The sequence below is a fragment of the Heptranchias perlo genome, chromosome 39, assembly GCF_035084215.1.
Source record: "Heptranchias perlo isolate sHepPer1 chromosome 39, sHepPer1.hap1, whole genome shotgun sequence".
Taxonomy (NCBI): Eukaryota; Metazoa; Chordata; class Chondrichthyes; order Hexanchiformes; family Hexanchidae; genus Heptranchias; species Heptranchias perlo.
The window spans coordinates 17,501,145-17,573,233 of NC_090363.1; the positions used below are offsets into that span (position 1 = coordinate 17,501,145).

At 43.5% G+C, this 72,089-nt stretch overlaps 1 pseudogene; it reads right to left on the bottom strand.

Annotated features, from left to right (window-relative positions):
- Nucleotides 1–13,919: 13,919 nt before the first annotated feature.
- LOC137305299 (probable G-protein coupled receptor 139) lies at nucleotides 13,920–36,086 on the bottom strand (annotated as a pseudogene).
- Nucleotides 36,087–72,089: the final 36,003 nt, after the last annotated feature.

The window sequence follows — 72,089 nt, forward strand, 5'->3', positions numbered from 1 at the left end:
GGTGTAAAAAGATGAGAAGTTAATGGAGGGACAGAGTCGATAAAATTGGTTTTCGAGCGAAGAATTTAGCAGTTTAAAAGAAGCGCTACCAATTGTAGGATGAAGAGAGTGGAGGATGGTCAAATGTAAAAATAATTACTTGAATTTATATAGCGCCTTTAACATAGATAAACATTAAAAGGCGATTTAATGAGGTAGAAGAAGGCAAAAATGATCCCGCAGCAAAAGAAGGAGATATTGGAAGGGATAACAGAAGCTCAAAGCAAGAGATGGGTTTCATGGAAGGTCTGAAATTTGGAAAGAACTTCTATCGATATATTTTTTTTATTATTCGTTCATGGGATGTGGGCGTCGCTGGTAAGGCAAGGATTTATTGCCCATCCCTAATTGTCCTTGAGAAGGTGGTGGCGACCCGCCTTCTTGAGCCGCTGCAGCCCGTGTGGTGAAGGTTCTCCGACAGTTCGGTTAGGCAGGGAGTTCCAGGATTTTGACCCAGCGACAATGAAGGAACGGCGATAAATTTCCAAGTCGGGATGGTGTGTGACTTGTCGGGGAACGTGCAGGTGGTGCTGTTCCCATGCTGCACTTTTCCTCTAGGTGGTAGAGGTCGCGGGTTTGGGAGTTGCTGTCGAAGAAGCCTGATGAGTTGCTGTATTGTATCTTGTGGCTGGTACACACGGCAGGCATGGTGAGCCGGTGGTGAAGGGAGTGAATGTTTAAGGTGGTGGATGGGGTGCCAATCGAGTGGGCTGCTTTGTCCTAAATGTTGACTTCTTGAGTGTTATTGGAGCTGCACTTATCCAGGCAAGTGGAGAATATTCCATCACACTCCAGACTTGTGCCTTGTAGATGGTGGAAAGGCTTTGGGGAGTCAGGAGGTGAGACACTCGCCTCAGAATACCCAACCTCTGACCTGTTCTTTTAATCACATTATTTATGTGCTGATATAGAGACTTTCAAAACCTCAGGACATCCCAATACCCTTCACAGTCAACGAAGTTTGTTTTGAAGGGAAATCACTGTAGTAATATCGGAACCGCGGCAGCCAATTAGCAAACAGAAAGCTCCCACTAATTGGAATGAGAAAAATGACCAGAACATCCATTTTAATAACATTGGTTGAGGGGTAAATATTGGAAAGGACACCGGGGACAACTGCCCTACACTTTTTCGAATAATGCTGCGGGGTCTTTTACATTTACCTGAGAGGGCAGAAGGGGCCTCGGTTGAACCTGTCATTCAAAAGTCTGCACCTCCGAAAGTACAGCATTCCCTCAGTACTGATCCTCCGACAATGCAGCTCTCCCTCAGCACTGACCTTCCGACAGTTCAGCACTATTTCAGTACTGACCATCCGACAGTACAGCACTCCCTTAATGCTGATCCTCCGACTGTGCAGCACTCCCTCAGCACTGACCCTCTGACAATGCAGCATTCCCTCAGTAATGACCCTCCGACAAAGCAGCGCTCCCTCAGTACTGACCCTCCAACAGTGCTACGCTACCTCAGTACTGCATCCCAGCCTGGGTTATGTGCAAGACTCTGGGACTTGAACTCAAAACGTTTTAACTCAGAGGCGAGACTACTACCACTGAGCCAGGACTGACACCTGAAAGCTGGAGAGGGAGATGGAGGGGATTAGGAAGGGCATACTGGAGCGTGCATATTACTGTCAAAACTAGGGCAAATGGACAGCGAATGCACAAGCGGCCGGAGGTGGAGGGGCTGTAGGGCTGAAAGGGTTACAGATATAGGGAGGGCCGAGGCCATGGTGGATTAAATATAATAAAAAGAAAAATAAACCACAGGCTTTCGAAACTGGAATCCAATGCCGGTCAGTATGCGCTCACCAATCAAAAAGCTGAGCATGGGGATGGAATCCCTAGCAAGAATGTGGAGATTGTGGGGCCAAAGATCATGACTCCCCAATGTTTAACTGGAGGAAATTTGGCTCATCTCAAATAGAATGTCGGTCTGACAACACAAATATACTAGAAGAGTCAAGAGAGGCGGTGGTTTTGTCAGCGTACGTCTGGAAGCTGGTCCATGTCTGTGGACAATGTCACCAAAAGGCAGCATGTCGATGAGGAAGAGGAAGGAGCCAAGTATTGAACTTTTGAACCATCAGAGATAACGGTGATAGGGTGGGAAGAGAAGCTTCTCCTGGATATGATCAGATAGATTGGTTGAACCAAGCGAGGTTAATTGCACCAAAAAAGGCCAGTGACCGATAAATGAGGAGTTAATGGGTGGGTTTGCTGATGGTGTGGAGTCGGGGAATGAATCATCAGTGGTGAAAATTGTCAGTATAATTATAAATGAAACCGTTCATTCTTTTTGGATCAGTCCTGTATGAGCACAGCTTTTAACTTTATTCCAGAGAGAGGTTTGATTAAGATAAAGTCGTGGACTTTGAGAAGTTTGTAATTTATTCACCACATTATCTACTTCATAATCAAAGCTGCTGATGTAATGTGTTTGTCCAAGTGACTGTAAGTAACAGCAATGATCAGTGGTATGAAAGTGTCAGTGGAGACTTATCCCCTGTATAAACCAGTGCTTGTTGGAATGAATCAGCTCTGAGTGCCTGTCGGAGCTATGTTTTCCAGGCCAAAGAAAGTCACTGCTTCTCATAGAAATGCATTATCTAGTCATCTATCAGATACAATCCATTTATTGTCCTGTTGTTGCAGCGGCTGGAGTTCTTGGTAAGCCGTTATCTCAGTTGTTAATGCTGTAAATAGATGTTAACTCTGCTCTCTCCCTGCATGGTTTACACAGCTGCCTGTTTTGTTCTTTCGGTTGAATAATGGAACGTGTTCAGTCTCTGATCTTTCGGTCTTGTAGGAGCTGCATTATATCTGTAATAACCTTTATGTAGCCAAACCTGGCACTGTTCCTGGATAACTATCTGTACTTATTGCATTGTTGAATAATGGCATCTCCTTAACGTCTAAACCTTCGTTCTTGTAGGAGTCACATGACAGCTAGTGAGCTTTATATATTCAGCTCTGGCATTGTTACTATATTATCCTCTGTACTGAATGTATGGTTGAATAATGGTATCTCATTAGTTTCTAAATGATCGGTCTTGTAGAGTTATATTTCATATGTAGTGAGCTTTATATATCAAACCCTAGCATTTTTAATGGATAATTCTCTGTACTAATGTGTTGGAATCAGATGCCTGTGCTAAATGCTGGCATCAGACCATCAGGAGCTGTGAGCAGTTTCATGTTGTGGAACTAACCTTTCCTGGAATATTTTTCATCAATGTGTTTTCGGTGATTGATAATGAGACATAACTGAAGTCCCTAATCCCTGGTACCCTAATTCTGCACCCACTCTAAGGCCTTGACATCCTTCCTAAAGTTTGGTGCCCAGAATTGAACAAAATACTGTAACTGAAGCCTAACCAGTAATTTATAAAGGCTTACCATAATTTCCTTGCTTTTGTGCTCTAAGCCTTTATTAATAAAGCACAGGATCCCATATTTTTTTTAACGGCCTTCTAAACTTGTTTTGCCACCTTCAAAGATGTGTGTATGTGCAACCTCCAGGTCTCTCTTTTACTGCGCCCCCTTTTAATTTGTACCATTTATTATATATTGCCTCTCCTCATTCTTCCTACCAAAATGCATGACTTCACGCTCTTCTGCGTTAAATTTCATCTGCCATATGTCGACCCATTTCATTAGACCCCCTGAAGTCTGTTACTATCCTCCACATTCTTTACTACATTTCCGAGTTTCATGCCATTTTCACTGTATACGTTCTTCCAGACCAAAAAACAACCGTTCACCACTGCTCTGTTTCCTGTCACTTAAGCCAATTTCGTATCCCTTTTATTCCATGGGCCTCAATTTTGCTGATAAGGCTATTATATGCGTCTTGATCAAACGCCTTTTGAAAGTTAATGCATACTTTGAAGTTATACCCGCTATACATAAGTCCAGGTTATTAATATATATTTAAAGACCAGTTGTCTTTACACTGCCCCCTGGGGAACACCATTGTATGTGTAGCACCATTTAACAAATAATCGTTCACCTTTACTCTTTGCTTTCTGTCCCCTTGCCAATTTAGTATCCATGCTGTCATTATCCCTTTACACCCATGGGCTTTAATTTTGCAAACAAGTCTATTATGTGATACTTTACTAAATGCCTTTTGGAAGTCCATATGCACAACATCATCCGCAGGACCCTCATCAACCCTCTCCGTAACTTCATCAAAGAACTCAGTCAAGTTAGTCATACACGATTTTCCTTCAATAAATTGGAGCTGACATTCTTTATCAGCCCACTTAATCTCTGTTCATTTCTAATTTATTTTCCTCTCTGCAGATTATTCCCAGCTTCTCTCCTAAAGTGTTCGTGGCCAGTTTCATGCTCTCTATGCATGTTACATAGAACATAAGAAATAGGAGCAGGAGTAGGCCATCCGGCCCCTCGATCTTGCTCCGCTATTCAATAAGATCATGGCTGATCTTCGACCACAACTCCACTTTCCCGCCCGATCTCCAGATCACTTGATTAACCCGAGAACCCAAAATTCTATCGATCTTATTACTTTTTTTTCCTTCCTTTGGTAATTTATGTCTTCAAATTTATGTTTGATCCCCAGTTTCAGACCGTCTCTCCATGTTTCCTTTCTCTCCTTCCTGAGGAGATTTTCTTTTGTATTTAAATCTCTGTACCCATGTGTAGCGTATAATATACTATAAGAAAATAGGTTTAAGAATGCAAGAAGTCAGTGTTAACGGATTGTGAGAATGTATTCTATGTGATAGAGGCTACACATGGTTTAGATTAGGTCGTTAGGATTCCAGAGGGAAGGCAAAGTAAGGAGAAGGTGCCAGGTTAATGCAATTTAAGAAGCTTCAAAGGGTTTTTGTACAAATTATAGTTAGTTCGGGACAACGTGTCTCACGTTCCAGCTGTTATTATTCCATTAAAGTGTGATGTTTATTACCATTCAAAATTATCTCATATTAAACATGAGCAAAACGGTCATTCCAGTCAGATCTTGTTATGGTCAGAGGCGCGGAGAGGATTAATTTACTGTTTATTTCAAATCACTGTTTCACAATAGTTAAAGATACAAAATGAGTGAGAATGGCACTAGCTGGTGTTTAATACAAAAACAATGGTGCAGTGACGGAATTTAATACCAAAATGTGAACTTCTGCAAAATGACGTAATGCTTACGAAGTGGGAGAGACTTGATGTTTGGAGGAAAGGGCAAATTAGACATTTTGGGTAGAGAATGTAATTTTAGCTTCCATTAAATAAATCAGAGTAAAATTGGACTCAATCTGAATGTAGTTCTGATCCGGGATTTCGTTTATTTCTCCATTAATCATACGTTTATTTAACTGAAACTGTAACTTTATTTGTAACATTAACAGAGCAGGAGATTGCTGCGAGACCATGTCCAGTTTAGTAACACAGCAGAAGGGGTAAAAATACATTGTGATTTATTATAGAATATAGCAGGTCATTGGGAAAGTTACATTAGGTACAGATGTAGGAGCAAAAAGATGCAAAGTCAGTTTACACTTTAATTTGGAGCGATGCCTTTTTATCTCCATTGGGTTTAATTTTATATTTAGCTTAATGGGCTCTTGTTCGCAAAGAAACTTCAGCCACAAACCATGGTTTTATAAAGAAAATAATCATTTATTATTAATACACTAGAAACATCGACATTAGAATTTAAACAACATCTTGGGTTCATGCCCGATTTAGAATTGCTTTAACAATAAAACAACACATTCTGAATCCCCAAAATGCAAAACCGTTTGGAAATTAAATGTCTATCTCAGACTAACCCCATAACGAAAGTTATATACTGATGGTTTGCTGAAACTTGCAGGGAAGTTTCCAGATATTTCGATGGATACCGTTGTTGTGTTGCGTTGCTTTCTCTAGTAACCAGGTCATCTGCTTCACAGGCAATCTGTAAACCTGCATCGAGACATCACGCTGTGAGGTAACGATCAGTCATGAAGATTCTAGGTGAGTTGGTGCTGCCAGGAAGCGAAAGGCGAGGTTGGAGCAGTCACGGTGGATCTGTGTCTCTCCCCACCCAACTTCTGTCCAGCTTTTAAAGACCGTTTTAACCTAGAACCACACTTCTGGGATGGTGGCTTATCAACAATAGGTTCCGACAAATACAACCCACGATTGAATGACACTTCACTTGTTTTCTCTCAGTGTCCACAACGTAACCAAGTTAAGTCGGCAGGTGTTCAAACGACCTCTAGCCCCCCTGGTATCGTTCTTGTTGCTATAGCGATCTATCTTTTGTTGCGTGGTCTTCTACAATGTGTTAATTATCAATTCTTTTTAAGAGTCATTCCACCATTTAATAGTCCTTTTCCTTCAGACATGCTGAAGCGAATTTAGCCTCAGGCTTTCGTTTTTCAGACGTTTGTTTTTACTACACAGATTAGATGGGAAACTCCTGCAGTATGTAATGGTCAGGGTCAGGTCCACAAGACTGAGTGAATTTATTGTGCAGCCTCCAGGCATCACCATTATATCAGCCAAAATTCAATCTATAAGTGTGCTAACCCAAAACAAACATGAACCGTCTGGCCTGCTTCATCTGCTGCTGTTCTGCTATCAGCACTCACAAATCCACGCAGATTATACAGTGTGTTTGAATATTTAATGCTTTCTGTGTTCTAGTTTACTCATGTCTTTACTCTCTTGTCAATTTGTATGTTGATCTGTCTGCCATTGTGCCTGTTCTTTGTGCATATCGTTCATTTCTGTTTATTTTCTGTGCGTTTTTCTATTTTGTTATTTCCACTTGTGCATTAATTCCTGTCTCTCTGTCGCTGTTCATGTCTCTACCTTTTTCTATTTGTTACCCGTTGCGTCTTTTCTATGTGTCTCTCTCTCTGTTTGTATGCGCCGCCTGTCTTCTCCTCTGCTTTCTCTCTTTCTTTTTACATCGGCCTCCCTGTCCCTCTCGCTCGTTGTCATTCCCTCTGTCTAACTTGCTTCGTATTTTTATCTTTCCACCTCTGTCTCCGGATCCTTCTCTCTCTTTCTGTTTGCCTGTCTATCTCTGCATTCTGTTATCTGTGTGAGTCTGCTTTTCCCTTTTCGTTCTCTCCATCTCTTTTGTCCTCCTTCCCTTTTCATCTCTCTTTGTTTATTCTGTTTGTTTCTCAATCTCTCCAACTCTGCTTCTGTCTACTTGTTTCTCTCTGATGCTAGTTGACTTCTCGATCGCTTCTTTGTATCTGTTTTTGTATTTCATTCTATCTCGGCTTTAATCTTTTTTATTTCTCCTCCTTTCTCTCCTGTTTTCTATTTATCTCCTTGCTTTCTGTTCCGAAATTTCTCTTTCTCTGATTATCTTTTTTATGTCTGATACTCTCCTGCTCTGCATCTCTCTAAGTCTCTAGTTATTTCGAATTGATTTAATCTGCATATTTACCTCTCCGCTTCTATCACTTTGTAATTATTTGTAAGTGTCTCCCTCTCGTTACATCCATGTCTGATTTCGCCTTTTCTCTCTCTCTCTCCCCTAAATATATCCATACATCTGCTTTCTTACTTTCTTTATTTTTCTCTCCTGTCTTAATAACTTCCTCTATTTTGCTCTGTCTCCATCTAACTCTGTTTCTGCCCCTCTATCTTTCTATCTCTCTCACACACATTCTCTCCCTTTTATGTGAAACTGTCTTAATTTTATGCACTTTTTTAATCGTTACATTTATTTCATCCTTGTGTTCTCTCTCCGTTGCTTTCTTTCTATTTTTATTTTTGTCTTTCTCTATATCACTTCTTTTCTCTGGCCCACATTCTGCCTTCTTTCTGACTCTTCACTTATTATTTACACTTTCTGTCATTTTTTTGACTATTTCTATCTATATCTCGATCTGTTTTTATGACTTTCTAGAGGTCTCTCATTTGTCCCTATATTTACTTTTCTCCTCCTCAGTCACTGTCTATTATTTTGAGTTTTCCAACCTCTTCCTTTCTATCTCTTTCTTCCCTGATCTCTCTCTCTATCTCTATACCTCTTTCTGACTTTGACTCGAACATTCGCTCACTCTCCCTTTCTGTCTGCCTGTAATGATATGTTTGCCTCTTACAGAATCGTAGAATAATAGAAGTTTACAACATGGAAACAGGCCCGTCGGCCCAACATGTCCATGTCGCTCAGTTTATACCACTAAGCTAGTCCCAATTGCCTGCACTTGTCCCATATCCCTCGATACCCATCTTACCCATGTAACTGTCCAAATGCTTTTTAAAAGACAAAATTGTACCCGCCTCTACTACTGCCTCTGGCAGCTCGTTGCAGACACTCTCCACCATTTGAGTGAAAAAATTGCCCCTCTGGACCCATTTGTATCTCTCCCCTCTCACCTTAAATCTATGCCCCCTCGTTATGGACATCCCTAACTTTGGGAAAAGATTTTGACTATCTACCTTATCTATGCCCCTCATTATTTTATAGACTTCTATAAGATCACCCCTAAACCTCCGACTCTCCAGGGAAAAAAGTCTCAGTCCATCCAACCTCTCCCTATAAGTCAAACTATCAAGTCCCGGCAGCATCCTAGTAAATCTTTTCTGCACTCTTTCTAGTTTAATAATATCCTTTCTATAATAGGGTGACCAGAACTGTACACAGTATTCCAAGTGTGGCCTTACTAATGTCTTGTACAACTTCAACAAGACATCCCAACTCCTGTATTCAGTGTTCTGACCAATGAAACCAAGCATGCTGAATGCCTTCTTCACCACCCTATCCACCTGTGATTCCACTTTCAAGGAGCTATGAACCTGTACTCCCAGATCTCTTTGTTCTATAAATCTCCCCAACGCCCTACCATTAACGGAGTAGGTCCTGGCTCGATTTGATCTACCAAAATGCATCACCTCACATTTATCTAAATTAAACTCCATCTGCAATTCATCGGCCCACTGGGCCAGTTTATCAATATCCCTTTGCAATCCTAGATAACATTCTTCACTGTCCACAATGCCACCAATCTTGGTGTCATCTGCAAACTTACTAACCATGCCTCCTAAATTCTCATCCAAACCATTAATATAAATAACAAATAACAGCGGACCCAGCACCGATTCCTGAGGCACACCGCTGGACACAGGCATCCAGTTTGAAAAACAACCCTCTACAACCACCCTCTGTCTTCTGTCGTCAATCCAATTTTGTATCCAATTGGCTACCTCACCTTGGATCCCGTGAGATATATAACAACCTACCATGCGGTACCTTGTCGAAGGCTTTGCTAGCTCCATGTAGACCACGTCTGCTGCACAGCCCTCATCTATCTTCTTGGTTACCCCTTAAAAAAACTCAATCAAATTCATGAGACATGATTTTCCTCTCAAAAACCATGCTGACTGTTCCTAATCAGTCCCTACCTCTCCTCTTGATGTAACTATGTCGCTCCCTTTCCATGCCTCTCTCCTTATCTTTCTTTCTCTCTCTCTCTCTCTCAGACACACACACTCACACACCCACACAGAAGCTCACTCTCCAGAAATAGCAGTGAATATATTACGGGGCTTCGACACAATTTAGTTATGGGGTAATAACAGACTTCAGGAGGACATAGACAGACTGGTGAAATGGGCAGAAACATGGCAGATGAAATTTAATGCAGAGCATTGTGAAGTGATGTATTTTGGAAGGAAGAATGAGGAGAGGCAATATAAACCAAACGGCACAACTATAAAGGGTGTGTATGAACAGAGAGATCTGGGGGTTTAGGTACACAAAACTTTGAAGGTGACACGACAGATTGATAAGGCTCATGAAAAAGTATATGGGATCGTTGGGTTTATAAATAGAAACAAAGCCATAAAAGCAAGGAATTTAAGCTAAAATTTTGTTAATCACGAGTTAGGCCTCAACTGGAATATTGTGTCTAATTCTGGCACCGCACTTTGGGAAGGTAGTCGAGGCCTTGGAGAGGATGCAGAGGAAACTTGAGGAGAGGGACTTACTTTATGTGGAGGACTAGAGAAGATGGGTATTTTCTCCGTAGTTCAGAGAAGTTTAAGGTGAGACTTAATAGAGCTGTTGAAAATTGCGAGGGGTTTCGATAGAGTAAATAGGGAGAAATTGTTTCCACTGACAGGAAAGGCGGTAACCATTGGACACAGACGTAAGATAAATGGCAATAGAATCAGAGCAGAGATGAAAAGACAGTTTTTTATTCGTGAGTTGTTATAGTCTCGAATGAAATGGCTGATCAGACGGTGGAAGCAGATTCAACAGTAACGTTCAAAGGGGAATTGAATAAATAGTTGAAGGGAAAAATTTGCATGGCTATTGGGTCATAAGATAAGGGACTAATTGGATAGTTCTTTCAAAGAGCCAGCACAGGCACGATGGATCGAATGTCCCTGTGGGACAAAATTAATTGTCACTTCGACAAGTGTGGATTAATAAAGGAATGCCACCACAGATTTATTAAAGGCAAATCGTGTTTAACTAACTTGATTGAGTTTTTCGATGAGGTAACAGAGGGGGTTGATAAGCGCAATGTGGTTGATCTGGTGTATATGGACTTTCAAAAGGCGTTAGGTAAAGTGCCACATGATATGCTTGTCAGCAAAATTAAAGTCCGTGGAATAAAAGGGACGGTGGCAGCATGGATTCAAAATTGGCTAATTGACAGGAAACAGAGAGTAGTCGTGACCAGTTATCTTTCAGGTTGGAGAAAAGTATACAGTGGTGTTCCTCAGGGGCCGATACTAGGACCACTGCTTTTTTGATATATATTGTTAACGGGAATTGAGAGTACAGGGCAAAATTTAAAAATTTACAGATGACACAAAATTTAGAAGTGTAGTAAACAGTGAAGAGGATAAAATAGACTTCAGGAGGACATAGACGGGCTGGTGAATTAGACGGACACATGGCAGATGAAATTTAACGCAGATAATGCGAAGTGATATATTTTGGTAGGAAGAATGAGGAGAGGCAATATAAACTAAATGGTACAATTCCAAAGGGGGTGCAGGAACAGAGAGACCTGCGGGTATAGGTGCACAAATCTTTAAAGGTAGCAGGACAGGTTGAGAAAGCGGTTAAAAAAACATACGGGATCCAGGGCTTTATACATAGAGGCATTGAGTACAAAAGAAAAGAAGATATGTTGAATCTTTACAAAACATTGGTTCGGCCACGGCTGGAGTATTGTTTCCAATTCTGGGCACGGCACTTTGGGAAAGATGTGAAGGCCTTAGAGAGGGTGCAGAAAAGATTTAGTGGAATGGTTCCAGGGACGAGGGACTTCAGTTACGTGGACAAACTGAATAAGCTGAGGTTGTCTTCCTTAGAGCAAAGAAGGTTAAGATGAGGTTTGATTGAAGTGTTCAAAATTATGAAGGGTTTAGATGTAGTAAATAAAGAGAAACTGTTCCCGTTGGCGGAAGGGGCGAGAACCAGATGACACAGATTTAAAGTGATTGGCGAAGGAACCAAAGCCGACATGAGTAAAAAGGTTTTTATCGAGCGAGTAGTCACTCTCTGGAATGCACTGCCTGAAAGGATGGTGGAAGCAGATTCAATCGTGGCTTTCAAAATGGTATTGGATAAATACTGGAAGGGAAAAATGCAGCACTACGGGGAAAGAGTGGAGGAATAGGATTAACTGGATTGCTCTTACAAAAATCCAGCACGGGCTCGACGGGCCGAATCGACTCCTTCTGTGCTGTAATTATTCTATGATTCTGTGCTGTAAGTTTGTATGCATTTATGCATGTGAATACCATGGGAGGTGTGTTCGATGGCGGGAAATTAAGAACATTAATTTCAATAAGCGAAATTTAGAGCGAGAATTATAAAATGGAATTCTATATAGGGGGAACACAACAGTGATTATACTTGTAAAGATTATACACTACTTGCAACTTTCCATTTCTCTTTTGGTCTCTATCTCTGCTGCTCCCCTTTGTTTTCTATTTCTTTCTCGTACTGTTTTTCTCTCTCAGTTATCTTTTTTTTCTCCCATCTCTCTCACTTTCTCTCTGTTTGATGCTCTTTCTCTCTTTCTCCCTGGTTCTTTTTTTCCTCTGTTATTCTCTTTTTGATTTACTGTCGCTCTTTTCCTCCCTTCATCTCTGTATGTGTGTGTGTCTGTTTCTCGCTCTGTCACTCTTCCTTTCTCTCCCCTTCTCTCTATCTTTTTCTTTCGCTGTCTCCCCCTCTCTCCCTCCCTCTGTCTGTCTCTCCCTCTCTCCCACGGTCTCTCTCTTTCTCTGCCTCACTACCTCTCCCCTTCTACCTGTATATCTGTCTCTCTGCCTCTCTGCCTCAGTCTGTCTTTCTGTATGTCTGTCCGTCTCTCCCACTATCCCTCTGTCTGCTTGCTTGTCTGCCTCTCTCTGTCTGCACCTCTGTCTCTTTCTCCCGCTCTCTCTGTCCGTCTGTCTCTCTCCCTCTGTCTGTCTCTCTGTGTGTTTCTCTCCCTCCCTGGCAGTCTGTCTCTCCCTCTCTTCCCCTCTGTTTGTCTCTCTTTCCCTCTGTCTGCCCGCCTCTATTTCATCAAACGCTCTTTATCATTCTGTAGCACCATTTATGTGGAGTGCACACATTCTAATCAGGCCCACAGCAGCTACTTTGATTGGTAGCTTTGCCCGTTTTTCAGGGCGGCCATTTAGTTAACGTCCAGCTGAGCTCCTTTTTGAGCAACAATTCATGCGTCGTCTGCAGAGTAAGTCCCTCTTCAATAGGTCTGATTATCAATAAAATATATCAGAATCATTTTTAAGACAGTTTTATGGCTCTGTGCTGCTAATATAAAATGTACTTTCTTTCCCCTGAGAAATGTAGGGGATGCAATCTGAAATGGGATTCAGTTCTACTGCTTGAACCCCTTCAGCTCGTTCTATGATTTCAGTAATTGATTGAGTGGGTATTTCACAGCGTTCTTCAACCCCTCTCTGAATTTAGTCTGGGTCAGGACATAAATACACGTGTTTGTGCAGGAACTGAGAAGCTGCAGCATCTTTGCTTTGTGATCTGTGATATAAACAGGTAAACAGTGTCAGAGCAGCAGTAAGACAGAGTGTCTACCATTCGTGTATAAATGCAAAATGAATCCAGAGTCACCCGTAACAATACAAAACTGCCCGATATACAATCCCAAGATCCACTCTACCTCCCGCCCCATCAACACACTGGTCACCGGCGCCTACAGTCCCGGGATCTCCTCGACCACCAGCCCCAATTAACAGGCTAATCACCGACACCTACAGTCCCGGTATCTCCTGGCCTATTAACACACTGGTCACCAGCACATACAGTTCAGGGATCTCCTGTACTTCCCGCCCCGTTAAGTCAATGGGCACTGGCACTTATTGTCCCGGCATCTCCTCTACCTCCCGCCCCATTAACACATTGAACACATGTCACATACAGTCCCGGGATCTCCTCTAACTCCCGCCCCATTAACACACTGAAAACATATCACCTACAGTCCCGGGATCTCCTCTACCTCCCGCCCCATGAATACACTGGTGACCACCACCGACAGTTCATGGATCTCCTCTACCTACCGCCCCATTAATTCACTGGTCACTACCATCGACACTCCATGGATCTCCTTTACCTCCTGTCCCATTAACACACTGGTAACCGGCATCTTCTTTGTTGTTCACTTCATCACTTCTTAATTTCTCTAATATGGTGAAAACAATTTGATGCAATTAGTAGCCGCATATTATTTTAATACTTCAACTTGAATGAGAAAGAAACTTTGAGAAACGCTGTAAAATGAGTTTATTGAAAGCCTTAGGTTATAAATGTTTCAGTGTTTGCAGGATACACAGTGTTTGTAGCACTGCGGCCTGGAAGAGGAGAGAATCACACACCATATGACACAGAACTGACTCTGCTCTGAGAAAGTCTTCTCATGATTTAATTAATTTAACGATTACAACGAAGGGATATTTCACCATATTTTTCAACTGCTCTCTGAATTTAGTCTGGGTCACAGCACAAATAAACGTGTTTGTGCAGCAACTCAGGAGCTGGAGCATGAATCCCAGTTCTTGTATAAACTCAGGTAGAAGTATAGACCGATACCCCAAAACCCACATCCGGCTTCATATAGAATACGCCATAAACACGGCCCATAAGAGTATAAAGTTCCCTGAGATAACAAACAGTAAAATGATGGATTTCCTCCTGCTCTCCATCTCTGGGTCTTTGGTACTCTCCCCACCGCCTTGGCCCCGGAGTCTCCTGCGTGCTCTGCTGGCCAATAAAATGTGTCTGATGGTGAAAGCATTGAGCAGCAGAATCAGAACAAATGGGGCACACGGGGTAAGGATGTAATGAAGAAATTCGATTACTACCCACACCGGTGAAAATAGAAAACTCTTTGTTACATCACAAAACCAAGGGTTATTGTAAAGCCAATATTGACCTGTGAACATAAAGTACCAGAACGTGTTCATTAAACAGCTCAGCACAGTCACTGTTCCCAGAACCACAGCCGCCGTTTTCTCGGTGCCATATTTAGTTTTCAGTTTCTGGCAACAAATGGCTACAAATCGATCAAATGTGAAAGTGACGGTGAACCAGACTGAACAGTCTGTGGCTGCAAAAAGCAGGACGGCGTGGATATTACACACGGGGATGGACTTCACAAACTGAAGCTGTCTCCAATAAGCAATCGGAATCTGCCTGAGAATCAGATCGATGATAATGACCAGTAGATCCGCGGCTGCCATCGCCACCAGGTAGCGAGTGACACCTTTGGAGAGGCCGCACTTTCCCCGAGACAAGATCACAATCGTCATTAAGTTAACTGTGAGGAAGAGAAATAAACAGGGACATTATAAATCAGGCTGGGACAACCTGTCAATATAAGTACCGTCTCTGGATCCATTGTAAAATTTAGTACCGTCTCTGGACACATGTAAATATTACAATGGATCACCCTTTTTATATTAATACCTTATCTTGATACCATCCTATATTAGTGCCGTCTCTGTATCCTCGGTAAATATTAGCACCATCTCTGAATCCCGTGTAAATATTAGTTCCCTCTCTGGATCCCCTGTAAATAGTAGCACCGTTTCTGGGTTACTTGAAATTATTAGTACCGTCTCTGGAACTCCCGTAAATATGAGTGTCGTATTTGGAGGTTCTGTAAATGCAAGAATCACAACAACAACAACAACAAAAAAAAACAACAACAACGTGCATATATATTGTCATAGAATCATAGAAAATTCACGGGACAGATGGAGGTCATTCGGCCCACGGTGTCCGCGCTGGCCGATAAACGAGCTACCCAGCTTAATCCCACTTTCCCTCATTTGGTCCGTAGCCCTGCAGGTCACGGTTCTTCAGTTGCACATCCAGGTATATTTTAAACGAGTGGAGGGTTTCTGCCTCTACCACCCTCTCAGGCAGTGAGTTCCATACCCCCACCATCCTCTGCGTGGAAAATAATAATTTATGTAGCGCCTTTAACGTGGTAAAACATCCCAAGGCGCTTCACAGCAGCATCACCAAACAAGCTTTGACAACGAGCCATCGAAAGAGACAGGTGACAAACAGTTTCGTTTCATGTAGCGTCTTAAAAGAGAAGAGAGAGTTATAGTGGTGGAGAGATTTAGGGAGGGAATTCCAGAGCTTAGGGGCTAGGCAGCTGCCGCCAGTGCTGGAGTGGTTACAATTGGTAATGCCAAGAAGCAAGAATTGGCGGATCACAGAGATTTTGGATGGCTGGTGCAGGCTACAGAGATAAGGAGGGGGAGGTCATAGAGGGGTTTGAAAACAAGGACGATAATTTTAAAATCGAGGCGAGCACAGGGGTTATGGGAAAACAGGACTTGGTGCAAGTTAGAATGTGGGCAGTAGAGTTTTAGATGAGTTCAAGTTTATGAACGGTAGAAGATTGGAGGGCAGGCAGGATGCATTGGAATAGTCGAGCCTGGAGATAACAAAGGCGTGGATAAAGAGTTCAGTAGCAGATGAGCTGAGGCAAGGGTGGAGACGGGCGGTGATATGGTGTTGGAAGTAGGTGGTGATGTTGATGGAGCGGATTGTGGTCAGAAGCTCATCTCAGAGTCAAACAGGATGCCAAGGTTATGCATGGTCTGGTTCATCCTCAGACTATGGCCAGGAAGAGGAATGGAGTCGGTGGCTTGCGAACGGATTTTGTGGCGGGGACCAAAGACAATGACTATTGTCTTCCCAATATTTAGTTGGAGGAATTTTTGGCTCAGTCAATACTAGATGTTGGACAGGCAGTGTGATAAATGAGAGACACTGGAAGTGGTGAGGTAGAGCTGCGGGTCATCAGAGTACATGCAGACTCTGACGTGTTTTCGGATGCTATCGCCGAGTGGCAGCAGGTAGTTGAGAAATTGGAAGGGGCTAAGGATAAATCCTTGGGGGTCTCCAGAGTTAACGGCGAGGGAGAGGGAAGAGAAGCCATTGTATGTGATTCTCTGGCTTCGACTGGATAGAAAAGAATTGAATCAGGCGAGCGCAGTCCCACCCCGCTGGACGACGGAGGAAAGGTGTTGGAGGAGGAAGGTGTGGTCAACAATGCCAAAGGCTGCAGACAGATGGAGAATGATGAGGAGGGATAGTTTACTATGGTCACAGCCTCATAGGATGTCATTTGTGTCTTTGATAAGGGCCGTTTCAGTGCTGTGGTATGGTCGGAAATCTGATTGGTGTGATTCAAACATTGATCTTCGGGAATGATTTGGGAGGCGACAACACGTTCAGTGACTTCGGGAGGAAAGGGAGGTTGGAGATCGGGCAAGGGCAGAGGGGTCAAGGGTGTTTTTTTGAGGTGAGGGTGATGACAGCAGATTTGAAGGGGAGGGGGACAGTAGCTGAGGTGAGGGAACATGGGGACCAGGAAGAGAATTTGAGTGGTCAGCAGTTTGATTCGAATAGGGTCGAGGGACCAAGAAGTGGGTCTCATGGTCAAGCTGAGCTCGGAGAGGGCATGAGGGGAGATAGGGGAGAAATGAGAGAAAGATGTGAGTTCAGGGAAAGGGGAAGGAGGAACCTTATGGGAAGTTTGGCTTATTGAGCTAGGGGAAAGGTGGAAGCGGCAGCTAAACCGACGGTCTCAATCTCAGAAATCCATCAACTCCACGCACTTTTCGTTGCAGGTGAGGGTGGGGGAGTGGCAGGTGAGAGGGGTTTAAGAAGACGGTTTATAGTGGAGAGGAGAAGCCGGGGACTATCTTTGCATTCCAGGATGATCCTGGAACAGTGAGCAGTTTTGGCAGAGGACAGCAGGACCCGATAGTGCTTAATGGGATCCAGCCAGATATGGCGATGAATGGCAGAAACAGTTGCCCGGCATCAAATTTCAAGTCTGCTTCCCTTGGACTTAAGGGAGCGGCGATGAGATCCATACCAGGGGCAATGACCAGGGTGAGAGAGAATAATGGTTTTAATGGGGACAAAGACATCAAACGTGGAGGTGAGGGTGTGATTGAACAGGACGGTTGCTGCAGGCCGATCCCTGGCCCTGCTGTAAATAATAGTACCGTCTCAGGATCCCTTGCAAATATTAATATCGTCTCTGGATCCCCCTTTAAATGTTCGTTCCGTTTCTGGATCCCTTGTAAATATTCGTATCGTCTCTGGATCACCTCTGATTATTAGTAGTGTCTCTGGATCCCCTGTAAATATTAAAATCGTCTCGGGATCCCACCCTAAATATTAGTACCACATCTGGACCCCCTGTAAATATTGGTACCGTCTCTGGATCACGTGCGAATATTAGTGTCATCTCTGGAACCTCTGGCAATATTAGTGCCAACTCTGGATCTGCTGTAATTATTTGCATTGTCTATCGATCCCCGATAAATTATAGCACAGTCTCTGGAACCACCGTACAAATTGGTACCGTCTCTGGCTCCCTTGTAAATATCAGTACCGTTTCTAGATCCCCCTGTCAATATTAGTGCCATCTCTGGATCCCCTTTAACAATTAGTATGGTCTCTGAGTCCCCCTGTAGTTTAGTGACACACCCCAAGAACCCTGTAAAAACCAGCTTTCGCACAGGCACCTGGAAAATATAGCCTCACTCCCACAGGACCTAATGTAAGTTAAGTCTCACACCCAGAAGATCCACGTAGATATATTTCCCATCCCTGTTCCCTCTATAATTGTATCTCCCATCCCGAGAAGCCACACTAATTTTTGAGCTAGATATGGAGGCTTACCAGCGTTCGAACAACAGCGAGTGTGGGACAGGGAATGGCAAGGATGGTAATACAGTGAGAGACATAGATAGATAGAAACATTGAAAATAGGAGCAGGAGTAGGCCATTCGGCCCTTCGAGCCTGTTCCAGCATTCAATATGATCATGGCTGATCCTTTATCTCAATACCATATTCCCGCTCACTCCCCATACCAATTGATGCCTTTTATGTCTAGAAATCTATCTCCTTATATATATCCAGTGACTTGGCCTCCACAGCCTTCTGTGGTAGAGAATTCCACAGGTTCATCACCCTCTGAGTGAAGAAATTTCTCCTGATCTCAGTACTGAAAGTCCTACCCCGTATCCCGAGACTGTGACCTCTCTTTCTAGAGCACCGCAAGGGGAAACATACTCCAAGCATCCAGTCTGTCTAGCCGTGTCAGAATTTTATGCGATTCAATGATAACCCGTCTCATTCTTCTAAACTCTAGTGAATACACGCCTAGTCGACCCAATCTCTCCTCATACGACAGTCCTGCCATCCCAGGAATCAGTCTAGTGAACCTTCGCTGCACTCCTTCTATGGCAAGTACATCATTTCTTAGTTAAGGAGTCCAAAACTGCACACAATACTCCAGGTATGGTCCCACTAAGGCCCTGTATAACTGCAGTACGAGAGAATGGTTTATTGATTTAATATCTGGTTATGGAGGCTTACCAGGAACACCAACAGCAGCGAGTGTGGGACAGGGAATGACAAGAAGAGTAATACAGTGAAATATGGCTTATAGAATTAACAGCAGCAACAACAGCAGCTTGCATTTGTACGGCGCCCTTAACGTCGTAAAACGTCCCAAGGTGCTTCCCCGGAGCGTTGTCAAATAAAAGTTGACACCGACCAAGAGGTAGATTGTACGGAGCTTCTGGAAGGAGGAGGGAGAGATAGAGAGGCGTAGAGGTTTAGGGAGGGAATTCCAGAGCAGAGGACCGAGGCAGCTGAAGGCACGACCGCCATTGGAGGAGTGATTAAAACCGTGGATGAGCAAGAGGTAAGAATTGGAGGAGCTCACAGATCCCGGAGGGTTGTAAGGCTGGTGAAGGTTACAGAGATAGGGAGTGGTGAGACCATGGAGGGATTTGAAAACAAGGATGAGAATTTTAAAATCGAAGCGTTCCAGGTCCGGGAGCCAGTGTAGGTCAGTGAGGGCTGGAGTGATGTGTGACCGAGACTTAGTGCAAGTTAAGTTACGGGTACCAGCGTTTTGGATGAGCTCAAGTTTTTGGTGGGTAGATGATGAAATGTTGGCCAGGAGAGCATTGGAATTGTCCAGTGTCGAGGTAACAAAGGCATGAATAAGGGTTTCAGCAGCAAATGAGCTGAGGCAGGGGAGGAGACGGGTAATATTAGGGAGGTGGATATAGGCAGTCTTGGTGATGCAGCAGATATTTGTTCGGAAGCTCGTTTCTGGGTCAAATAGGATGCCGACGTTGCAATCAGTTTGGTGCAGCCTTATACAGTGACCAGGGAGTGGGGTGGAGTCGTTGGCCAGGGAAAAGAGTTTGTGGTGATGATGGAAGACAATGGCTTCGGTCTTCGCAATATTTAGTTAGATGAAATTATTGCTCATCCCATACTGGAAGTCGGACAAGCAGAGAGAGTGGAGCGATCGAAGGAAGCAGTGTTAAATTAATAGCTGGATATAGAGACTAACCAGCCACACCAACAGTAACGAGTGTGGGCCAGTAAATGACAAGAACAGTATACGGTTAAACATGGTTTATAGAATTAATAGCTAGACATCGAGACTTACCAGAAACACCAACACCAGCGAGGAGGGGATAGTAAATCACTTGTATTCCTGTAAACGCATAAAGTATCCGCTTCTCTAATGACATTAAATCATAAAATACATGCAGAGATTGAAACATCCAGAATGGACTTTTATAATCTATTTTTATTGGCTTCCAAACCATTGTTTTAACATTCCAATCCATTGCACTCAGATTCCGATCCATTTTTGTAACATTCCAATCCATTGCTCTCATATCCCGGTCTATTCTTCCCTGTCTGTGGATCCGCTGATATCTGTCAGCGATGGAGGTGAAGCTCCCAACGACACTATGGGTTAACACGTTGAACGTAGTCGGTTCTTAATAGCAGAGAGAAACACTCCAGTGACACAATTAGGACCCATGGAGACTGAGATTAATTACAGTAACTGAACACGCACATTCAGTTAACAACGTAAAAACAATTTTTAGATCACAACATATACAAACAATAACTTATGTTATTCCTATATTTAAGTCCAGGGAACGATAGCCAAGTTAGCTTAACGTCGATGGTAGGAAAGATAATGGAATCTTTACTCAAAGATTTAATAGAAAGATATCTAGGGAATGAAAATCTAATAAATAATAGTCAGCACGGATTTCAGAAGGAAAAGTCATGCTGACTAATCTTATTAAATTCTGTGAATAAATAACAGAAAGATTAGACAAGGATAATGCAGTAGATGTAATATATTTGTATTTTCCAAAGGCCTTTCATAACGTACCGCATTGTAGACTCATGACTAAGGTCAGAGCATGTGGAGTTAGGGGACAGGTAGCAGAATAGAATCATAGAATCATAGAATCATAGAAGTTACAACATGGAAACAGGCCCTTCGGCCCAACATGTCCATGTCGCCCAGTTTATACCACTAAGCTAGTCCCAATTGCCTGCACTTGGCCCATATCCCTCGATACCCATCTTCCCCATGTAACTGTCCAAATGCTTTTTAAAAGACAAAATTGTACCCGCCACTACTACTGCCTCTGGCAGCTCGTTCCAGACACTCACCACCCTTTGAGTGAAAAAATTGCCCCTCTGGATCCTTTTGTATCTCTCCCCTCTCACCTTAAATCTGTGCCCCCTCGTTATAGACTCCCCTACCTATGGGAAAAGATTTTGACTATCGACCTTATCTATGCCCCTCATTATTTTATAGACTTCTATAAGATCACCCCTTAACCTCCTACTCTCCAGGGAATAAAGTCCCAGTCTGTCTAACCTCTCCCTGTAAGTCAAACCATCAAGTCCCGGTAGCATCCTAGTAAATCTTTTCTGCACTCTTTCTAGTTTAATAATATCCTTTCTATAATAGGGTGACCAGAACTGTACACAGTACTCCAAGTGTGGCCTCACCAATGCCCTGTACAACTTCAACAAGACATCCCAACTCCTGCATTCAATGTTCTGACCAATGAAACCAAGCATGCTGAATGCCTTCTTCACCACCCTATCCACCTGTGACTCCACTTTCAAGGAGCTATGAATCTGTACTCCTAGATCTCTTTGTTAGCAGGCTGGCTACAAAACAGAAAACATAGAGCAGGGGTTAAGGGTAGCTACACAGACTGGCAAAATGTGTAAAGTGGTGTTCCACAGGCATGGTTGCTTGGACCACAGTTGTTCACAATTTACATAAACAATTTGGACTCGGGAATCGAAAGCAGCATCTCAAAATTTGCGGTCGACACCAAATTGGGATGTGCAGCTAATACAAACGAAGAATGCGTTAAATTACAAAAGGGCATTAGTAAACTTGTGGAATGAGCATATAATTTGCAAATCAATTTCAATGTAGAGAACTGTGAGGCGATGAATTTTGGTCGAAAGAATAAGGAGTTCACACACTGCTTAGATAATAAAAGTCTAAATTGAATAGAGGAGCAAAGGAATCTAGGGGTAAAGATACACACATCACTAAAAATAGCGACGCTGGTTAATAAAGCCATAAAAAGGCAAATCAAGCGCGAGGGTCAATTTCTAGATGGATAGAATTGAAAAGCAAATAAGTTATGTTAAACTTGTATCGAACCTTCGCTAGACCACACTTGGAGAATTGTGCACAGTTCTGGCATCCATATTATAGCAAAGATATAGAGGCATTGGAGAAAGTGCAAAACAAGTCCACGAGGATGATATTAGAACAGAGAGGATATACTTATCAGGAAACGCTGGACAGCTTGCAGCTGCTTTCTCTAGAGAAGAGAAGGCTGAGGTGTGATGGGATAGAGACCTTTAAGATAATGATAGGATTTGATAGGATAGACGCAGAGAAACTGTTCCCACTTGTGCGGGAGTCCAAAACTAGTGGTCATCAATATAAAATAGTTGCTAATAAATCCAATAGGGAATTCAAGTGAAACTTCTTAACCCAAAGAGTGGTAAGAATGTGGAAAGCGCTATCACAACGCGTAGTTGAGTCAAATAACATAGATGCATTTAAGGGGGAGAAAGGTAAGTACATGGGCGGGGGGGGGGGGGGGGGAGAAAGGAATAGAAGGATATGCTGATAGGGTGAGATAAAGTAGGGTGAGAGGAGGCTGGTGTGAAGCATAAACACCGACATAGACCAGTTGGGCCGAATGGCCTTTTTCTGTGTTGTAGTTTCGATGTAACATATATTTAACCAAATGTCACACAGGTGGAAAACCCAACGCCCAGTATATCATTTTAATAAATATTTGGAAGAACAGAAACTACGAGACTCGTAGATTGACAACACAGATGTGAAGCAACAGCAGCTTCATTTACATATTGCAGATTATTTCTGAGTGAAATCCTTTAATTTCAGAGGCTTTCTATCCACTTCTCAAGGGTTAGGTTTACACTCAGAGATGGAAACTGAACCATTCTACTGGTCAATTTGGAGACCACCCTGAGAATATTTGTGCAATCTCTGGATATCCAGTCTATTGGCAATTCTGTGGATCTTCTTGTAAATACTGGGGCAATCTCTGGATATTCCTGTGAATAATGGTCCGCCTTCGGATTGTATTGTTCGCACAGTCTATGGATCGCCTTCAAATATTCATACGGACTACGATAAAGGCTCTGGATACCTCCAATATGATTGGGGCGCTTCCGGGTTTCCTGACACAATCTGTGAACTGGCTGAATGCGTACGATGCCTAGTGCCCCGATGAACATTGAAACATCCCCACAGATCCCAGCAAACGCTGACACAGTCTGAGGATTCGCTGAATGTCTACAGTGTTTGGTACCCCTTTATATATTGTCTCTCTCCCACAGACCAATTTAAATACTGATACAATCTGTTTACAGCTTGAATGTATACTGTCCCTGGTACCACTGTAAATATTGAATCACTGTCACAGTCCCGGTAAATGCCGACATAGTCTGGGTACAACCTCAATATCTACCGTCCTTGGTGCCAATGTAAATATTGACTCACTCTCACTGAACTCTGTACATACCGACACAATCTGGGGACAGCCCGAATATATGCAGTCCGTTCTACGCCTTTATGTACTGACTCACTCTCACAGACTACTGATAATACCGATACAGTGTGTGGCCATCCTGATTGTCTACAATCCTTGGTACCCATTTATATATTGACTCACTCTTATAGACTCCTGTAAGTACTGACACAGTCTGGGGACTCCCTGAATATCTACAGTACTTTGTACTTCTTTATTTACTGTATCAAGGTGATTGAGGGCAGGTAATTCAGCCGCAGGCTGGTGAGGGCCCTGATACCAGAGTAAGCACCTTTAAGTACCTCACATTTACGAGGCAATTGCTACCGGAGTGGGTGGAGACATCCCCCCCGCCAGGAGAGGATAAAAGGCGAGGTTCAACAGGAGTAGGGGAAGTGGAAAAGGCTGTGAGTTGGAAAGTTTTCTCGATCCTTCTGAATCGAATGTAGTTCACTTTTGTGTTCGGTAAACTATAAAAGATGTTTTAAGCACGGTTTGTTCTAAGGCTACACTTTGTAGGACAAAGGAGGCTGCGGGAAGGTAGTGCTGTTTAACTCGTGGTGTCAGAAGTTGTATCGGTTTCTGCAATAGAGAAAGAATGAGACCAACCCATAATGCAGGAAATGTATGGAGAACTGGTGTGGGCCACACGAGTTCTGCAGATCCTTCAGACCCACCGGGCCACACAGGAGGATCAGTCAGATGATTGAGATCCACTGAGCGGCACAACAGATGATCACACAATTCGTTCAGAGCCACCACACCGCACCAAGAGAGGATAAGTCAGATCGTTGAGGCCCGATAGGAGACCATCCAATTATTATTGAACCAGGCCACCCAGGGTCGCTGAATTGAGGCAGCAGTAGGGCCTGGTGGTGGGACAGGAATCCCCCATCCAACCTATCAGAGCCAGTCTAGTGCTACAGGAAATTTCTCCAGGGGACGGGTAAGAGACATATCTCTTGGCTTTTGAAAGGTGTGCCAAGCGGGAGAGGTGGGCCACAAGACTAATGGGCTGGCATTGCGCCACCCTTCTTGTGGGCTATTCTCAGAGGGCCCACTTTCCTCTGGAGATGCAGGCAGCAGCCAACTACCCACAGTTGAAGACGGAGATCCTCGCCAGGGCTAGCGTCACGTTAACTGCGTGGCTCAGAAGTTCAAGTGGCTGCTAATGTACCACTACCTATAAGACCTTCCACCACAGATCAGGAAATGGGTGGATCAAGGGGAGCCGGCCAACGCCCAGTAATTGATCGCGATAGTTTAAAGACAACTCGCTACAGATGAACTGATCAGATACCCGACGTACTTCAGGCCACGAAACACTAGTAGACCCACGAATCCTAAGGGTCGGACTGGATCACGGGTGGATAAAACTCTAGGTGGGCAAAGTGAGTTTTGAAGAACGGTGAAGGGCTGCGAAGGGACTGATGGGAACGGCCAATATAAATACAAATCTTGGAGTAAACAGGAAACCAGGGAAAATGTACCAATGTCACTGTGGTGATGAGTGGAGCCACGTAGCGGCGCACTGCCAAACCCAGGAGGAGCCCAGAAAAAGGTGCCTTGGGTAATCCTGGGATGCTGGCGGCGATTATCCGAGTTGAATAGTGCAGCTTGTGAGCCACGTGGAGGCCGCTCAACTTCGTAGAAAACGTAAGGGTTAATGGAAGGTGGTGATGGTCCTTACTGACTCAGGGAGTGCAGTATCCTTACTTTCCTCGACCCTAGTACGCCATTCAGATCTAGACCAGGTGGATAAAATGGGAATAAAGTGTGTACATGGGGACGTGTTTTATTACTTCAGCACCTTTGTCAAAGTGGAAGTGAAGGGAGGTGCCTCGGAGGTAAAGGCTGACATGGTTCCAAAGTATCCTCGGCCTGGGGAGCGATTTCCCGGCGTGTAATGCACTGATACAAATGAAGGGAGATGATACCAACCGCCTTTATGAAAGGGGGCAGCTTGGGAGTCTCTCCAAAGTGTTTGCCTTCTCAGATCCAGAGTTGTATCAGGGTACTGAAAAACCCAAAAATTCGTGAAGAGAACGGAGGAGAGACAAACCTGAGGAAGTTGGGCAGAGGTTCCTAAAGTTTTAGTAGGGAGCCAAGACTCTAACCCCTCTGCTTCTCCAGTCCCCAGAGGTGGAATCAAGGCTTGGGATGTTTGGGAAGAGAGGAGCACCTGAGGCCGACCTCCCAGCGATGGAAGCAATACATTTTGAGGGAGTGGATTTGTTTAATTCAGACTTTCAATGGAAGCAGGTAAATAATCCAAACCTACAGGATGTGCAGCAAGAGGTGGCAGTGATAAATGGACACCCCGTTGAAGGTAATACAAGAGATCGTGGGCTCTATTATACAGCGAAGAATAACCTTCTATAACCGATTGACTCTAACGGGCATCAGGTGGAAGTGCAGCAATTGCTGATGCCACGGACACATAGGCGGATAGTACTTAACTTGGCCACAAGCATCTATTCGGAGGTCACCTGCAGACGGAGAACACACTGAAGTGGATGTGGAGGCCGTTCTTCTGGCCAGGGGTGTATGAAGAGGTACGCCGTTTCTGTGCCTCCAGAGTGTCGGCTGTGTGGACCCAGGTCTCACTATCACGCTGCATTATTCCCTCTTCCAATAGTTGAGGTGCCCCTCGAATGGATCGCTATGGACCCGGTGGGACAACTGGAGGGGTCAGCGCGAGGAGACCAATATATTTTAGTAGTTGTTGAATATGCCACGCGATATCCCGTGGCGATTCCACAGAGGAATACAACCTCTAAATCCATAGCGGGCGAGCTAGTGAGAATATTAGAACATAAGAACATAAGAACATAAGAAATTGGAGCAGGAGTAGGCCAATCGGCCCCTCGAGCCTGCTCCGCCATTCAATAAGATCATGGCTGATCTGATCCCAACCACAAATCTAAAGAACACAAGAAGTCGGAGCAGGACCCGGCCACATAGCCCCTGGGCCCTCTCCGCCACCCACAGGGCATTGACCGATCCGAACTCAGCTTCATGTCCAATTTCCTGCCCGCTCCCCATAACCCCTAATTCCCTTTACTTCTAGGAAACTGTCTATTTCTGTTTTAAATTTATCTAATGATGTAGCTTCCACAGCTTCCTGGGGCAGCAAATTCCACAGACCGACCACCCTCTGAGTGAAGAAGTTTCTCCTCATCTCAGTTTTGAAAGAGCAGCCCCTTATTCTAAGATTATGCCCCCTAGTTCTAGTTTCACCCATCTTTGGGAACATCCTTACTGCATCCACCCGATCAAGACCCTTCACAATCTTATATGTTTCAATAAGATCGCCTCTCATTCTTCTGAACTCCAATGAGTAGAGTCCCAATCTACTCAACCTCTCCTCATATGTCCGCCCCCTCATCCCCGGGATTAACCGAGTGAACCTTCTTTGTACTGCCTCGAGAGCAAGTATGTCTTTTCTTAAGTATGGAGACCAAAACTGTATGCAGTATTCCAGGTGCGGTCTCACCAATACCTTATATAACTGCAGCAATACCTCCCTGTTTTTATATTCTATCCCCCTAGCAATAAAAGCCAACATTCCGTTGGCTTTCTTGATCACCTGCTGCACCTGCATACCAACTTTTTGATTTTCTTGCACTAGGACCCCTAGATCCCTTTGTACTGCAGTACTTTCCAGTCTCTCGCCATTAAGAAAATAACTTGCTCTCTGATTTTTCCTGCCAAAGTGCATAACCTCACATTTTCCAATATTATATTGCATCTGCCAAATCTCCGCCCACTCACCCAGCCTGTCTATATCCCCTTGCAGGTTTTTTATGTCCTCCTCACTCTCTACTTTCCCTCCCATCTTTGTATCATCTGCAAATTTTGATATGTTGCACTCGGTCCCCTCCTCCAAATCGTTAATATAGATTGTAAAGAGTTGGGGACCCAGCACCGACCCCTGTGGAACACCACTGGTTACTGGTTGCCAGTCCGAAAATGAACTATTTATCCCAACTCTCTGCTTCCTGTTCGATAACCAATCCTCCACCCATGCCAGAATATTACCCCCAATCCCGTGATTTTTTATCTTAAGTAATAATCTTTTATGTGGCACCTTGTCGAATGCCTTCTGGAAGTCTAAATACACTATGTCCACTGGTTCCCCTTTATCCACCCTATACGTTATATCCTCGAAGAACTCAAGCAAATTTGTCAGACATGACTTCCCCTTCATAAAGCCATGCTGACTTTGTCCTATTAAATTATGCTTATCTAAATGTTCCGTTACTGTCTCCTTAATAATAGACTCCAAAATTTTACCCACCACAGATGTTAAGCTAACTGGCCTATAATTTCCAGCCTTCTGCCTACTACCCTTTTTAAATAACGGTGTTACATTAGCAGTTTTCCAATCTGCCGGGACCTCTCCTGAGTCCAGGGAATTTTGGAAAACTATCACCAAAGCATCCACAATCCCTACTGCCACTTCCCTCAAGACCCTAGGATGGAAGCCATCAGGTCCAGGGGATTTATCCGCCTTGAGTCCCATTATTTTACTGAGTACCATCTCCTGAGTGATTTTAATCGTATTTAGCTCCTCCCCCCCGAGAGTCCCCTGTTTGTCCAGTGTTGGGATATTCTTAGTGTCCTCTACTGTAAAGACTGAAACAAAATATTTGTTCAGCATTTTTGCCATCTCCATGTTTCCCACCATTAATTTCCCGGTCTCATCCTCTAAGGGACCTATGTTTGCCTTAGCCACCCTTTTTCTTTTTATATAACGATAGAAACTCTTGCTATCTGTTTTTATATTTTTTGCTAATTTCTTTTCATAATCTAACTTCCCTTTCTTAATCAATCCTTTAGTTACTTTTTGCTGTCTTTTGAAGAATTCCCAATCTTCTATCCTCCCACTAAGTTTGGCTACCTTATATGTCCTTGTTTTTAGTCGGATACTATCCTTGATTTCTTTACTTAGCCACGGATGGCTGTCATTTCTTTTACACCCTTTTTTCCTCAGTGGAATATATTTATTTTGAAAGTTGTAAAATAACTCCCTAAATGAACACCACTGCTCATGTACCGTCTTACCCTTTAATCTATTTTCCCAGTCCACTTTAATCAATTCCGCTCTCATACCATCATAGTCTCCTTTATTCAAGCTCAGTACGCTTGTTTGAGAATCAACCTTCTCACCCTCTAATTGGATAGGGCTCCCAAAGTGATCTTAACGGACCAGGGCACTCCCTTTTTGTCCACACTGACGAACAATCTCTGTGACCTGCTCCACATTAAGAGGCTGAGGACTTCCGTGTACCATTCTCAAACCGATAGCTTCACTCTCAATAATCCCCTCAAGAGCATGTTGGAAAAGGTTGTGGATAAGGATGGGAGAAATTGGGATATCTTACTGTCGTATCTCATGTTTGAAGTCAGGGAGGTGCCACAGTCAGGGAGATGCCACAATCCTCGACAGGGTTTTCCTTGTTTGAGCTGCTGTCTGGGCGGCAGCCTCGGGGAATCCTCGACATCACTAAAGAGGAAAGAGAGGAACAAAACCGTCCCCTCAAAATATTATTGTACATGTAGTGAAGATGAGGGAGCGGATTGAAGCGGTTACTCCCATAGCGAGGGCTCATTCAGAGAAATTGCAAGAACACCAGAGAGTCCAATACAATAAAAAGGCTGAGGTCAGGAGGTTCCAAACAGGAGACCGAGTTATGGTCCTTGTCTCCACACCTGAAACAAGCTCTTTGCACTGTGGCAGGGACATAATGAGGTTATAAGATCAGGGAAGCTCAGGGAAGGAAGCTTGAACAGATTTACCACGTGAACATCCTGAATCCAAGGAGAGAGAGGGAGGCCCTCGAGGTGGTGGAGGAACCACTAGTGGGCCCCGAGTCCAACGTACAAAGAACAGATCGCCTCTTTAGTGAACCGACTGAAGACCAGAATAGACAGGCTCAGTACATGGTAGATCAGAACCAAGATATATTCATCTCTCTAGTGAATTGACCGCTGATCACATAGACATGCTCAGCACATGGTAGATCAGAACCACGATGTATTCACATCTCGACTCGGGAGGAGGGAGGCGATCAGCCAACAGGAGTGAAATTAAAGGTAAGAGCTTAGCGAATCCCAGAAACCAACGCAGGGAAGTTAGCCAGGAGATTCAGAGGATGTTGAAACTAGGTGTGATTGAAGAATCATATACTGAATTGAGAAGCCCCGTTGTTTTGGTTCCGAAACACAACGGGAACTGACGGTTCTGTAATGACTTTCGGAAACGGAATGAAGATCTCAATTCGATTATTACCCGATACCCCGGGTAGATGAGTTAATTGAGAGAGTGGGGACATCCAGTTAACTTACCCCCTTCGATCTGGCCAAAGGTTACTGGCAGATCCCTTTACCAGAGTCGGCGAAAGAGACCATTTATTTCACAGCTTCAGAGGTGCTCTCCCAGTACACCGTCAGGCCATTTGGATTGCATGGGGCACACGCCACCTTTCAAAGGCTCATGGGCCAAGTGTTGAGAACTCATACCTGGTATGCAGCAGCATACTTGGGTGATGTAATTTTCTATAGCATGGACTGGGGTTCCCATTTAAGTAAAGGCTGTATCAGATTCAAAAAGGGTATTTGGGCTCAACGCAAACCCAGAGAACTGTCATATTGGGTCATAAGAGACTAAATACACAGAGTCCACTATAGGGTGTGGGGTGTTGAAGCCTCAGATAACAAAGTTGAAGCTGTAAAAGCCTGGCCCCGACTGGTGAATGAGAAACAAGTAGGATCCTTTCTGGGTATCGCGGTTATTAGCGATGATTTATTCCTGAATTTTCTCTCCCTTATCGACCGTCCCCAGGCCCTGACGGACTTCAAAGTGACGAGGTTCTTAAAAGATGTGGCTGCAGAGATTGTAGATGCAATGGCATTAATTTTCCAAAATTCCATAGCTTCTGGAACGGTCCCATCAGATTGGATAATAGTGAATGTAACTGTTCTATTCAAGAAAGCAGAGAGACAGAAAGCAGGAAACTACAGGCCAGTTAGCTTAACATCTGTCACAGGGAAAATGCTAGAATCTATTATTAAGGAGGTTATAGCAGGGCACTGAGAAAATCTCAGTGTAATCAGTCAGAGTCAACACGGCTTTGTGAAATGGAAATCGTGTTTGACTAATTTATTAGAGTTCTTTGAGGAAGAAACAAGCAACGTGGATAAAGGGGATCCTGTGGATGTCGTGTACTTGGATTTCCAGAAGACATTTGACAAGGTGCCACATCAAAGGCTATTACACAAAATAAAAGCTTATGGGGTAGGGAGTAACATATTAGCATGGATAAAGATTTCGTTAGCTGACAGGAAATAGACAGCAGGCATAAATGGGTCATTTTCAAGGTGGCAAGATGTAACGAGTGGATTGGCACAGGAATCAATGCTTGGGCCTCAACAATTTACAATTTATATCAATAACTTGGATGAAGGGAACGAATGCTAAATTCACTGATGACACAAAGATAGGTCGGAAAATAAGTTGTGAGGAGGACATAAGGAGTCTGCAAAGGGATATGGATAGGTTAAATGAGTAAGCAAAACATTGGCAGATGGGGTATAATGTGGGAAAATGTGAACTTCTTCACTTTGGCAGGAGGAATAGAAAAGCAGTACGTTACTTAAATGCAAAGGGATTGCAGAACTCTGAGGTACAGAGGGATTTGGGCGTCCTAGTACATGAATGACAAAAAGTTAGTATGCAGGTAGAGCAAGTGATTAGGAAGGCAAATGGAATGTTGTCATTTATTGCAAGGGGAATGGAATAAAAAAGTAGACATGTTTTGCTACAGTTGCACAGGGCATTGGTGAGACCACATCTAGAGTACTGTGTGCAGTTTTGTTGATCTTATTTAAGAAAGGACATAATTGCTTTGGAGGCTGTTCAGAGCAGGTTCACTCCACTGATTCCTGGGATTTGGGGGGGGTGTGGTGGTTATCTTATGAGGAAAGGTTGGACAGGTTGGGCCTCTATACACTGGAGTGTAGAAGAATGAGAGGTGATCTTATTGAAACATATAAAATGCTGAGGGAACTAGAAGGGGTAGATGCTGAGAGGATGTTTCCGCTTGTGGGAGAGACTAGAAATAGGGGCCACAGTTTAAAAATAAGGGGTCTCGCATTCAAGACAGAGATGAGGAGATTTTTTTTCTCTCAGAGAGTCGTGAGTCTGTGGCACTCCCTTCCGCTGAGAGCTGTGGAGGCAGGGTCATTGAATATTTTTTAGGCTGAGTTAGATAGATTCCTGATGAACAACGGAGTCAAAGGTTATCGTAGGTAGTCGTGAAAGTAGGGTTGAGGTGCCAATGAGATCAGCCATGATCTTGTAAAATGGCAGAGCAGGGTCGAGGGGCCGAATGGCCTACTCCTGCTCTTAATTCGTATGTTTCTATGTTTGTACGTAAATGTGAAGTTATTCACTTTGGTAGGATGAATAAAAAATGAATATTTTTTAAATGGTGAGAAATTATTAAATGTTGGTCTCCAGAGAGATTTGGATGTCCTCGTGTAAGTAAACCAAAAAGTTAGCATGCTGGTACAGCAAGCAATAAGGAAGGCAAATAGCATGTTGGCCTTTATTACAAGTGGGTTGGAGTACAAGAGTAAGGAAGTCTTACTACAATTGTACAAGGCTTTGGTGAGATCTCACTTGCTGTACTGTGTACAATTTTGGTTTCCTTATCTAAGGAAGGATATACTTGCCATAGAAACAAAGCAACGAAGGTTCACTGGATTGATTCCTGGGATGAGAGGTTAGTTCTGTGAGGAGAGATTGAGTAGAACCAGCCTGTACACTCTGGAGTTTAAAAGAATGAGGGGACCTCATTGAAACGTACAAGAATCTGAGAGGGCTTAAGAGGGTACATGCTGAGAGGTTGTTTCGCCTGGCATGGAGTCTAGAACTAGGATGAATGTTCACAGGATAAGTGGTGAGGAGGGTTGTGAATCTTTGGAATTCCCTACTGCAGAGGGCTGTGAATGCTGAATAGTTCAATATGTTCAAAGTTGAGATGGATAGACTTTTGGACTCGAGGGGTATCAAGGGATATAGGGATCGGGCGGGAATGTGGATTGGAGTTCGAAGATCAGCAATGATCTGATTGAATGGTGGAGCAATCTCGAGGGGCCGTAAGGCCTACTCCTGCTCGTATTCCTGATGTTCTTATGTTCTAACGGGCTAGAACATAAAGTGGAGGAAGTGTTGCTACAGCTGTAAAAAGCCCTGGTGAGACCACATCTGGAGTACTGTGTACAGTTGTGGGCACCACACCTTAGAAAGGATATATTAGCTTTGGAAGGAGTGTAGCATAGTTTCAGCAGAATGTTGCCAGGGCTCCAGGGGTTAGGTTATGAGGAGAGATTACATAAACTTGGCTCGTATTCCGTGGAATATAGAAAGTAAGGGGTGCTTTGATTGTGGATTTTGAAAGGAATTGAAAGGGCAGATAGAGAGATTTTTTTTCTGCTGATGACGAATCTAGGACAAGGGGGTTATAACCTTAAAATCAGAGCAAAACCATTCAGGAGAGAAGTTACGCAACACGCCTTCACACAAAGGTTGGTAGAAATGTGGAAGTCTCCCACGAAAAGCAGTAAAAGCCTCTCAATTAGTAATTTTAAATCTGAGATCGATAAATCGTTGCTAGCAAAGGGTATTAAAGGGTATGGAGTCATAGTATCATAGTAGTTACATCACATGAAGCCAGTCAACCTATCGTGCTTCTGCCTGCTCCTTGAATGAACTATCCAATTCATCCCACTCACCTGCTCCTTCCCGGTAGTCCTGTAAAATTTCCCTTCAAGTTTTTATCCAATTCCTCTTTGGAAGTTATTATTGACTCTGTTTCCACCGCCCTTTCAGGCAGCACATTCCAGATCATAACAACTCGCTGGGTAAAAACATGTTTCCTCATGTCGCCTCTGGTTCCTTTGCCGATTAACTTAAATCTGTACCCTCTGGTTATCGACCCTACTGCCACTGGAAACAATTTCTCCTTATTTACTCAATTAAAACCGTTCATGATTTTGAAGACCTCTATCAAACCTCCCCTTAACCTTCTCTGCTCGAAGGAGAACAGCCCTAGCTTCTCCAGTCTCTCCATATAACTGAAGTCCTTCATCCCTGTAACCATTGTAGTAAATCTCTTCTGCACACTCGCTAGGGCCTTAACATCCCAAAATGTGATGCCCAGAATTGAACACAATACTCCAGCTGAGGTTTAACCAGTGTTTTATAAAGTCAAGGCAGTGAATGGAGTTAGGATTCAGATCAGCCATCATGTCATTGAATGACGGAACAGACTTGGGGGGCAGAATGGCCTCCTCCTGTTCCTGTGTCCTATGTCCCTATGTTATAGTGCTTGTCAGTGACAGTTCAGGTGAGATTTATGTCTGATCCCAGGGTCCCCTCTAACACTGTAATTTATGTCCATCACATTTTAGGCGAGATTTCTGCTGATCCCGGTGCTGCCTCTAACTCTATACTGTCTGTCCTTTACATTTCAGGTTAGATTTCTATCTGATATCAGGGAATCATTTAACTCTATAATCTATAGCATCTGTCCAATATATATCAGGTGAAATTCATGACTGATCCCAGGGGCCCCATTTACTCAAAAGTATCTGTCCAGTATATTTCAGGTGAGATTTCTGTGTGATGCCAGGGAAACGCTTTATCCCTATGGTTCTGAACTCCGAGACATACAGTAGAAAGACTCCCTCTGCTACATGTGCCAGATCCACTGCCAAGTTAAGGGGCGGATTTTGGGCACAAAACGGAACTCGTTTCAGGTGGGGAGGAACCCGGGTAACAGCAGAGAGTGTCTGAGTGACCGTGGGGGGGGGGGGAGAATTAATCCCACGTTGAGGATACATCTGATAAAGCATTTGTCACAGAGTCGAAGGAATCCCTCTGTTCCATTCTCGTTCATAGTTCTGAACTCCTGGACATTCAGTAGAAAGACTCCCTCTGCTACATGTGCCAGATCCACTGCCAAGTTATGAGGCAGGTTTTGGGCACAAAATGGAGACCGTTTCACGTGGGGAGGACCCCCGGTAACAGCAGACTGTTTCCGAGTGACCGTGAGGAGAATCAATCCCAAGGTGAGGATACGGCTGTTAAACCCCCTGACATACGGCCGTGTATTTCCTGTTCCGCAGTTGGTGATGAGTGAGCCTGGTGTACGGTACTGGATTTAAACATCTGGAACAACAAGAGGGCAGACACCCCTTCAGCGTTCACGTGTCCCCACATCCACCGCGATGAAGGCAGTTTCTCTAATTTATAGCTGAAGGGGAAACTCTGAGATTTGGGAGGACAGCCGCTGAAAGAATAAGCAGAGAGAACCCTCTCAGTGCCTGCTCTTTGTGCCATATATGTACAGCTGTAGTTCCAGGGGCATAGACTGAAACTCAGCTCAGTGTGAGATATTTATAGATGCAGTTTTCTGGGCAGAGACTGAAAATCTGCTCAGTGTCAGATATTTATAGATGCAGTTCCCGGGGCAGCCACTGGGGTAAAGCATAATTCTGAGTCCGGTCACTGAGACAAGCTTTTTTTTTATTCGTTCATGGGATGTGGGCTTCGCTCAAAGGCCAGCATTTATTGCCCATCCCTAGTTGCTCTTGAGAAGGTGGTGGTGAGCCGCCTTCTTGAACCGCTGCAGTCCGTGTGGTGACGGTTCTCCCACAGTGCTGTTAGGTCGGGAGTTTCAGGATTTTGACACAGCGACGATGAAGGAACGGCGATATACTTCCAAGTCGGGATGGTGTGTGACTGAGAGGGGAATGTGCAGGTAGTGTTTTTCCCATGTGACTGCTGCCCTTATCGTTCTAGGTGGTAGAGGTCGCAGATTTTGGAGGTGGTATCGAAGAAACCTTGGCGAGTTGCTGAAGTGCATCCTGTGGATGGCACACACTGCAGCCACAGTGCGCCGGTGGTGAAGGCAGTGAATGTTTAGGGTGGTGGACGGGGTGCCAATAAAGCGGGCTGCTTTGACCTCGATGGTGTCCAGCTTCCAAGCAAGTGGAGAGTATTCCATCACAATCCTGACTTGCGCCTTGTAGATGGTGGAAAGGCTTTGGGGAGTCACGAGGTGAGTCACTCGCCACAGAATACCCAGCCTCTGATCTGCTCTTGCAGCCACACTATTTATGTGGCTAGTGCAGTTAAGTTTCTGGTCAATGGTGACCCCCAGGATGTTGATGGTGGGGCATTCGGCGATGGTAATGCCGTTGAATGTCAAGGTGAGGTGCTTAGACTCTCTCTTGTTGGAGATGCTCATTGCCTGGCACTTATCTGGCGCAAATGTTACTTGCCACTTATGAGCCCAAACCTCGATGTTGTCCAGGTCTTTCTACATGCGGGCATGGAATGTTTCATTATGTGAGGGTTTGCGAATGGAACTTCACACTGTGCAATCATCAGCGAACATCCCCATCTCTGACCTTATGATGGAGGGAAGGTCATTGATGAAGTAGCTGAAGATGTTTGTGCCTACGACACGGCCCTGAGGAACTCCTGAGACAGTGTCCTGGAGCTGAGATGATTGTCCTCCAACAACCGCTATCATCTTCCTTCGTGCTATGTGTGACTCCAGCCACTCAAGAGTTTTGCACCTTATTTTTATTGACTTCAATTTTACTGGGGCCTTTTGGTGCCGACCTCGGTCAAATGTTACCTTGATGTCAAGGACAGTAACTCTCACCTCACGTCTGGAATTCGGCTCTTCTGTCCATGTTTGGACCAAGGCTATAATGAGATCTGGAGCCGAGTGGTATTTGCAGAACCCAACCTAAGCATCTGTGAGCTGGTAATTGGTGAGTAAATGTTGCTTGATAGCACTATCGACGATGATGATTGAGAGTAGACTGAACGGGTGATAATTGGCCGGATTTTATTTGTCTTGCTTTTTGTGGACAGTACATACCTGGGCAATTTTCCACATTGTCGGATAAATGCCAGTGTTGCAGATCTACTGGCACAGGTTGGCTAGAATCTCCAGGCTGGGGATGCTCATGGATCTCACATTGTGCTTTCAGTACCGGGTAAGGCAATTTAAAAAGGTTAGTGAAATAATGATCAGTCAAATGATGATCAGTGAAATGATGATCAGGGAAGTGATGTTCAGTGAAATATATGATCAGTGAAATTATGATCACTGCTAAAAAGATAATTGAAATGTTGATCAGTGAAATAATTATCATCGATATGATGATCAGTGAAATGACAATCAGTGAAAAAATGATCAACGAAATGATGATCAGTGAAATAATGATCAGTGAAATGATGATCATTGAAATGATGATCAGTTAAATAATGTTCAGTGAAATGATGATCAGTGAAACGATGACCAGTGGAATAACGATCAGTGAAATAATAGTCAGTCAAATGATAAAAAGTGAAATGTTGATCAGTTGAACGATTATCAGTGAAATCATGATCATTGAAATGATGGTCAGTGAAATAATGATTAGTTAAATGATGTTCAGTCAAATGATGATCAGTCAAATGATGAACTGCAAAATAATGATCAGTGGAATAATGATCAGTGAAATAATGATCAGTGAAATAATGCTCAATAAAAAGATGATCAGTGAGATCATGATCAGTGAAATAATGATATGTGAAATAATGATCAGTAAAATAATATCAGTGAAATAGTGAAAAGGGAAATGATGATCACCGAAACAATGATCAGTGAAATGATGTAGAGTGAAGTGATGATCAGTGAAATATGATTAGTGAAATAATGATCAGTAAAATATGATCAGTGAAATAATGATCAGTGAAATGATAAACAGTGCAATAATGATCATTGAAGTGATGGTCAGTGAAATAATGATCAATGAAATGACGATCAGGAAAACGATGATTAGTGGATAAATGATCAGTAAAATATAATCAGTGAAATGATGATCAGTGAAATGATGGTGACTGAAATGATGATGAGTGAAATGATATCAGTGATTTGATTATCAGTGAAATAATGGGGAATGAAATGATGAAAAGTGAAATGTTGATCAGATAAATGATGATCACTGAAATAATGATCAGTGAAATTATGGTGAGTGAAATAATGATCAGTGAAATGATGGTGAGTGAAATACTGATAAGTGAAATGAGGGTGAGTGAAATAATGATCAGTGGAAAAACGATGAGTAAAATGATGATCAGTGAAATGATGGCCAATGAAATAACGATCAGTGAAATGACGATCAGTGAAAAAAAAATCTGTGAAATGATGGTCAGTGAAATAATTATCAGTAAAATGTTGATCAGTGAAATGATGATCATTAAAATGATGATCAATGAAATTTTGATCAGTGAAACAATGATCAGTGAAATGATGATCAGTCAAATGATGATCATTGAACTGATGATCAGAGAAATGATGATCAGTGAGATGATGATCGGTGATATGATTATCGGTGAAATGTTGATCAGTGAAATTATGTCAGTGAATTCCTGATCAGTGAAATAATGGTCAGTGAAATGAAGATCATTGAAATAACGATAAGTGAAATAACAATCAATGAAATAATAATCAGTGAAATGATTATCAGTGAAATAATGATCTGTGTAATGATGAAAAGTGAAATAACGATAAGCGAAATAATGATCAGTGAAACGATGATCAGTGAAATGTTAATCAGTGGATCGATGATCAGTGAAACAATGATCACTGAAATCAGGATCATGGGAATTATCAGTGAAATGATTATCAGTGAAATAATGATCAATGAAATAATCAGCAGTTAAATGATGATCAGTGAAATGATGATCAGTTAAATAATGATCAGTCAAATGATGGTCACTGAAATGATGATGAGTGAAATGATATCAGTGAAATGATTATCAGTGAAATGTTGATCAGCGAAATGATGATCACTGAAATGATGATCAGTGAAATGATGGTGAGTTAAATAATGATCAGTGAAGTAATGATCGGTGAAATGATGATTGGTGAAATGATGATCAGTGAAATGATGATCGGTGAAATGAATATCAGTGGAATAACGATGAGTAAAATGATGATCAGTGAAATGATGGCCAATGAAATAACGATCAGTGAAATGACGATCAGTGAAAAAAAAATCTGTGAAAAGATGGTCAGTGAAATAATTATCAGTAAAATGTTGATCAGTGAAACAATGATCATTGAAATGATGATCAGTAAAATGATGATCATTGAACTGATGATCAGAGAAATTATGATCAGTGAGATGATGATCGGTGATATGATTATCAGTGAAATGTTGATCAGTGAAATTATTTCAGTGAATTGATGATCAGTGAAATGATGGTCAGTGAAATGATGATGAGTGAAATAACGATAAGTGAAATTACAATCAGTGAAATAATGATCAGTGAAATGATCGTCAGTGAAATGGTGATCAGTGAAGTTAAGCTAAGTGAAATGACGATCACTGAACTGATGATCAGTGAAATGATGATCAGTGAAATAATGGTCAGAGAAAAGAGGAAAAGTGAAACGTTGATCAGCGAAATGAGGGTCAGTTAAATGATGATCCTTGAAATAATGTTAACTGAAATAATGATCAGTGAAACGATGATCAGTGAAATGTTGATCAGTGGATCGATGATCAGTGAAACAATGATCACTGAAATCAGGATCATGGGAATTATTAGTGAAATGATTATCAGTGAAATAATGATCAGTGAAATAATCAGCAGTTAAATGATGATCAGTGAAATGATGATCAGTTAAATAATGATCAGTGAAATGATGATCACTGCAATGATGACCAGTGAAATAATGATCATTTAAATGATGATCAGTGAAATGATGATCACTGAAACAATCTTCAGTTTAATAATGGTTAGTGAAATGAGGAAAAGTGAAATGTTGAATCGCGAAATGAGGGTCAGTGAAACCATGATCAGTAAAATATAGATCGGTGAAATAATGTTCAGTGAAATGTTGATCAGTGAATTGATTATCAGTGAAATAATGACCTGTGTAATGATGAAAAGTGAAATAACGATAAGCGAAATGACGGTCAGTGAAATAATGATAAGTGAAATGATGGTCAGTGAAATGATGGTCAGTGAAATATTGATCCGTGAAATAATGGAGAATGAAATTAGGATCATTAAAATAATGACCATTGAAATGATGATCAAAGAAATGATGATCAGTGAAATAACGAACGTTGAAATGATGAACAGTGAAATGATCATCAATGAAATAGTGAGCAGTGAAATATTGATCCGTGAAATGATGGGCAGTGAAATTAGGATCAATGAAATAATGACTAGTGAAATTATGATCACTGAAATGATGATTTGTGAAATAATCATCAGTGAAACGACGAGTGAATTAACGATCAGTGAATTGATGATCAGTGAAATGATGATCAGTGAAATAATGATCATTGAAATGATGATCAGGGAAATAATCATCAGTGAAATAATGATCACTGAATTGATGATCAGTGAAACGATAATCAGTGAAATGATGATCACTGAAACAATGATCAGTGAAACGATGATCAGTGGAACAATGATCAGTTAAATGATGAGTGAATTAACGATCAGTGAATTGATGTTCAGCGAAATGATGATCAGTGAAATGATCAGTGAAATAATGATCAGTGAAATGATCAATGAAATATTGATCAGTGAATTAATAACCAGTAAAATAATGAAGGGTGAGATGATGGTCAGTGAAATGATGATCTGTAAAATGATGTTCAGTGAAATCATGGATAGGTTAATAATGAATAGTGAAATAGTGATCAGTGAAATAATAATCAGTTTAATAATGGTCAGTGAAATGATGAAAAGTGAAATGTTGAATCTTGAAATGAGGAACATTGAAATGATGATCACTGAAACAATGATCAGTGAAATCAGGAATAGGTAAATAATGATCAGTGAAATGATCATCAGGGAAATAATGATCAGTGAAATGACAATCAGTGAAATAATGATAAGTAAAATGACGAACAGTGAAATGATGATCGTTGCAATGGTGATCAGTTGAATACTGATCAGTAAGATGATGATCTGTGCAATTATGATCTCTGAATTGATGATCAGTGATATGATGATCAACGTAATTATAATCAGTGAAATGATTATGAGTGAAATACTTATCAGTGAAATAATGATCAGTGAAATGATGATCAGTGAAATGATGATCATTGAATTGATGATCAGTGAAATGATGATGAGTGAATTAGTGATCAGTGATATGGTGATAAGTGAAAATCCCTTCATCGGAACAATGATTAATGAAATACGATCAGTGATCTGATGTTCAGTGAAATGATGATCAGTGAAATAAGCATCATTGACATTATGGTCAGTAAAATAATGAGCCTTGAAATGATGGACAGTGTAATGAGTATTCGTGAAAGAATGACCACTGAAATAATGATAGGTAAATGTTGATCAGTGAAATAATGATCAGTGAAATGATGATCAGTGAAATGATGATCAGTGAAATAATGATCTGTGAAATCATGATCAGTGAAATCAAGATCAGTGAAATGATGATCAGTGAGATAATGATCATTGAAATGATTGGAGTCTTACAACACCAGGTTATAGTCCAACAGCTCTATTTGAAATCACAAGCTTTCAGAGGCTTCCTCCTTCGTCAGGTGAGTGTAGGATTCCATAAATGAATAGCATATATAGTCAGAGAACAATGCCTGGTTATTACAGATAATCTTTCCAACTGCCCGTTATCAAAGCAATCAAACGGCTTGAATGGCGTTCAGATATGGAAACATTACATACAAGACTACCGAATACACAAACGGTCACAACACAAAGAGAGAGAGAGAGAGAGACACACACACCCGAAAGGCAGAGAAAGAGATAGAATGACCAGTTGTATTAAAAACAGATAACTTTTTTTTCGCTAGCCTCAACTGGGATCTTGGGTTCATGTCACGCTATATGTAACCCCACCAGCGAAAAAAAAGTTATCCGTTTTTAATACATCTGGTCTTTCTATCTCTTTCTCTGCCTTTCGTGTGTGTGTGTCTCGCTCTCTCTCTCTCTGTCTTTGTGTTGTGACCGTTTCTGTATTCGGTAGTCTTGTATGTAATGTTTCCCTGTCTGAACACCATGCAAGTCCTTTGATTGCTTTGATAACGGGCAGTTGGAAAGATTATCTGTAATCACCAGGCAATGTTCTCTGACTATATATGCTGTACCTCTATGGAATCCTATACTAACCTGACGAAGGAGGAAGCCTCAGAAAGCTTGTGATTTCAAATAAAACTGTTGGACTATAACCTGGTGTTGTAAGACTCCTTGCATTTGTCCACCAAAGTCCATCACCGGCATCTCCACATCATGGCTACTATCGACACCACAAACTGCCGGCTCACAGTGGAGCGGATCTCCAAGAAGCTGCAAGAAAGCAGACAAGATCCCAAAAGGACTACAGATCACGAACCCACTCAAGTCGACATACAACTCAGATTACGCAAAGTGACTCTGCCGTCGTACCTCTCGCACACTCCGCAACCATCTCGTACACCAACTCTACAATAGACGCCGTAATCTCGAAACCAAGATAGAGTCCATACTCTCAGCCTGTACTCAGGACACAGCAGACCAGCTACGAGACGCCGCCAAACAGACGAGGCAACGGAACTACGCTGTCTACATCAAAACCAAGAGCAGTAAGCTTGAGAATCTCGGCATCACCACCAGCATCAACCAAGCCTCCCCCGGTGCCACGGTTGCAACCACAGGGAAGTCTATCATCAATTTGTCCGACCACACACTTCAACCAGACGAAATCGAAGTTCTCAGCCTGGGGCTCAATTTCTGCCCCACCACCAAAATGGACCCAATCGGTCTCGCGGCGGACTCAGAGGAATTCATCAGGAGAATGATGCTCCGGGAATTCTTCAACAAATCCCAAGATTTCAGCAGCGAACCCAATGAGACAATCAACGATCCGGGACAGCAGACAGAGGGATCCGCGGTGCAGCAACTGAAGAAGAAAGAGTCAAATTGGACGCCTCCGTAGGGTCGCTGCCCTAAGTTTGACATGTATGCTCAACCTGTCAGGAGTTGCATCAACGCCAGATTCATCAGCCACACTCACAAGAGAGTCCAGAATGTCACCCGAGCAAAACGCAACGACATCGACGCTCTCAAGACCAACCGCAACATCGTAATCAAACCAGCCGACAAAGGAGGAGCCATCGTCATACAGAAGAGAATGGACTATTGCAAAGAAGCATACCGACAACTGGACAACCAGGAACAATACAGACGGTTACCCGCAGATCCGAACAAAGAACACACCCAACAGCTCAACAAACTGATCAAGACCTTCGATCCAGGCCTTCAAAGCATCCTACGCACTCTAATGCCACGCACTCCCGCGTGGGAGACTTCTACTGCCTCCTAAAGATACACGAATCCAACACACCTGGACGTCCTATCGTATCAGGCAACGGAACCCTGTGTGAGAACCTCTCTGGATACGTCGAGGGCATCCTGAAACCCATCGTACATGGAACCCCCAGCTACTGTTGCGATACTACAGACTTCCTACAAAAACTCTGCACCCACGGACCAGTTGAACCAGGAACACTTCTCACCACGATGGACGTCTCGGCACTCTACACCAGTATTCCCCACGATGAAGGCATTGCTTCAACAGCCTCAGTACTCAACACCAACAACAGCCAATCTCCAGACGCCATCCCAGAACTAATCCGCTTCATCCTGGATCACAATGTCTTCACCTTCGATAACCAGTTCTTTACCTAAACACACGGAACAGCCATGGGGAACAAATTCGCACCCCAATACGCCAACATTTTCATGCACAAGTTCGAGCAGGACTTCTTCACTGCACAGGACCTCCAACCAACACTATACACCAGATACATCGACGACATTTTCTTCCTATGGACCCACGGCGAAGAATCACTGAAGAGACTACACGATGACATCAACAAGTTCCATCCCACCATCAAACTCACCATGGACTACTCCTCAGAATCGGTTTCATTCTTGGACACACGAATCTCCATCAAAGACGGGCACCTCAGCACCTCACTCTATCGCAAGCCCACGGACAACCTCACGATGCTTCACTTATCCACGTCAAAGAGGCCATCCCCTATGGACAGGCCCTGCGAATACACAGGGTCTGCTCAGACGAGGAGGAACGCGATGGACACCTACAGACGCTGAAAGACGCCCTCATAAGAACGAGATATGACGCTCGACTCGTCGATCCACAGTTCCGACCGTCCACAGCGAAAAATCGCATGGACCTCATCAGAAGACAAACACGGGACACAACCAACAGAGTACCCTTCGTCGTCCAGTACTTCCCCGGAGCAGAGAAACTACACCATGTTCTCCGCAGCCTTCAACATGTCATCGATGACGACGAACACCTCGCTAAGGCCATCCCCACGCCTCCACGACTCGCCTTCAAACAGCCACCTAACCTCAAACGGACCATCGTTCGCAGCAAATTACCCAGCTTTCAGGAGAACAGCATCGATGACACCACACAACCCTGCCACAGCAACCTCTGCAAGACATGCCAGATCATCGACACAGATACCACCATCACACGAGAGTACACCACCCACCAGTTACATGGTTCATGCTCCTGCGACTCGGCCAACGTTGTTTACCTCATACGTTGCAGGAAAGTATGCCCCGGAGCATGGTACATCGGCGAGACCATGCAGACACTGCGACAACTGATCAACGGACACCACGCAACAATCGCCAGTCAGGAGGGTTCCCTCCCAGTCGGGGAACACTTCAGCAGTCAAGGACATTCAGCCTCCGATCTTCGGGTAAGCGTTCTCTAAGGCGGCCTTCGAACACAGACAACGCAAAATCGTCGAGCAGAAATTGAGAGCCAAGTTCCGCACCCATGAGGACGGCCTCAACAGGGATCTTGAGTTCATGTCACGCTACATGTAATGCCACCAGCGAAAAAAAGTTATCTGTTTTTAATACAACTGGTCATTCTATCTCTTTCTCTGCCTTTCGAATGTCTCTCTCTCTCTCTCTCTGTCTTTGTGTTGTGACCGTTTGTGTATTCGGTAGTCTTATATGTAATGTTTCCCTGTCTGAACACCATTCAAGCCCTCTGATTACTTTCATAACGGGCAGTTGGAAAGATTATCTGTAATCACCTGGCATTGTTCTCTGACTATATATGCTATACCTTTATGGACTATTACACGCACCTGACGAAGGAGGAAGCCTCCGAAAGCTTGTGATTTCAAATAAAACTGTTGGACTATAACCTGGTGTTGCAAGACTCCTTACATGTGCCCATCCCAGTCCATCACCGGCATCTCCACATCATTGAAATGGTGTTAGTGAAATGATGATCAGTGGAATAACGATCACTTAATTGATGATCAGTGAAATAATGACCAGAGCAATGATCATCAGTGAAATAATCATCAGTGAAATTAAGATCAGTGAAATGACGATGAGTGAAATGACGATCATTCAAATGTTGAACAGTGAAATGATAATCAGTGCAATGGTGATCAGTTGAAAACTGGTCAGTGATAGGACGATCAGTGAAAATTTAATCAGTGAAATGATTATGAGTGAAATACCGATCAATGAAAGGTTGATCATTGAAGTAATGATCAATGAAATGATGATCATTGAATTGATGATCAGTGAATTGATGATCTGTGATATGATTATCAGTGAAATGGTCATAATTGGAACAATAATCAATGATTTACGATCAGTGATCTGTTGATCAGTGAATTGATGATCAGTGAATTAATAATCAGTGAAATAATATTCAGTGATCTGTTGATCAGTGAATTGATGATCAGTGAATTGATGATCAGTGAATTAATAATCAGTGAAATAATATTCAGTTATCTGATGATCAGTGAAATGATGTTCAGTGAAATAGTGATCAGTGGAACAATGATCAATGAAATAATGGTCAGTGAAATGTTGGTCAGTGACTTTGGTATGAGTCCACCGAAACTCCTTCCTCCGTTTTACATCAGTTTTCACCACCCTCCCCCGGTTAGTCCGATATTTTGCCCCATCTCCATGCTAGGTGCGTGATTGGTTTCCTTTTCAGACTGACAGAGGCCATTGGTCTCTCAGGAGAAGGCGCTGGGTGGAACCTGGGCTCATTGATCTAGAAATGGGCAGCTTACTTCTCATTGAGATATTTCACCGGACTGCAATTCACGCTTCACACCTGATAAGAATCTATTGGTTATTTGGAAGGAAACATTGTTTTCTGTACAAACTGTTGTGAACGAATTAACTCCCAGACCAGTCGGGAGTTGCTGGAGGCACCGCACGGTATCTGCGAACAGTTCGGTTAATGTTCGGGTCCCATCGGTGTAACCGGCTCCCGCGACGATGCTGCGGTCCTTCCTGACCCTATTTCTACGAAAGGTTCTGAACTGTGAGTTATTGATCATTGTAAATATTCGGCTATCAATTGATACCGTGATTATTATTAAAATATCTGCCTCATTAATGTAAATATTAATCTTTAAAACTGAACTCATTTGTGTGATGTGGAAAAGAAATGTTGTTTTTTTGAATTGTAATTGTGTCGTGTAGAGTTTAATGAGAAATCAGGACTTGTTTTTCAATCCCCTTCAATCTGCGGCTCTTGTATAGATATTGCTGACTGGTATTGAATTTCTAATCGGACTATTTAAACTGAGCCTGTTAGAATTAGAGCGCGGTCACTGTTAGAATAGAGAGCATCGGAGTCTGGGGTTAAGTTAACTCACTGAGTGTGGACTACCAGTCAAAGCTGCACCTTTTGCGGATGGATCCCACACACATTTCTGTCCCGATATTTCTCAGCAGAAGCGCTGCCTGACCCCCGAGTGATACAGATAATTGAAATAAACATTTTTTAAATAGTTTGTTCAGCATTAGAGTGTTGGACAAAGTTTGTAAATATCGCAAAATTAAATTTTGACTCGAGGTGGAACCAATATTGTTTCAATTAGCATTAATTATTAGCATAAATATTATTAAGTTCACGCTACAAAAATGACGTTACTGAAATGTCCTAATTGTCTGCGGGATTTGCAGTGCGAGGATTATTGTTCAGTTAGTGATGATCTGCAAATCAATTACCCTTTTATATTAAATCAAGCTTTCTATTTCATACATTTATAAGTGTAGTGTCTCAAGCTGCTTCCACATACTCCATTCTATTTCTAAAGTGCCATGTGGAGTTTAATGAGATATCGGGAATGGTTTCTCAAGCACCTTCCAAATGCTGCATACAATTTATACAGTGTAATGCAGTGTTTAAAGATAGATCGAGACTTGTTTCTCAATCGTCTTCCACTTGCGGTTCTTGTACAGCCAAAGCAGACTGGAGTCGAAATTATAAACGGACTATTTAAACTGAGCCTATCAGGAGTAGAGCGCGGTTACTGTTAGAATAGAGGGTATAGGATTCTGGGGTGTAAGTTAACTCACTGATTGTAGAACACCAGTCAAAGCTGCACCTACTGCCGACTGTTCCCACACAGATTTTTCTGTCCCCGTTATTTCTCAGTGGCAGCGCCGCCTGACCCCCGTGTGACACCGAAATTTGAAATAAATGTACTTAAATAGTTTGTTCAACATTAGAGTTGGACAAGGTTTATAAATATTGTTTAATTAAATATTAGTTATAGATGGAACCAATACTGATTCAATTAGTATTAATTATTAGTATCATTATTATAAAGTACATTCTCCGAAAAATAACCTTATTCATAGGTCCAAAATCTCCAAGTATTTGCTGTGTGAATATTCTTGTTTAGTTAGCGATTATCTTCAAATTTAGAACCCTTTTATAACAAATTAAGCTTTCTATTTGATGCATTTGGACGTACAGTGTCTTCTTGTAATTTATGATTCTTGCTCTCCATGTTTATTAATCTCTATCAATAAGAAATGCTGGTTTACAGACAGGGAAACGTTCTCGCACTGTTATCAGATAGATTTTGCGTTTACTTTAAGTATTAGGGTAAATCTAATTTCATTTTATAAAACTGATTGGAAACTAAAATACTTTTTAGTAGGTGATTTCAACGGTGTTGATTGCAAGGCATAGAACAGAGAAAAAAACATGACTTTTGTTTTACTCCCTGAATCATTTTCACAAATCTTATGCTCATAAAAACAATTTATAAAAAAGCTGCATATTTTATTCAATATTATTCAATTAAAAATCTGGAATAAAAAAAATCTCCTATCAGTAATGGCGCCCATAAATTACCGGATTGTCGTATAAACCCATCTGGTTCACAAATGTCCTTAGTCGCTCTGGTCCAGGACAGATCCACCAGAGGTGGCGGTTGAGTGATATACAGTCAGGAGAGATTGTCCCGAGCAGTCCTCAACATTGACTCCGGACCCCATGAAATCTCATGGCATGAGGTCAAGCATGGGCAAGGAAACCTCCTGTTGATTACCACCTACGGCCCTCCCTCAGCTGATGAATCAGTAATCCTCCATGTTGAGCATCACTAGGAGGAAACACTGAGGGTGGCAAGGGCACAATGTACTCTGGGTGAGGGACTTCAATTTCCATGAGCAAGAGTGGCTCGGTAGCACCACTACTGGCCAAGTCCTGAAGGACATAACTGCCAGAGTGGGCCTGCGGCAGGAGGTGAGCGAACCAACACCAGGGAAAAACCGTTCTGACCTCGTCCTCACGAATCTACCTGTCGCAGATGCATCTGTGCATGATCGTTTTCGTAGGAGTGACCATCGCACAGTACTTGTGGAGACGAAATCCCGTCTTCACTCTGAGGACAACATCCAGCCCTGGTTCAAAGAGGAGTGTAGGAGAGCATGCCAGTAGCAGGACAAGGCGTACCTAAAAGTGAGGTGTTACCTCGTGAAGCTACAACACAGGACTACATGTATGCTAAGCAGCAGAAGCAGTTTGCAATGGACAGAGATAAGCGATTCCACAACCAAAGGATCAGATCAAAGCTCTGCAGTCCTGCCACATCCAGTCGCGAATGGTGGTGGACAATTAAACAACTAACGAGAGGAGGAAGCTCCATGAGCATCCCCATCCTTAATGATGGCTGAGTCCAGCACGTGAGTGCAATAGACAAGGGTGAAGTGTTCGCAACCATCTTCAGCCTGAAGTGCCGAGTGGATGATCCAACTCGGCCTCTTCCCGATATCCCCACCATCACAGAAGCCAGTCTTTAGCCAATTCGGTTCACTCCACGTGATATCAAGATACGGCTGAGTGCACTGGATAAAGCCAAGGCTTTGGGCCCGGCAACATCCAGCTGTAGTGCAGAAGACTTGTGTTCCAGAACGAGTCGCACGTCTAGCCAACTGTTCCAGTACAGGTAGAACACTGGTATTTACCCGACAATGTGGAAAATTGCCCAGGTATGTACTGTCCACAAAAATCAGGACAAATCCAATCCGGCCAATTACTGCCCAATCAGTCTAATCTCAATCATTAGCAAAACGAAGGAAGGTGTCGTCGACGGTGCTATCAAGCAGCACTTACTCACCAATAACCTGCTCACCGATACTCAGTTTGGATTTCGCCAGGACTACTCGGCTCCAGACCTCATTACAGCTTGGTCCAAATATGGACAAAAGAGCTGTAATCCAGAAGTGAAGTGAGAGTGACTGCCCTTAACATCAAGGCAGCATTTGACCGAGTGTGGTACCAAGGAGCCCTCGTAAAATTGAAGTCAATTGGAATCAGGGGGAAAACTCTATAGTGGCTGGAATTGAGAATACCTACGAGGTGCCCCTCTAATGAAATGCATATGTAGTAAGCTTTCAGTAGCTCAATAAGATGCCTCCATAACAAAATGGCAGTATGGTAAACCAAAGGCTAATATAAGTGGCCCATTTTGCTAGCTAGAATTAGAACAATGAGCTTTTCAAATGAGTTTATCCTTGATCATTCGTTTATGTTATTAATTTCCTGTATGAAAATGTATGCTTTATTATGAATCAAGCAAAGCGATATGATAAGCTGAATTCTGGGGTAAGCAGGTGTAGGGAGTGTTGTTTTGCAGCTACCTAATGAATGGATCCTTATTTCGGACAAGGTCGAAAAACATCCCAGGCCTGAGATAAGTGAGACTCCCTTTCCTGTGACCTACGTATGAACAGGTATCACCTGTGAGTGGTCGGTCATTATGTCAGTTAGTATGGCTTGCCCAGACTCAGCTTATGATTGGTTTTAACCCCTTGCTACTCATGTCCCTCCCCACTCTGAAAATGTATAATTGTGTGAACTTTGACTGTGTAAATTGCCTGTTCTATGAGATTGACCAGACTCTGTCAAGAGTTGAAATCAATTCTATAGATAGGGCCAGCTGCAGCTAATAAATTGTGTTAAAACTTTCAAGTGTATTCGCTTTCAGTTTTTGCTGAACCAGACTAAGACGGTATCGTCATTTGGGGGCTCGTCCGGGATCTCACCGGTCGCTCACCGAGAGTTCGCGGCGTAAGAGACGAATTGTCTTGGACACGGACGAAGGAGAGGGCGCCCCGGGTGAGTAAACACTTCTTTACCACTCCGGCTTTCCTAAATCTGTCACGTCTGACGACGAATCGTCCCATCGCTAACTCTTGCGTGGCGTCCTTACGATATTCAGCCTCGTACTTAGTCTGGCGAATACACGGATATAGGTTAGTGATTAATATCACTAAGGTTCAGTCGGCGTACTGAGGGAGTGGTATTCAACACACCACTGGGTCAGGCTTTGAGTTCCGGGTAATTGAGTATAAACCGAAACTCTGAAGCGGTAGGTCAGTGATCAACAAACATCACTGAGTCCAGTTCGCGTTCCTGGTCATTGAAAATAAACAGGAAGTGCGAATACGGTGCGTTAGTGATCAAAATATCACTAGGTTCGAGTTCCTGGTGATTGGATATAAACAGGACCTTTGAACACGGTGGGTCAGTGATCAATATCACTAAGGGTTAGGTTTCAAGTCTCTGGTGATTGGGTATAAACCAGTACTTTGAATCCTTGGGGATTGGGTACAAACAGGAACTGATTGCTTGTGCTGATCGACTACAGAAGGAAGTGCCTGTCACACACCCCGCCTTAGACTGGCTGTTAAGAGAGGAGATCCTCCACGCGAAGGTCAGGACCCTGAAGTGGGTGTAGGCACAAAGGGCACTTAGGATTGTGAGGCACAAGCAGTCAGGACCATAATTAAATCCAGTAAGTAACTGGGTGGCGACATACGGTCGCGTTAACTAGTTGACTTGACTGGGTAGCGACCAGTGTTAACTGGTTGACTAAGGGTAACAAAACACGATACGATGGGTAATTGTTTGGATGTCACTACGGAACCGGGAAGTCCCTTACAAATTTTGTGTGAAAAATATCCAGACAAGGTAAAACAATTAAGACAGTTGTCAGGGGGGCTGAATAAAAGACTGGGCAATGGGGAATGGCCATTGGGGGGCAGTAAAAACCTAGATGCCGTCACTAAGGCTGAGGAACTAATTTGGAAAAATAACGGAGGTAAACCAGCCAAAGGGTTAATTGCTTTATGGAAACAGTACTGTCAGGAATTGAGAGAAGCTTCAGTATTAGCCAGCTGGCAAGATAACGCGTTAAAGTTAGGAATAGGACTCACTGAAGGAGGAATAGTTAAGTCTGCAGAACTCCTAGAAAAAGAATGTGCTCATGCAGAACGGGAGTCTGAAAAGACTTCGGTCGAGTCTAAAACACTTGATAGGAGTGGATTCCGTAATCCAATGGTTGGCATGGCTTTGACCGGGGAAGACGATGAATGAGATGAATGGAACTTCAGGTCCCATGTAACTCCCCAGGGTCCTAGTGCTCCCCCTGCATACAGTAGCCTCTATCCCTCAGCAGCTCCGAGACCGGTTGTTCAAACCGCTGTCATAACGCCTCAAATTGTTTCCCCAGTCTCCTCCCGCACCAGAAGTCAAACTAAGGGCTTATTGGCTCCAATTTTTAAACCCTCAGCCAACCCACCTAGTTCCGGACAGCAGCTGAGACTGGACAGTCAGGGACTTAGAGACACAGACACTGGAGAGCCGGGTGACGACTTGATATCACTAGACTCAAGACGTAATACTGAGACACTAGTTAGATATGAACCGACCCCTCGTCAGTTACCAATGAGACTGGTGCCGAACCCCGACTATGTCGCGGCTAACGCCGGAGACGCTGACAACCCCCAAACGATAAATGTGTACTGTCCATGGAGACCCCACGAAATAATGGCCATTCTAACCGGGATACCGGACAGAAAACAAGCACCTACATCATTCGTGGACTTTCTTCGGACTACCATTTCCGTCTATAATGCCGAATCAAGGGACTTATGGTCGCTAATACAGCAAGTTTTAACCCCTGCTGAACATACTAAATTCCTAGCAAAGTTGACCTATCAGAATCATGCCGCACTGGTGGAACAGGTAGCAAATGATGAACACCGCCAGCAGCGTCTTTTTGCTGCCCTTAGTGCTATTCTACAAAAAACAGTTGACATAACCAAGATCTTAGACACCAAGCCTAAAAAGGGAGAGGGAGCAGAAGAATATTTGGAAAGATTCTCTGAAATATACCAGAATCAGTCAGGGGATGTAGCATACCGTGACAAAAAGGACTCACCACAGTACTGTGCTATGCTATTGAACTGCCTACCGAGTTAGGTTGCTCAAGCAATTAAGACTAATAATATGAACTGGTCAGAGAATACTCCCACCCAGATGAATAGGGCAGTAAAATACTACTGGACGAATAATAAGCACCAGGAAGGTCAAGCCCAAGTTAGGGTCAAGACTGAGTATGTGATGAAAAAGGAAAAGCCAAAACTCACAACAGGATATCAGATGGAGCCTCAGCCTTGTGTCCCAGGATGGGTGGACAGGGAAGGGAATGGATATGTTACACATCCTAACGGACCAACCGCCCCTAATTATGGCCCACCCTATGTTCCCCCGAGACGTAATTCTGAACCGAGAAGAGGAGGAGGGAGACAGACAGGGTCAGATGGCTGTTTCAATTGTGGTCAGCGGGGCCACTGGAGCAAGGAATGTCCCTCCCGTAGACAACAAAGAGGGGAACAGATGCAGGGGCAGCGAAGAGGAGGTTGGCAAGGGAGTCAAGGACGAGGAAGATATACGGACTTTTCCCAAAATAATCCCTTCCCCCAGTATTGACTAGCTAACCTTGTGGTGAACGGGATCCAGTCAGAACAGGAGCCCGTTCTGTCATTAATGATCGAAGGAAACCCACATACATTGTTAGTAGACACCGGAGCAACTATGTCATCTGTCCGATCGGAGCTCAATCTCCCTGAGTCCGGGGAAAGACAGAGTCTGTCTGGTTTCCAGGGACAAGTGAACCAATACCCGATATCTAAACCAGTGGAAGTATATTTTGGAAATGACTCAGTAAAACACCAATTTATAATCACTAATGGACTAGACTGTAACCTCATGGCTAGAGACTTGCTCTGTACATTTCGCCTGAGCATTGAGTGCGGGGACGAAGGACTGACTGTGAAACCATGGGCCCCCAAAAGGCAGTGTTATGTTTCTATCACCCCACAATGGAGGTCTCTAGATTTTAAGGATGAGGGTCCCCTTCATGTAACCTTGGCTTACGATATGAGTGGGAGAAATAAGGAATTGGAGGACTTTTACCGAAGCTATGTAGGAACGGAATGGGAAGTTATCCGTCGAGCGATGGTTACAGGACCAGAAGGGAGAGCAGAGTATGTTGAGATCCCCTCAGAGTTGTGGAAGGAAGCACCTATTACAGGTTACATCGCTCGACGTGCTGCAAAAACAATGGGATGGGATCCAGGATACTTTGAAATAAAAGGGGCCCCACATATCACCCGGGAGGTGAATTACCCGCACCATGCGAGGTATCTAGGACCCATGGTAAATCGGGCAGTCAAACAAGCTGATCCAAATAACCGGCAGAAGCAGATCCTGTCAAATGGCCGGACTATTCCGTTTTATCAGACACCAAAGGTTAACAGGGTACAATTGCACCACCATGTGGGCAAAGAAAAACCAGAATATGTCAATCCGCAAGTGTGGGCAGAGGACCCCATACAGGTAGGATGCGTTAAGATGACTCCTATTCATGTGGCTCTGCAGGACAATGTTGCATTACCCTCTATTCGACAATATCCACTAAAGCAACAGGCAATACCAAGCATTGACAAACTGATCGCTGGATTATTAAAGCAAGGGATTTTGATTAAATGTCAGTCCCCGTGTAACACGCCCATTCTTGCAGTTCCGAAGCCAGGGAAACCAGACCAGTACAGATTAGTACAGGACTTACGATCTATTAATGCTATTGTACAATCGCTGCACGCACTTGTACCCAATCCGGCCCATATTCTGGCTCAAGTCCCGGCAGCAGCTAAAATCTTTGCAGGAGTTGATCTCCAACATGCCTTTTTCGCCTTGCCGCTGGACCCATCTAGCCAGTATCTTTTTGCCTTCACTTACAAGGGACAGCAATATACGTGGACCCGACTGCCACAAGGCTTCGTTAACTCCCCAACGTTGTTTTCTAGATGCCTACAGGAGCAATTACAGGCATTGACTTTAAAACAAGGGTCTGCACTAGTCCAGTATGTGGACGATCTGTTGATAGCCAGCCCTGATGAGCAGAGTAACCGGGAAGACACTGCCCAACTGCTAAATCACTTATCCTCGCTAGGGTACATAGTATCCCAGTCGAAAGTACTGGTGGCCCAACAGAGGGTTAAGTTTCTTGGCGTCTTGCTCTCAGCAACTGAGCGAGGCTTAGAAAGAAGCAGGATTGAACCAATCTGTCAATTCCCTGTACCTCGCACTGCAAAGGAGGTACGGCAGTGGATGGGAATGGTAAACTATTGCAGACAGTGGATCCCTAATATTGCCTTGGACACTAAATTATTAACGCCATATACCAACAAAGAGGGCGAATTTCAACTAGATTCCGAAGCTTTAGAGGCATTCAAGAGATTAAAGGAAGCTTTGTCACAAGCACCCGCATTGGGGAGACCCCTGTACGACACACCCTTTCAGTTGTACTGTACTATCCTCACTGATTGCTCGACTGCTGTTCTGACTCAAAAACATGGAGACAAGCATAGACCAGTAGCGTACTACTCTTCGAAGCTAGACCCGGTAGCACTGGGACATCCAGTTTGTCCTCAGATTTTAACGGCCATTTACAATAGCCTGCAGTCGGCTGCTAATCTGACTTTACAACAGGACATCACTGTATACAGTTCACACTCGGTGACTGCATTATTAGGACAGCTGCAGACTCAACATCTTACCATGGCTCGACAGAATAAGTATGAGATATATCTGCTGAATAATCGTAAACTGCACTTTAAACATTGTACTACCATCAACCCAACATGTTTTCTCACAGAGCCACCCCATGAACAGACTGATCCAGGACACGATTGTTTATCTTTGATTAAGGAAGACACTTCTGTCAGAGACGATCTGTCTGATGTCCCAATAAAGGATCCAGACCTAACTATGTATGTAGATGGGAGTGCCTCTATTGGTTCCTTTGGGGAGAAACTTTCGGGATATGCAATCGTGAATCAATACCGTGAAACTATTGAATCTGCTGCTTTTGAATTTCCATATTCTGCCCAACAAGCGGAACTGTTTGCATTAATAAGAGCCTGCATTTTAGGAAAAAACTTGAGAGTGAACATCTATACAGATTCGAGATACGCTTTCGGGGTAGTTCACGATTTTGGACAGTTATGGAAAAACAGGGGATTTCTGACATCTGCAGGTACGCAGATTTCCCATCAGAAGTTAGTCTCAGATTTATTACAAGCCCTTATGCTACCAAGACAGATCTCGGTTATGAAATGCTCCGCCCACACGACAGGACAGACCTCAGTAGATATAGGGAATAGATATGCTGATCGGGAAGCAAAGGAAGCGTCCCAGACACAGAGGGTGGTTGTCCCTAGAATGATGAGTCAGACTAAAAGCTCAAACAAGAGCAAGTCTCCCTCTGAAAAACCAATGCCAACCATCCAAGACGTCATTAAATTACAGGAGGACGCTCCTGGCTGTGACAAGAAATTGTGGGAACAACTTGGTTGTACTTATGACTGTGTATCTAAATTGTGGCTTACCCCTGCGGGGCAGACTTGTATGTCGGATGAATTAGCATTATGGGTTATTGAATGTGTACATTTTGCAACTCATTGTGGGGCCAAAGCTGCTAGCGATACACTGCTGGCCACTTGGTGGCATCCTAGGTTGCAAGCCCTAGCCCAGGGCATCAGCAGTCGTTGCCTTATTTGTCAGAAACACAACCCTGGAAAGGCAGTGTCTTGCGAAAAGGGAAAAACCCCTTTACCTGAAGGTCCCTTTGAGACCCTCCAAATGGACTACATTGAGCTGCAAAGATGTCAGGGTTATAAATATGTTTTAGTTATTGTTGATGTATTTAGTAAATGGATAGAGGCCTATCCGACAACGGATAATAAAGCCTCCACTGTTGTAAAAGTTCTGATGAAAGAGATCATTCCTAGATACGGAATCCCAAATCAATTGAGTTCAGATAACGGCCCTCATTTTGTAGGCCAGGTGAATAAGGAATTCTGCACCCAGATGGGCATCAAACAACAGCTACATTGTGCCTACAGGCCACAGGCCGCTGGGGTTGTTGAGCGTGCTAACCAGACTTTGAAAAATAAACTGGCCAAGCTACAGGCTGAGACTGGTACTACTTGGCTCAAACTTCTTCCTATAGCCTTATTTCAGATACGTACTACCCCGGCTGGGGCAATGCGGTTAAGTCCTGCTGAAATTATATATGGGAGACCCCTCAAGACCCCGTGGAATCAAAACGTTCCGAAGACTGTCCATTTTCACCACATGACAACAGAAATGACTAACTATATTTTGTCATTAACTAAGGCATTGAGAAGCCTTCACTCTCGGGTACGAGCTGCCTACATCGAACTTCCTCCTATAGCCAGTCCATTTAAAATCGAACCTGGAATGTACGTGTTAATCAGGAATTGGACAAGGAAAGGACTGGAACCTCTTTGGGAGGGGCCCTATCAAGTCTTACTCACCACCCCTACCGCTGTGAAAGTAGAGGGGAAGAGTGCTTGGGTTCACCTCCACCACTGTAAAACTATCAGTCCCACGTTTTAAATTTAAAATGCTAACTTCTCTTTTCTTTCAAGAAATCTTTCCTATACAGGTGCCGTGACCAGCCATGAAAGCCTTACTACGGATCTCCTCTATTCTACTCTGCTTCACCCTGGGAGTGAACAAACAGGATACCTGTCAGCGCGTCCAGCCTGAACGCATATACCACCTATGCTCAGGAGACGTACTTCGATGCAACGACCCAGATGGATTCGGAATATGGAACGTCACCCAGGTGGACGCCTCTACCGGGCTCTTGCGGCAGCCCTACCGGACGCTGATATTGGGAGCACAACAAAGGAACAGTCACTTACCATGTTACCGGACTAAATGCAAATTTGATTTTGTTTGCCACCGAAACGAAAGTGAATTCCCAGCCCCAGATCCATGCTCTAAAGGAGGGATCAGGCGCTCTGTGACTCGGGTGTCTAGAGGACTGTATTTAAATACTTTTCTCTGTATGTCTCATCTCTATGCCCAAAGCTTAAACATGTCCTCCTGCTGGGTGTGCTCCCATATCCCTACCCATTCCAAGGGAGGTATCCCTCTAAGGCCGATTCCCCTAACTTCCCCAGAAATGGCAGAATGGGTGATAAATCGGAATGAAACTGACGGGAACGGCATTAGAGACAATGGCTATGTACGAGCATACGATTTAACAGTGCCAGTTCCAGTGGGGGAGCAATGGAGAAAATACACCAACCACACCAAGTGTGGGATCAAATTTAAGGGGTGGTACCAACCCAATTACAATCGTACCTATAAGCCCCCATTCCTGATGATCACCAACACGTCAAGGCCTCAGGGGGTAATATGCCTGTCTAAAAACACCACGGGTGGACAGGTAATGGGATGGAGCAGATGTACTCAATACATCAATGTGACAATGTACGCCAGCCCCAGTACCATCCAATGGACCGGCTGCGGAAATGGGTCAGTATTGCAGCACAGACTCCGGGGGGGGGGGAACAACCTCTGGGACCAGACGGGGTGCCCGCATTCACGGAATTGCCCTCCAATCTGACAGCCTACAATGGTACGTATTTCATATGCGGCCATAAGGCATACCCATGGTTGCCTCAGAAATGGACTGGGTCCTGCTTTTTGGGATATGTGGTACCATACATCCATCACTTGCCCTCCCTAGCAGATCATCGCCATTACCGACTCAATAGGGAAATCACAGAGACAGAACGATACTTCGCTATTTTGTTCCCTGGGTATGGGGTGGGCAGGACAATCAAGGAAATTCGGCTTATCGCTTCCGTCTTAGAACAGGTAGCTAATGAAACAGCAGACGCACTGCAGGACATTAACGCCGAAATGATAGCCATGCGTACAGTGGCCTTGCAAAATCGCATGGCTCTAGACTATCTGTTGGCCGAAAAAGGGGGAACATGTGCGCTGATTGGATCAGAGTGCTGCACCTACATACCAGATAACTCAGAAAACATAATTAATCTGGCTAAGCACATACGGGACGAAGTAAAGAAATTACGCCAAACCTCAAGGGAGGGTTGGTTAGACTGGCTTTTCGGTACCTCATGGGGAGCGTATCTAATGCATGGATTGGTTATCCTAATTGCGGCAATACTCATTTTCGCCATAACCGTTCTTAGCATCAAAATTGTCTGCAAGATAGCCATCAACCAAATCCGAGTATAGAGCCTTGACCAATCAGAACTGTTGATTGAGCAAAGATTAGTTATCATAAATGATAAAAGGGGGGAATGAGAATACCTACGAGGTGCCCCTCTAATGAAATGCATATGTAGTAAGCTTTCAGTAGCTCAATAAGATGCCTCCATAACAAAATGGCAGTATGGTAAACCAAGGGTTAATATAAGTGGCCCATTTTGCTAGCTAGAATTAGAACAATGAGCTTTTCAAATGAGTTTATCCTTGATCATTCGTTTATGTTATTAATTTCCTGTATGAAAATGTATGCTTTATTATGAATCAAGCAAAGCGATATGATAAGCTGAATTCTGGGGTAAGCAGGTGTAGGGAGTTTTGTTTTGCAGCTACCTAATGAATGGATCCTTATTTCGGACAAGGTCGAAAAACATCCCAGGCCTGAGATAAGTGAGACTCCCTTTCCTGTGACCTACGTATGAACAGGTATCACCTGTGAGTGGTCGGTCATTATGTCAGTTAGTATGGCTTGCCCAGACTCAGCTTATGATTGGTTTTAACCCCTTGCTACTCATGTCCCTCCCCACTCTGAAAATGTATAATTGTGTGAACTTTGACTGTGTAAATTGCCTGTTCTATGAAATTGACCAGACTCTGTCAAGAGTTGAAATCAATTCTATAGATAGGGCCAGCTGCAGCTAATAAATTGTGTTAAAACTTTCAAGTGTATTCGCTTTCAGTTTTTGCTGAACCAGACTAAGAGTAAAGAATCCGGTATCGTCAGAATCATACATTGCACAAAGGAAGATGGTAGTGGTTGTTGGAGGCCAATCATCTCAGCCCCAGGACATTGCTGCAGGAGTTCCTCAGGACAGTGTCCTAGGCCCAAACAGCTTCAGCTGCTTCAGCAATGACGTTCCTTCCATCATAAGGTCAGAAATGGGGATATTCGCTGATGATTGCACAGTGTTCAGTTCCATTCGCAACCACTCTGATAAAGAACCAGTCCATGACGGCATGCAGCAAGACCTGGACAACATCCAGGCTTGGGCTGATAAGTGGCAAGTAATATTGGCGCCAGACAAGTGCCAGGCAATGAACATCTCCAACAAGAGAGAGTCTATCCACCTCCACTTGACATCCAACGGCATCACCATCGCTGAATCCCCCACCATCAACATCGTGGGGGTCACCATTGACCAGAAATTTAACTGGACAAACAATATAAATACTGTGGCCACAAGAACAAGTCAGAGGCTGGATATTCTGAGGCGTGTGACTCACCCCCTGACTCCCCAAAGACTTTCCGCTATCTACAAGACACAAGTCAGGAGTTTGATGGAATACTAGCCACTTGCCCGGATGAGTGCAGCTCCAACAACACTCTAGAATGTCGACACCGTCCAGGACAAAGCAGCCCGCTTGATTGGCACATCATCGAACACCCTAATCATGCACTCCCCTCACCACCGGCACACCATGGCTGCAGTTTGTATTTTCTACAGTATGTACTGCAGCAACTCGCCAAAGATTCATCGACAGCATCTTTCAAACCCGGGACGTCTACCACCGAGAAGGACAAGGTCCGCAGGCTCATATGAACAACACCACCTGCACGTTCCCCTCCAAGTCACACACCATCCCGACTTGGAAATATATCGCCGCTCCTTCATCGTCGCTGGATCAAAAGCCTGGAACTCCCAACCTAACAGCACTGTGGGAGAACCTTCACCACAAGAACTGCAGCGGTTCAAGAAGGCGGTTCACCACCAACTTTTCAAGGGAAATGAAGGTTGGGCAATAAATGCTGGCCTCGCCAGCGACGCCCACATCCCATGAACGAATTAGAAACATATATTTGTTGCTGGTAGAAGTTTAATATAAAATATACACGTGTGAAATGCATCCCTCTATATTGTGTGTACGTTGTTTTCTGCTAAAATGCGTTCATGTGGTTAAAATGTTAACGCCATAGCCACAGCTGCGGCTAGTCAGCAATTACTATTGGTCAACACTGGCATCGAGCATGGCCGAGTGGTCTGAGTTCAGACATTGATGCTCCAGTATTGTTAGGGCGCAATTCGATTCGACTGCAGAACAAATCCCTCCTCAATAGGTCAGATTTTCATTAAGATATAACATCAGAATCAGATTAAGATCATTTCATTGTTCTGTGCTGCTAATCGTTGCTGCAGGCCTGATCAGATTTGGTGCACTCCACATAGATGCGGAAAAAAAGAGAGACAGACAGGTGGAATAGAGAGTGAGAGAGACATAAAGACAGGCAGAGAGGCAGACACAGAGAGGGGGAGAGACACAATACCCCCCAAAACTGCGACCTCTACCACCTAGAAGGACGTAGGCATTCGGCACATGGGAATAACATCAACTGCATGTTCTCCTCCAAGTCACACACTATCCAGATTTGGAAATATATCGCCGTTCCCTCATTGCTACTGGATAAAAATCCTTGAACTCGCTACCTAACAACACTGTGGGAGAACCTTCACCACATTTACGGCAGTGGTTCTAAAAGGCTGCTCACCACCACCTACTCAAGGGCAATTAGGGATGGGCAATAAATGACGGTCTTGCCAGCGATGCACACATCCCATGAATGATTAAAAAATCACGGGTAATAAATGGTCAGTGCACCTTCACCACAAGGAGCAGGCCCATCAACATCACCTTCTCAGGGCAGCTACACACGGGTAATAAATGGTCACCTGGACTCGTTCGGTTGAACCTACAACGTGCTCTCTCTATGGCGTTAATGATGTTTCTATGATGGGGCACGGAAACTGCACACAATGTTCTGGGATTACTGGCTTTAACCAAATAGATAAACTAATCAAGCTTCACCGTATCATCAGCCCCAGAGAACAGTAAAACTGGGTCTTGGTGATGAAGGTCAAATCGGGTCCTGAGCTCAACTCGGCGTTACAAGTTGCCAACTTTACTGGAGCCGTTAACCAATGTAGAACAAACAGATAAACATCTGCAGAAAGCTGGCAGAGAGAGGAATGTCAATGGGACACGTTCAGTGTCTGTCCCCTGAAATCACCCACAGTCATTTCTAGGCTCCAATCCTCAACCAGCCCTTCAACTGTCCCCGTGTCAGAGATTCAAAATTCATATTTTAACTCGGAAACTGCAGGAACAGAGTGAAACGGGTCTGCTTGGGTCGCTGGATTCAGAGTACACTGCGGAGAAATCGATAAATGAATCGCCAGGAGTGAACATGGTCAATACAATTATATGGAAACTGTAAATGAAGCTGCTCATTATTGCTTCATCAGTCCTGCATGGGTGGAGCTTTCAAATTTATTCCCGAGAGAGGTCTCATGAAGATAATGGCCTGGACGTTGAGGTGTTTCTGTTAGATCGAAAACAATTTTAATATCGAGCCAAAGCTGTTTGTTCAAATGACTGTAACTAATAGTAATGATCAGGGGTATAACCTTGTCAGTGGAGACTTATCCCCTGTATAAAGCAGGGTTCGTTGGAATGGATCAGCTCAGGCTGCCTGCCGGAGCTGTGGTGTCCAAACCAACACAAGCCATTGCTTCTCACAGAAATGGGCTATCCAGTAATTCATCAGATAATAATTATTTACTATCCTGTTCTTGCAACCGTTGGAGTTCCGGATAAGCCGTCATCTCAGCTGTTAATGGCATAAATCGTTGTCAACTCTGCTGTTGTACTTGGCAAATTAATTTCTCTCCCTGAGTTTTTTACACAGTCGCCTGTTCTGTTCTATCAGTTTAGTGATGGTATGTGTTTATCTCTGCACTCTCGGTCTTGTAGGAGCTACATTATATCTGTAATGAGCTTTTTCTATCCAAACCTGGCATTGCTAATGGATTAATGGATTATTCTCTGCACTGAATGTATTGGAATCAGGTGCCTGGGTTAAGAGCTGGTAGAAGATCATGAGGAACTCCTTGACCGTTCCATGTCGAGGAACTAAACTGTCCTGGAAAATGATTTCATAAAATGTTTTCAGCGATTAATAATGAGAAAACAAACGGTCTCAGTGTTACAAGGAGGCAGCGCAATGTCGTCCTTCCCCAATTGCATGCTTCAGTTCAACTGGGATTTCAATGTGTTTATTGATTATCACTGTTATGAAGCATTAATTCATTATGTGTGCATCTGACGCCGCTTAAGATATCTGGCCACTGAACTGAATTTGCTTCTGACTCTCCTGCTCCTTGTCAGCATCACTGTGGATGATTTCACTGACTGTCACTGGACTTCATTGCAAAATGAAAAGTTTTGAAGTTATGTTGTTTCAGTTTGCACTGTATCTGTTGGAATCAGGAGACCTGTTTATCTGTAGGTTGTACGAATGATGTTGGCGTATTGCTAATTGAAAGTCCCGCCATCTATCGCTTTATTTTATAATTACAGGAGAAGGAATCTCAATTATTTTGAGATCTGTCTGGAAGAGGCATTCGATTCTGTTCATTCCATCATTTGTAGATGAATTGAACAGTAAAGGTGAACAGGTAGAGACTTGGATGATCTGTAGAAATATTAAACTATTCCACAGAGGTTTCACTATTTAACAAACTGGCACTGAGAATTGGATCGGTGGAACACGGGGCTTGTGAACACTTGCAGGCGCAGTTATAGCTTTTAATCGGATATGAAAATGAACTTCGGGAGGAGAGTAGAGTGTGTGATAGAGAGGGTGATTGAGAGGGAAAGCGAGAGTCTGTGGTGTGAATAATTCATCAGAATGAACTGCTGTAACTTCCAGTGCAATAAAACATCGAAAATGTGACTTCAAGGTGATTTTATGATGTGGTCAGATTGGGTGAGTTTTTATTGTTTATATCCCTGTCAGGTCCTCAGTCTGCTTTTGTGAATGTTCCTTGTTTTCCAACTGAATATTAAACATAATAAAAAGGTACTTCAAGAATAGAAGCAGTGATGCCTTGACCATAATGAATTATTCGGATATTGCATTTTTAAAACGCGGCTGAACTCAACTAACAGCGAGGTTGAGTTAATTAATTGTTTTACATTACATTATAATTGAATGTACAAAGTAAATTTAATTAACACATTTATTGCCCAACACAGTTTCCCTGACACCAATAACAACAAAAAAGTTGACTCTATTAGTTAGATTGTGTTTGTGGCACCTATAGTTTAGATTTATTCAAACACTCTGCTGTAGTCTCTCCCTGTGAATCCCAGCCTCTCCTCCCACTGCATTGAATCGTCTATCTCCTCATCCGTTACATCAGTTCGGCCACTTTCCCAAACCATCTGCTCCTGACTCCCCTCCAGCTCCTGCATGTCCTTTTCCTTATCTCGCTCCCAATCTCACTCACTGGCTCGGTCTCCAGCTGTATTTTCCGTTTAGTGCCAGCGCTTGTCGGCTCTCTTAAGTCAAGCAACAAACCAGCTGCAAATCCCCCTTTCCCCTCACCTTCCCTATCGTTCGCTCTCTTTCCTGTCCGACTGGAGTCCAAATCCAGCTTTAATACGCTGCATTCCCGCTCGCTAAAACACCTTCTCGCTTCCCCACCGGCACTGTGGCCTCACTCGGCTCGTTTACTGGATCCGGTGCTCAATTGATTCAATTTCCGCATCGATATCCCAATTCATTATTGTTCATTGTGTTTAAAAAATCTCTTTGCCCGAAAGTGCTGTCCAGATCCATGAATCAATTTCCAACGTTCGATACAGCAACAAAGCTGAACATTTCAACTCAGATCCCCTCAAAATGCTGCGATGGCTCCAGGTCTGATCAGTAATTTCCCTGCTTACTTTTCTCTCTCTTACAGCTAACTTGGTGGCGATTGTGATCCTGTTCCGAGGAAAGTGCGGTCTCTCTAAATGTATCAATCGGTACCTCCTGGGAATGGCAGCGGCCGATCTCCTGGTGGTTATCTGTTCTGTGATATTGAGGTAGATTGGTCCGATTCATTTCCCAATTTCATTCCTGGACCTTACTCCCGTGTGTCGTCTCATCCATGTCTTGGATTTTGCAACCACTGTGGTATCTGTCTGGCTAACAGTCGCTTTCACCTTTGATCGATTTTTGGCCATTTGTTGTAAGAAGCTGAAAACAAAATATTGCACCGAGAAAGCGGCGGCTGTGGTTCTGGGAACAGTGAGTGCGCTGGGCTGGTGTGAGACTGTCCGCTGGTACGTTGTGTATGAACCTGGAGAGATAATTGATAATGTTCTCTGGTTCTGTGTGACTAAACAGAACTTCCGTACTTCGCCTACATGGGCCGCATTTGACTTGTTTCACCTCATTTTAACCCCTTGTGTCCCTGTCTGTCTGATTTTGCTGCTCAATGTCCTGACTGTCAGACGTATTTTAGAGTCCAGTAGAGTCTGCAGGGGACTCCGGGGAAACAGCAATGGAGAGAATCACAAGGACTCAGAGATGGAGAACCGAAAGAAATCCATAATTTTACTCTTCAGTATATCTGGCAGTTTTATATTGTTGTGGGTGACACGGGTTGTACTTTACATTTATCTGCGAATTGCAGACATTCGGTTTTATTACTCCTACTCCGACCCTCGTTATAGCACAGAACACACTTCAATTATGCTGCAGCTTCTCAGTTCTTGCACAAACACGTGTATTTATGTCCTAACCCAGACTAAATTCAGAGAGGAGCTGAAGAATGCGGTGAAATATCCACTCAATATAATTGTTAAATCAGTGAAATCATAGAAAGAGCTGAAGGGTTTCAAGCACTCGAACTAAATCCAATTTCATACTCTGTTCCTTACACTTCTATGGGGTGGAAAGTGCGATATATATATATATATATATATATATATATATATATGCATTCGTTCATGGGAAATTGGCGTCGCTGGCAAGGACAGCATTTATAGCCCACATTAATTGCCCTTGAGAAGGTGGTGATGAGCCGCTATCTTGAACCGCTGCAGTCCGTGTGGTGAAGGTTCTCCCACAATGCCCTTAGGTAGGGAGTTCTAGGACTTTGACCTAGCGACGATGAAGGAACGGAGATATATTTGCAAGTCGGGATGTTGTGTGACTTGCAGGGGAACGTGCAGATGGTGTTGTTCCCATTTGCCTGCTGCCTTTGTCCTTCTAGTGGGTAGACGTCGCGGGTTTGGGAGGTACTGTGTATTTGTCTCTCCCCCTGTCTGTGTCTCCCTCTCTGCCTGTCTCTATGCATCTCTCTCTCTCTATCCCTCACTCTGCCAATCTGTCTGTCTGTTTCTCCGCATTTATGTGGAGTGCGCCAAATCCGATCAGGGCTACGATAGCGATTAGCAGCACAGAGCCATGACGTGTTCTTAATCTGATCCTCATGTCATATTTTAATGATAATCTGACCTATTGAGCAGGGATTTGTTCTGCAGACGACACCTGAAATGTTGCTCAAAATGGCAGCACTAAAGACCTCACCTGGACTTGAACTAAACGGCCGGCTAGCAAAATGGGCAAACCTGATAATCACAGTCGCTGCTATAGGCCTCTTCAGATTTGGTGCACTTTTCATAAATGCGCAGAAACAGAGAGACGACAAGCAGAGGGAGGGATAGCGAGAGAGAGAGGCATAGGGACGGACAAAGTGGGTGGCACAGACGGTGGTAGAGACAAAGAGATGGGCAGGAAGAGGGAGAGGCAGAGAGATAGACAGACAGATAAAGTGACAGAGAGAGAAAGAGAGACGTGGGAAAGAGAGAGACAGGCATAGAAAGACAAACAGACAGAGCCAGGGAGAGAGAGACAGAGAGAAGTACAGACAGACAATGAGACAGAGAAAGAGTTAGAGACTGAGGGGGAGAGAGAGAGTTGGGGAAAGAGAGAAACAGACGTTCACACAGACAGAGCGAAAGATGCAGTGGAACAAAAAGAGAACGAGAGAGGAAATTAAGCCAGCACGAGACAGCGAGAGAAAGAGCGATAAACTGTTTCCGCCACCATTTCAGCCAGTTCATTCTAGAACATAATAACTGGCTGCATAAAAAAATGTTTCCTCATCTCCCTTCCAGATCGTTTGCCAATTATCTTAAATCTGTGTTCTCTGGTTACCGACTCTCCTGCCAGTGGAATCAGTTTCTTCCTATTTACGCTATCGAAACACTTCATAATTTTGAACAGCTCTATTAAATCTCTCCTTCACCTTATCTGCTCCACAGAGAACAACCCCAGATTCTCCATTCTCTCCGCATTAAGGTAGTGCCTCATCCCTGGTACTATTCTTGTAAATCGCCTCTGCACCTTTTATAATGCCTTGACATCCTTCCTAAAGTGTGGTGACCAGAATTAGACACAATACTCTAGCTGAGGAATTTAGAGTCACAGAGTCATAGAGTCATAGAATTATACAGCACGGATAGAGGCCCTTCGGCCCATCGTGTCCGCGCCGGCCATCAGCCCTGTCTACTCTAATCCCATATTCCAGCATTTGGTCCGTAGCCTTGTATGCTATGGCATTTCAAGTGCTCATCCAAATGCTTCTTGAATGTTGTGAGGGTTCCTGCCTCCACAACCCTTTCAGGCAGTGAGTTCCAGACTCCAACCACCCTCTGGGTGAAAAAGTTCTTTCTCAAATCCCCTCTAAACCTCCCGCCTTTTACCTTGAATCTATGTCCCCTTGTTATAGTACCCTCAACGAAGGGAAAAAGCTCCTTAGTATCCATCCTATCTGTGCCCCTCATAATTTTGTACTCTGTCTCTTTTTATAAAGTCAACGATCCCATGTGCTTTGTTATGAGCCTTATCCACCTGTCCTGCCACCTTCAAAGATTTGTGTACATACAGCCCCGGGCCTATCAGTTCCTGCACCCCCTTTAAAATTGTACCAATTAGTTAATATTGCATCTTCTCATTCCTCCATCCAAAATTCATCATTTCACATTCCTCTGCATTAAATGTCATCTGCCATGTGTCTGTCCATTTCACGAGTCTGTCTATGTCCTCTTGAAGTCTGCGACTATCCTGTAACTACATTGTGTAGAACTACCCCGGTAGGATATTCACTGCTGCTTCTGGAGAAAGGTATGTGTGTCTGTGCTTGTGTGTGTGTTTCTGTGTGTGTTGTGGGTATGAGGGACAGAGAGAGGAAGAGAGGCATGGAAAGAAAGAGACACAGTTAGGCATTGGGAAAACATACTAATACAGACAGACAGAAAGGGAGAGTGAGGGAATGACAGAGTCGATGTCAGAAACAGTTCAAAAGATAGAGATAGAGAGATCAGGGAAGAGAGAGATAGAAGGGAAGAGGTAGGAAAATGCAAAATGATAGACAGTGACCGAGGAGGAGAAAGGTGAAGATAGAGAAAATAGACACGAGAGACCACTAGAAAGACATAAAGGCAGATAGAGATATACACGGAGAATCAAACAGAGATAGCCAGAAAATAAGAAAGAAAGGGAGAAGAACGTAGCGACAGAGCGAAGGCAGAAAGTGGGCAAGAAAATGAAGTGATATGGAGTGAGCCAAAAATAAAAATAGAAAGAAAGACACGGGGAGAGAACAACCCCAAGGACCTGATGATCCACATCGCAGAATTTTGAAACAGGTGGCTATAGTGATAGTGGATCCATTGGATATCATCTACCAAAATTCCATAGATTCTGGAATAGTTCCTGCAGATTGGAGGGTAGCAAATGTAACCTCACTATTTAGGAAAATGGGGAGACAGAAAACAGGGAAAAACAGATCTGTTAGTCTGACGTTAATAGTAGGGAAAATGCTAGGATCTATTATAAAGGATGTGATAACAGGACATTTAGGAAACAATAATAGGATTTGGCAGAGTAGATTAATGAAAGCGAAATCATGTTTGACAAACCTATTGGAGTTCTTTGAGGATGTCACTAGTAGAATAGATAAGGGGAAACCAGTGGATGTGGTGTATTTGGATTTTCAGAAGGCTTTCGATAAGGTCCCACACAGGAGGTTGGTGACCAAAGTTAGATCACATGGAATTGGGGATAATATACTAGCATGGATTGAGAATTGGTTAACAGACAGAAAAAAAAAAGTAGGAATAAACGGGTCTTTTTCAGGTTGGCGGAATGTGACTAATGAGGTACCACAGGGATCGGTGCTTGGACCCCAGTTATTCTCAATCGATATCAATAATTTGGATGAGGGGGCAATTTGTAATATTTCCAAGTTTGCTGATGATACAAAACAAGGTGGGAATTTGAGTCGTGAGGAGGATGCAAAGAGGCTTCAAGGGGACATCGACAGGCTCAGTGAGTGGGCAAGATCATGGCAGATGGAATATAATGTGGAAAGTTATCCACTTTGGTAGGAAAAACAGAAATGTAGAGTATTTTGAAATGGTAAGAGATTGGGAAATGTTGATGTTCGAAGGGACCTGGGTGTCCTTGTACATAAGTCACTGAAAGCTAACATGCAGGTGCAGCAAGCAAATAAGAAGGCAATTGGTATGCTGGCCTTTATTACAAGAGGATTTGAGTACATGAGTAAAGATGTCTTAATGCAATTATATCGGGCCTTGGTAAGACCGCACCTCGAGTATTGTGTGCATTTTTTTTCTCCTTAACTAGGAAAAGATATAGTTGCCATAGAGTGAGTGCAACAAAGGTTCACTAGACTAATTCCTGTCATGGCGGGATTGTTGTGTGAGGAGAGATTGAATAGACTAGGACTGAATTGTCTAGGGTTACGAAAAATGAGATGTGATCTCATTGTAACATCCAAAATTCTTACAGGGCTGGACAGGGTAGATGCAAGGAGAATGTTCTCAGAATAAAGGGTAGGCCATTTAGGACTGAGATGAGGAGAAATTTCTCCACTCAAAGGACGGTGAATATATGTAATTCTCTACCCAAGAGGGCTGTGGGGGCTGAGTCATTGAGTACATTCAAAACAGAGATCGATAGATTTCTACATACTAAAATCATCGAGGGATATGGGGATGGTGCAGGAAAATGACGTTGAGGTAGAAGATCAGCCATGATCTTGTTGAATGGCGGAGCAGGCTCGAGGGGCCGAATGGCCTCCTCCTGCTCTTATTTCTTATGTTCTTATGTTCTTAAGAACAAAAGAAACGTAACGCTCAAAAACTTGCAGAAAATCATGAAAGAGTCACAGAAAAGGGAGGGAGTGTTTGTCTGAGATTGATAGAAACACAGAGGGGCAGCGACAGTGTTAGACAGAAATGGAGAGAAATAAAGGTAGAGTTATTGAGACAAGAAAGAAACATAGAGAAACAAATCAAATATATAAATATATAGGATGGAACAAGAGGGAGACTCTGACAAAGAATTACGAAGTGATAGAAGCGGAGAGGTAAATAGACAAAATGAATCAAACCAAAATAACTGGAGAATGGGAGAAAGGCAGAACAGGAGAGTGTCAACAGAGAGAAAGAAGTGGACATAAGCAGAGCTGTAGAGAGTGAGAAACATACAGAATGAAACAGGGACAGGTCAAAAGGTAAGGAGGAAGGAACAGATAGAGAGAAAGAAAAGAGAAAAGTGCACAGAGAGAAACAAAGATAGGGATAGGAAGAGGCAAACAGAAAGAGAAAGAAGGATACAGAGACAGGAAGAAATACAAAAAGACGGATAAAATCAGAGAGAGTGAGACAATGAACGACAGAGACAGGGAGGTAGATGTAAAAAAAAATAACCGAGAAAGCAGAAGGGGAAGAGACGCAGCGACATACAGACAGGAAAGAGGCACATAGAAAAAATCCATGAGTAACAGATAGGAAAAGATGGAGACAGAAAGAGTGACAAAGAGATAGAAATTGAAGTAGCAGAGGAAACAACAAGATATAAAAACGCACAGAAAATGAAGATAGATGAATGATATACACAGGAAATAGGCACAGTAAAAGACGGACAATCATATAAAGTGACAGGAGGGTCGAGACAGGAGTGAGAATAGAGATCAGAAAGCATTAAATAACCAAACAAACTGTGTAAGCAGCCCGGAGTGAGAGTGCGGACTAATACAACAGCAGCAGATCAAACAGGCCAGAGGTTTCATGTTTCTTCTCCAGGGGTCAGTATTAGGACCACTGCTCTTCTTGATATGTATTAATGACCTGAACTTGGTTATAGAGGGTATAATTTCAAAGCTTTCAGATGAATGGAAATTTGGAATAGTAGTAGACAATGTGGAGGATGGTAATAGACTTCAGAAGGATATAGAAAGGCTGGTGAAATGGGCAGACACATAGCAGATGAAATTTAACACGGAGAAATGTGAAGTGTTGCATTTTGGTAGGAAGAATAAGGAGAGGCACTATAAACTAAATGGTACAATTTTAAAGAGCGTGCAGGAACAGAGAGAACTGCGGTTACACGTACACAAATCTTTGAGGGTGGCAGGACAAGTTGAGGAATCTGTTAAAAAGCATATGGGATCCTGGGCTTTATTAATAGAGGCATAGAGTACAAAAGCCAGGAAGTTATTCTAAACATTAATGAAATACTGGGTAGGCCTTAGTTGGAGTATTCTGTCCAATTCTGGGCACCGCATTTAGGAAGAATGTCAAAGCCTTAGTGAGGGTGCAGAAGAGATTTACTGGAATGGTACCATGGATGAGAGACTTCAGTTATGTGGAGAGACTGAAGAATCTGGGGTTGTTCTCCTTAGAACAGAGAAGGTTAAGTGGATATTTGATAGAGGTGTTCAAAATCATGAACATTTTTGATAGAGTAAATAAGGAGAAATAGTTTCCAGTGGGAGGACACAGATTTAAGGGGATAAGGAAAACAGCCAGAGGCGACATAGGACCGAAGAACCATTGAACCATAGGAAAGATACAACAAAGAAGGGGGCCATTCGGCCCATCATGTCCGTGCCGGCTCAAAGAACAACCAGGTGCCCATTCTAACCCCACCTTCCTGCACCCGGCCCGTAGCCCTGCAGCTTACAGCACTTTAGGTGCATGTCCAGGTACTTTTTAAAAGAATTGAGGGTCCCTGCCTCCACCACCAATTCGCGCAGCGAATTCCATACACCCACCACCCTCTGGATAAAAATAGCTTTTCCTCATGTAACCTCTAATCCTTCCACCAATCAGCTTAAATTTATGTCCTCTAGTTCTTGAACTTTCTGCTAGAGGAAACACGTGCTTCCTCTCCAGTCTATCCGGCTACGTCATAACTTTGTACACATCAATCAGGTCTCCCCTCAGCCTCCTCTGCTCCAAGGAAAACAACCCCAGCCTATCCAATCTCCCCTCATAGCTGCAAATTTCAAGCCCTGGCAACATTCTTGTAAATCTTCTCTGCACTCTCTCCAGAACAATTACGTCCTTCCTGTAATTTGGTGAACAGAACTGCGCACAATACTCCTGCTGTGGTCTTACCAGCGTTTCATACAGTTCCATCATTACATTCCTGCTTTTGTATTCTGTACCTCGGCTAATAATGCAGAGCATTCCGCATGCCTTCTTCACAACCTTATCTACCTGTACTGCCACCTTCAGGGACCTGTGCACATGCACTCCAAGGTCTCTCACTTCCGCTGCGTATTCCCTTTTACTGTTTGCCCTCCCTAAGTGAATTATCTCACAATTCTCCGGGTTGAACTCCATTTGCCACTTTTCCCACTCCACCAACCAATTGATATCTTCTTGGAATCTTCATGTCACCTCTTCACTACCAACTACACGGCCAATTTTTCTGTCGTCGGCAAAGTTGCCAATCATGCCCCCTACATTCAAGTCCAAATCATTAACATATACCACAAACAGTCAGGAACCCAACAGTGAGCATTGCGGCACACCACTGGAAACGGATTTCCA